Source organism: Oryctolagus cuniculus, chromosome 19 (genome assembly GCF_964237555.1).
Source record: "Oryctolagus cuniculus chromosome 19, mOryCun1.1, whole genome shotgun sequence".
Lineage (NCBI taxonomy): Eukaryota > Metazoa > Chordata > Mammalia > Lagomorpha > Leporidae > Oryctolagus > Oryctolagus cuniculus.
The window spans coordinates 7504336-7570300 of record NC_091450.1 but is presented as its reverse complement, the minus strand read 5'-3'; the positions used below and the strand labels follow the sequence as shown (position 1 = coordinate 7570300).

The following is a 65965-nucleotide window of genomic DNA, read 5'->3' as shown; positions in this document are numbered from 1 at the left end:
CGCACAGCAAGGTGGTGTTTGCGCCGTCCCCCGTCACTCTCCTGCCACTCCTGTCTCAGCAACAAAGCCCGCCTGGCCTTCGTCACTGTGGTTAAGGGATGAGTCTTAGCCTGGTTTGTGCGTCTGTGATGGAGCACCAGAAGATGGGCTGGTGCTGCGGCTCACTAGGCTAATCCTCCGCCTAGCGGCGCCGGCACACCGGGTTCTAGTCCTGGTCGGGGCGCCGGATTCTGTCCCGGTTGCCCCTCTTCCAGGCCAGCTCTCTGCTGTGGCCAGGGAGTGCAGTGGAGGATGGCCCAAGTGCTTGGGCCCTGTACCCCATGGGAGACCAGGATAAGTACCTGGCTCCTGCCATCGAATCAGCGAGGTGCGCCTGCCGCAGCGCGCTGGCCACGGTGGCCATTGGGGGGTGAACCAATGGCAAAGGAAGACCTTTCTCTCTCTTTCTCTCTCTCTTTCTCTCTGTCTCTCTCTCTCACTGTCCACTCTGCCTGTCAAAAAAAAAAAAAAAAAAAAAAAAAGGAACACCGCAGGGTGGGTGGTTTCTGCTGAACAGAAACGTATCAGCCCATGGTTCTGGAGACTGGGAAGTTCAAGATGAAGGGCTGGGCATCTGGCGAGGGCCTCCTGCTGTGTCTTAGTCTTAACACGATGCAGGCATTGCATGGCAGGCGGCCAGAGAGAGCCACCCCACCCCTGTGACACAGCACTGGCATGGGTGAGATCCCTCCTCCCAATGCCATTTCAACAGAAATATATTGAGCAGGCGTCTTGGATCTCACAGCTTCCAGTCCATGGCAGGACGTCCATGTGGTTTCACTTGTAGTTGGGCAACCTTGGGGCACCCAGAGAATCGTGACGATTTAAGAGTGCGGTGGTGGCAGGGAAAACTTTCAAATATTCCCCCACGTCAAGGAAAGAAGCAATCTGGGGGCAGAAACAGAGAGAACTTCCAACCACTGAGCCCTGCAGAACGGCCTGGGCCCTGCTCTTTCTGTGGACAGGAAGCACCATCCTCCCTTTCCCAGGGGGACAAGCGCCAGGGGTACCCCCGAGCCTGGTGTGCCCTGGTTGGGGGGGTGGCGGCTGTGGGAAGTGGCCCAGTCTGCACAGGTTGAATGCTAAGAGCAGACAAAAGGTAGAGGAAGTGAGGCCATCTTGGCAGGTGTCGGTTGCCAGAGTGATGCCAAGGCCCAGAGAATTCCACGCCGCTTCCCAATTCTACGCCTGTGAAACTCTGGGGCACGGGAGGGGAGCAACCACAGGGCAGCCCTTATCACATACCTGTCACCCGGCAAGAAAGGAGCCAGAAATAGCGCTGTGATTAAACAGCAGTCACACTGCCTGCACACCTGAGCTCTGTGGGCGGAGCCTTGGGAGTAGACTGACTGCCTTTGGATATATATATTTATATTTTATTAATTTATTTATTTGAGAGGCAGAGTTACAGGCAGAGAGAGGGAGAGGCAGAGAGAAAAGTCCTCTTCCTTCCACTGGCTCATTTCCCGGATGACTGCAAGGGCCGGAGCTGGGCGAATCTGAAGCCAGGAGCCAGGAGCTTCCTCTGGGTCTCTCACAAGCAGGCAGGGGCCCAAGGACTTGGGCCATCTTCTGCTGCTTTCCCAGGCTATACCAGAGAGCTGGATGGGAAGTGGAGCAGCTGGGACTCGAACCGGTGCTCATATGGGATGCCAGTGCCGCAGGCAGAGGCTTAGCCTAGTACGCCACAGCACCAGCCCCACCTTTGGATATTTTTTTTTTTTTTTTTTTTTTTTTGACAGGCAGAGTGGACAGTGAGAGAGAGAGACAGAGAGAAAGGTCTTCCTTTGCCGTTGGTTCACCCTCCAATGGCCGCCGCGGCCGGCGCGCTGCGGCCGGCGCACCGCGCTGATCCGATGGCAGGAGCCAGGAGCCAGGTGCTTTTCCTGGTCTCCCATGGGGTGCAGGGCCCAAGCACCTGGGCCATCCTCCACTGCACTCCCTGGCCACAGCAGAGGGCTGGCCTGGAAGAGGGGCAACCGGGACAGAATCCGGCGCCCCAACCGGGACTAGAACCCGGTGTGCCGGCGCCGCTAGGCGGAGGATTAGCCTAGTGAGCCGCGGCGCCGGCCCACCTTTGGATATTTAACCTTTGGATATTTATAACATCCCTCCTGGGCTGTACAAAATGATTTTTCTGGCCTCACATGGCTCTGGGCCGGCCATTCCCCACCTGTGTGGTGCTGTGTGTTTCACAGCGCTAGCTATCTTGATCACAACGTGTGCTGTAGGCATTCCTATTGTATACCTGGGGTGCCATAGTTTGAATGCAGCCCCAAAATTCCATGCACTGGAAACTTAAACCTCCAATTTCAGAGATTTACGTATGCATTTAGTTGAAAGGCTGAACGACAAAGAGAGGGAGAGAGAGAGCAGAAGAGATTTTCCATCTGCTGGTTTACTTTCCAGATGATGTGCCAAGAGCCAGGGCTGGACCAGGCCACAGCCAGGAGCCTGGGACTCCATCCGGGTCCCCCCATGAGTGGCAGGGACCCAAGGCCTTGGGCCATCATCTGCTACCTCCCAGGTGCACTAGCAGGAAGCTGAGGAGCTGGGACTGGAATCGGTGTGCTGCCATGGATGCTGGTATTGCAAGTGGCAGCTTAACCTACTACTCCACAACACTGGCCCCCTCAATAGTCTTTAAAAAAAAAAGATTTATTTATTTATTTGAAAGTCAGAATTACACAGGGGGAGGAGAGGCAGAGAGAGAGAGAGAGAGAAAGTCTTCCATCTGCTGGGTCACTCCCCAGACAGCTGCAATGGCCAGAGCTGCGCCGATCCATAGCCAGGAGCCAGGAACTTCTTCCAGGTCTCCCACGTGGGTGCAGGGGCCCGAGCACTTGAGCCATCTTCCACTGCTTTCCCAGGCATTTTAGGTGGATCGGATGTGGAACAGCCAGGACTTGAACTGACACCCATATGGGATGCCAGTGTTGCAGGTGGTGGCTTAACCTTCTGTGCCATAGCGCTGGCCTCTGGGTGTATTCTCTTCAATTCACTGGTGATTGTGATGAGACCAAACCTCATGTAGGCAAAATCCCTGGCACACAGCCTTGTTCATGCACAACTGGCTGTGATCTTGTGACAGCGAAGACACACATCCCGTCTTCATCCCGGCCCTTGGCTCAGAAACCCCTGGGGTTCCCTGAGTGGCAGAGGTGAGAAGAGTAACTTGCGGACTTCATCATAACCCCTCCCCCCCCCTTTTTTTTTTTGACAGGCAGAGTGGACAGTGAGAGAGAGACAGAGAGAAAGGTCTTCCTTTGCCGTTGGTTCACTCTCCAATGGCCACCGCAGCGCTGATCCGATGGCAGGAGCCAGGTGCTTATCCTGGTCTCCCATGGGGTGCAGGGCCCAAGCACTTGGGCCATCCTCCACTGCACTCCCTGGCCACAGCAGAGAGCTGGCCTGGAAGAGGGGCAACCGGGACAGAATCCGGCGCCCCGACCTGGACGAGAACCCGGTGTGCCGGCGCCGCAAGGCGGAGGATTAGCCTAGTGAGCCGCGGCGCCAGCCCATGATAACCCCCTTTCAACCATTCCCACGTGCACACTAATGATGGGGCTTCCTGGAGGGTAGGTGGGGGGGTGGTTGATGATCACCAGCGGAACTCACCATGGAATGAATCACAGGGTTGGAGCTTTGAACGCTCCCAGGGACAGGAGAGAGGCTGGAGGTTGAGCTAATGGCCAATGGCCAGTGATTCCATCAGTCAGGCCTGTGTCACGGAGCCGCCGTACAGATCTTAAACTAAGGCTGGAGAGAGCTCCCAGGTTGGTGGGTATCTGCAGGTGCTGGAGTAAGGGACGGAGCACCACGACAGAGTTCAGGGGCTCCCCGCCTTCACCCCCACCCACCTTGCCCTCTGCACCTCTGGGCTCAGTGATTCCTGGGTGGACACCTTCACCGTCAACCATGCCATGGAAGCCCATGTTTCCTTCAATTTCATGAGTCATTATAGCAAATGACAGAGCCCAAGGAGAGGGTCATAGGAACCAGATTTACGGCCCCAGGCTTGTCGTTGGCATTCGAAGTGGAGGGGCGGGCAGCCCCTAACCTGTGGGGTCTGCACTAACTTTGGGGAGTCCCTTCAATTCATTTGTAGGACGCCAGGCCCCAGTTAGTGTCCCTAGGCAACTGGAGAATCGCTTGGTGCAGAAAACCCAGCCATGCGGTGCCCGAAGTGTTGTGTGACAGCGTAGAAAGAACCAGCAAGTTTTTCTCTAGTTGGGGCAGCAGTGGGCTTGCAACATTTCCCTCCTGATATGCAATATAGATGCTTCTTAATGTGCGGTGGGGTTCTGTCCTGATAAACCCAGTATGGGTCGAAATTACCAGCAGGGCAAACATGCGAGTCAGGAGTGGGGCATTTGGCATAGTGGTTAAGAGGCTCAGGTCTGGGGCCAGCATGTGATGCAGCCTGTTAACGCCCTGGCCTGAGGCACCAGCAACCCACGTGGGCGCTGGTTCGAGAACCAGCTGCTCCACTTCCAATCCAGCTCTCTGCTATTGCCTGGGAAAGCAGTGGAAGATGGCCCAAGTCCTTGGGCCCCTGCACCCATGTGGGAGACCCAGAGGAGTCTCCTGGCTCCTGGCTTTGGATCGGCACAGCTCTGGCCATTGCAGCCAACTGGGGAGTGAACCATTTGATGGAGGGCCTCTCTCTCTCTCTCTCTCTCTCTCTCTCTCTCTGCTTCTCCTCTCTCTGTGTAACTCTGACTTTCAAGTAAATAAATAAACCTTTAAAAAAATAATGAGGCTCAGGTCCCACGTGGGACTGCCTGGTTCAATACTGGGCTCCAACTCCTGACGGCAGCTCCCTGCTGATGCACACCTCCGGAGGCAGCAGATACTGGCTCAGATGGCTTCAGATGGCTGAGTTCCTTCCACCCCTGTCCGAGGGAGACCTGGATGGAGTTCCCAGCTTCTGGCTTTGGCCTGGCCCCAGTCCCAACTGTTGTGGGTATTTGGGGAGTGAGCTGGTACACGGGAGGGCTCTCAACATTTCTCTTGCTTTCTCTCTCTCTCCACCCAACCCTTGCCTCTCAAATAAATAATAAAAAAATTATTTACTTTTTATTCATTTAAGGCTAACCTACCAGAAGCACAGCTTAGCTGAGCCTAACCTTAAAAGTGCTTAGAACATTCGTATTACCCTATGTTTGGACAAAATCACCTAACACCAAGTCTATTTTTTTTTTTAAGATCTATTTATTTGTTTGAAAGGTGGAGTCATGGAGAGGCAGAGGCAGAGAGAGAGAGAGAGAGAGAGAGAGAGAGAGAGAGGTCTTCCATTTGCTGGTTCACTCCCCAGATGGCCACAATGACCAGAGCTGCGCCTATCCGAAGCCAGGAGCCAGGAGCTTCTTCCAGGTCTCCCATGCAGGTGCAGGGGCCCAAGGACTTGGACCATCTTCTACTGCTTTCCCAGGCCACAGCAGAGAGCTGGATCAGAAGTGGAGCAGCTGGGACTTGGACCAGCACCCATACAGGATGCCGGCGCTGCAGGCAGCTTTACTGGCTATGCCACAGCACTGACTCCTATTTCATAATCAGGTGTTGACCGTCTCCTGTGGCTGGCTGGGCGTGTGGTTCGCTGCCAGTGCCCAGTGTCACAGGAATTAGCGTAGAGCTTATCACTGGGCAGGGAAAGATCAGAATTAGGAGCAGGAGTTGGCCACAGGGGTGAAGGCGCTCTCATTGTGTATTGAAGTGCCAGGGTTCAAGTCCCAGCTCTGCTCTGCTTCCCGCTAACACGGGCCCAGGAGGCAGCAGTGAGGGCTCAAACGCCCGGGACTATGCCACCTGGAAGGAGTTCCGGGTTCCTGGCGTCAACCTGGTCCAGCCCTAGCTTTTACAGGCTTTGGGGGGAGTGGATCAGCAGGTGGGAGATCTCTTACTCTGTGTGTGTGTGTGTGTGTCTGCCTTTCAAATAAATAAAAATCAACTTAAAATTTTTAAATTAGCTGTTTTTTTTTTAATAAAAGATTTATTTATTTATTTGAAAGGCAGAGTTACAGAGAGAGAGAGAGAGACTGATCTTCCACCTGCTGGCTCACTCCCCAAATGGCCACAGTGGTCCAGGGCTGGGCCAAAAGGAAGCCAGGAGCCAGGAACTCCACCCAGGTCTCCCACGTGGATGCAGGGGCCCAAGCGTGTGGGCCATCTTCCACTGCTTTCCCAGCGCGTTAGCAGGGAGCTGGATCAGAAGTGGAGCAGCATCCATACAGGACGCCGGCACTGCAGGCGACGGCTTTACCCGCTAGGCTCCAACATCGGCGCCAGACAGAGGCATCTTAGCTGCCAGGCGGAATGCCTGCTGCGATGAACGCTTGAAAAAACTTCTAGTGAGATGCTTCTATTCCAGTTCGCTTCTAATTCTGAGACTTGGCTGTGGTTTTCAATTTGGGTGGTTGTATAATTCCCTTTTACGTACATCTGAGTAAAACATGCACGGAGGGAATTCTAAAATGCTAAGTCAATATGGGACAGCCACTACAGCGGAACCGGCGTGCAGAAATCCTAAGAGCGCCCTGTGAAAGCCGATCTTGGGAAACTCCTGGGGCTGGTCCCCAGCCCTGACAGCTGCCCCTGTGACTAGATTAGGATTCTCTTTAGGGAGTGCTAGTTGAAAATTAACTTCTTGACTCTGAAATTTTCAAATAGCCATGTATATATCAGAGAGCTGGCTGTCGAGAAAGGGTGGGTGGAGGAAAACCAGGATGTTGGCAGACCACACAACCCCCCGCAGAGTTCCTCTGCTCTCTGCAGGGAGCTGGGAGCCCTGTGCATGTGGCAAAGCAGGCAGGGAGTTAGGCAGGGTAGGCGAGCTGGAATTTGTGCCAGCCCTGCCTTGTCATTGTATCCTTTCCCCTGACGATCTCACACACCTGCCTTCCCGGGGCGCACCTGTGTCTCACCCAGGAGCAGGAAGCAGCCGCCATGATGGTCACGTGGAACTTAAATCCTGCACAGAGGCGCCACAAAAATCCCAGAAATGCCTTACTGCTGGGGGGCGGGGCAAGAACGTGAAATAAAGATGAAGATCCCTGGGAGAAGGAAAGTCCCGGCTTTGAAAACTCAGACTTGAGTTCAGAATCTCAGTCCCTGCTGTGCAACCTCAGGAAAATTACTTAACCTCTCTGAACCTCAGTTTCCTGGTCTGAAAAATATGATCAATAATAGTATAGCCTGGGGGGCTGGTGCTGTGGTGTAGCAGGTAAAGCTACTGCCTGCAGTGCCGACATCCCATATGGGCGCCGGTTCGAATCCCGGCTGCTCCAGCTCTCTGCTATGGCCTGAGAAAACAGTAGAAGATGGCCCAGATCCTTGGGCCCCTGCACCTGTGTGGGAGACCCAGAAGAAGTTCCTGGCTCCCGGCTTTGGATCGGTGCAACTCCGGTTGTTGTGGCCATCTGGGGAGTGAACCAGCGGATGGAAGACCTTTCTCTCTGTCTCTTGCCTCCCTCTGTAACTCTTTCAAATTAATAAAATAAAATCTTAAAAAAAAAAAAAAGATACCCTGGGGCAGAATAAGCCTAGTGATTAAGACACCTGTGTCCTACATCCGAGTACCTGGGTTCAGTACCTGTCTCTGGCTCCTGCCTCCGGCTTCCTGTGGACCCTGGTGGGTAGCAGTGAAGGTTCAAGTAACTGGGTTCCTGCTACCCATGTGGGAGCCCTGGATTGAGTGCCTGGCTCCTGGCTCTGCACAGCCCCAGCCCCAGTCATCGCAGGCATTTGGGGGAGTGGACCCACAGATGGGAGCTCTCTCGGTTTCTGTCTCTGCATCTCAAATAAATAGTTTTAGAAACAGTCCTACTGCGTGCTCTCAGGTTTTGTAAGGACTGGTCTATAAACACCTGTCACAGAGTAGACGCCCACAGCACAGGCGCCGTGGGGTCGACTTCTGAGCTGGCACACACAGCACCTGCACCAGACAGAGCCTTCTGCCGGCTGCAGCTGCCACACTTGTGCTCGGGGTCCCCGAGCCTACAGCGGCCAGAGCCCCCGGGTCCAGTCTGCCCGGGCTCCCATCCGCCCCTCCTTGTAGTCCACGCCTTCAGCAACCACGAAACACTTCTTGGATGAGTAAATTATTCATTCGGGAAAGAAGGGCTCAGGGGGAGTCTGGAGGAGCTGTTGGCCAAAATGGCAGTGGGGGCTGGTGCTGTGGTGTAGCGGGTAGAGCCCGCTGCCTGCAGAGCCGCATCCCATATGGGCGACAGTTTGAGACCCGGCTGCTCCACTTCCGATCCAGCTCTCTGCTGTGGCCTGGGAAAGCAGTAGAAGATGGCCCAAGTCCTTGGACCCCTGCACCCACATGGGAGACCCGGAATAAGCTCCTGGATCCTGGCTTCGGATGGGCACAGCTCCAGCCGTTGCGGCCAATTAGGGAGTGAACCAGCGGATGGAAGACCTCTCTCTCTCTGCCTCTCCTCTCTCTATGTATCTCTAACTTTCAAATGAATAAATAAATAAATCTTTTTAAAAAAATGGCAGTGACAGCGATCCCAAAGGAGGCCGAAGGAGAGACAGAGGGCGGATGAGGGCAGACCAGGAAGGGAAGGAGGGCTTTAAGCTGAGCCTCGTGGGGTCTCAGGCAGCGGGGACTAGAAGGTGCTTGTTCAGAGCATGCGCGAGAGGAGGTGAGTCAGGTCACTTAGTGGCCGGCGCTGTGGCATAGTGGGTAGAGCCGCCGCCCACAGTGCCCACATCCCATATGGGCACTGGTTCGAGTCCTGGCTGCTCCACTTTCAGTCCAGCTCTCTGCTAATGGCCTGGGAAGGCAATGGAAGATGGCCCAAGTAAGTTTCTGGCTCCTGGCTTCAGATCGGCCCAGTGCACTCGCGCGCGCACACACACACATATTTTCCATGTGCTGGTTCACTCCCCAAATGCCTGCAACAGCTGGAAGCCAGGAGCCAGGAGCTCCGTCTGAGTCTCCCACGTGGGTGGCAGCAGCCCAGGCCCTTGAGCCATCCTCCGATGCCTCCTTAGGCGCCTGAGCAGGGAGCTGGCTCGGAGGGGCCAAGTGGGCGGGACTGGAGCTGGCATCGGCTCCGCGGCGCGGGGGCACCCGAGCCCCGGCTTGACCCCCAGGGCCCCATGTCTTCTAGCATCCTCCCCACTCACGGATTCTGTGCCTCTGCGTTAGGACTCAGAGCGGGTGCGGGGAGAGGGTCCCAAAGGCTCGACCTGCTCCCAGAGGCTGTGCATCCGTTACTGCTCCAATGGCCCCGCCGTCCTTCATAGCCCGGGGTCCCTGAGAACAATTAGGGCTGCCATGGAAGGGAGGGGAACGTTCTGACTAAATTCTGAGCATTCTACTTTTAGCTTATGGCCCTAAAATGACTTAAGTGTGGCCTCCTCTGGTCTCCACCCACGCCCCCTCCTTTTCTGCAGGCTGGGATGCAGTTGTGATGGCAGGTACTGGAGCAGCTGTCTTGGAGCTGAGTGGAAACTCTGTTTCAAGGGCAACAGAAAAGTGGACTCCTTGACACAATGGGGCTGCCATTTTAGCCGGGGAGTACCTCCCCTTGGAGCTGTTATGTGAGGGGAAATAACTTTCTATCCTGCTTTGTTCAAGTCTTTATTATAGCAGCCAAGCCGACACCTTAGCCCACACTTCCTCCTAACTCCAACCACATATTTGAGCCACATTCTTCTGGAACTCTGCTCCCAAGGCTGATCATGCTGGGTAGGAACCTTGCCCCGCTCCAGCTGACCTCCCTCCACCCTGTCCCGGCAGCCCCCTGGGGCATGGGGCCCTACCACAGGCGGAAAGACAGTGGGGCTCCCTGAGTAGCTTGGGGCAAGCTCCGCTGTGTTTGTTGTTGTTGTTGTTGTTTTTTGCCAGGCAGAGTTAGACAGTGAGATAGAGAGACAGAGAGAAAGGTCTTCCTTCCGTTGGTTCACCCCCAAATGTCCGCCATGGCTGGCACGCTGCGCTGATCCGAAGCCAGGAGCCAGGTGCTTCTCCTGGTCTCCCATGGGGTGCAGGGCCCAAGCACCTGGGCCATCCTCCACTGCACTCCCTGGCCACAGCAGAGAGCTGGCCTGGAAGAGGGGCAACCGGGACAGAATCCAGCACCCCGACCGGGACTAGAACCCGGTGCGCCGGCGCCGCAAGGCAGAGGATTAGCCTAGTGAGCCGCGGTGACAGCTCACTGTGTTTTCAACCCCATTTTTCTCCCTCTTGCACCTGGATGTCATCACTCCCAACACAAGGGGGCTTCGTACCAACACAGCACAACTGACCAGGACGAGTGGGGTGGTGTTTGGCGCGGTGGTTAAGAGGCTGTTGGGACCCTGCATCCCGTAGCAGGGAGCCTGGTTCACACCCGGCTCCTCTGCTTCTGATCCGGCTGCCCGCTGAGCAGCATCCCGGGAGCCCGCAGGTGAGGCATCAAACACCAAGGTCCCTGCCACCTACCTGGGGGCCAGGTTGAGTTCCTCGCTCCTGGTTTCAGCCTGGCCCAGCCAGGGAATAGAAAATTCTCTCTCTCGGGGCCGGCGCTGTGGCACAGCGGGTTAACGCCCTGGCCTGAAGTGCCGGCATCCCATATGGGCACCGGTTCAAGACCCGGCTGCTCCACTTCCGATCCAGCTCTCTGCTGTGGCCTGGGAAAGCAGTAGAAGATGGCCCAAGTGCTTGGGCCCCTGCACCTGTGTGGGAGACCTGAAAGAAGTGCCTGGCTTCTGGCCTCGGATCAGCACAGCTCCGGCCATTTCAGCCAATTGGGGAGTGAACCAGAGGATGGAAGACCTCTCTCTGTCTCTCTGCCTCTCTGCCTCTCTGCCTCTCTGCCTCTCTGTCTCTCCTCTCCTCTCCTCTCCTCTCCTCTCCTCTCCTCTCCTCTCCTCTCCTCTCCTCTCCTCTCCTCTCTCTCTGTATATGTAACTCTGACTTTCAAATAAATAAAATAAATCTTAAAAAAAAAAAGAAAATTCTCTCTCTCTGCCTTTCAAATAAATCAAATAAAATCTTTTTTTTTTTTAAGGCAACAAAAGACACAATCATAGCATGGGGCAAAGCAGGCACACCGTCTCCCAGGATATACACGCTGAACACACACACACACACACACACACACAGTGGGCACGCTCTTATGCTCTTATTGGCTCATGCAAATGCAGACACATGCGGGCAGGCGCCAGCCGCAGCCCGCAGGCCAGGAGGAAGGCACACCACAGGCCACAGCTGCCTGGCTGTGTTTATTGTCACTGCCACGTTGGGGTGGGGGGGGGGGACTCCGCTTCCTCCAGCTAGGGCTCCTCTCCCGGGGCTTCCTCACTCCGCCTCTGGATCCCCATCCTGCCCCCTTTCTGAGGCTAGGGGTGCTTCCTGGGTGGCCCCTCCGTCCTCGGGCAGGGGGAGGTGGGGTGGGGGCGAGCGGCCTGGATCCTGCCCGCCGGGTCCTGGTTCCTCCGCAGTTCCGTCTCCATGGCTGGGTGTGGTGTCCGTGGTCTGGCCTCATCTGGGGGAGGGCCAGGCAGGGGGTGAAGGGGGATGGAGGCTGAGTTCTCGCTCTGTTCCCCACCCCCACCCCGCAAGGATCTGACCCTCCCTGGCCTCCCATTCAAAAGGTCTGCTTTCCCCCTTTCGCACTGGCCCCTAGGAAGCTCAGAGCCGGGCATAGTCTTTCCACTCTAGGTGGAGACCACCCGCTCACACACTTTCAGTCCTGGGACCGAGGCGCCTCCGCGGGCTCCCTGGGGCCCCCAACTGCCTACCTCCAGCTGTGCCTCAGCGCCGGGCCTTTTTTCTCTCTGAGTTCTGGAACTTGGTTACCAGTTTCCTCTCGTGCCCGCCAGGGCTGGGCCGGTTGGTGTTGGCCGCAGCCTCTCTCTTGCTGCGACCTTTCCGACCTCCCACTCCTGGTAAACAAGGGAGCAAGCAGTCAGTGGAGCTGGGGGGGCCAGGAGAGAGGCCTTGGAGGGGAGGCAGGGGTGGGGCTGGGGGCAGCTCCCAGGCAGCACTACCCTCTTGCCCCACCCCCACCGCACCATGGGTGTGGGTCCCAGGGTAGCACCCAGTGGACAGGGCTCAGGGTCAAGATTGACTAGGAAAGGGTGAGAGGTGGGGGGATCTCCAGTGTTGGGGGGGGGGCGGGAGAGTTAACAGTGGAAGGACCAGGCTGGCGGCAGAGCCAGGTCTTACCTGGGCAGGGGTCGGCCAGGCTGTAGAAATCGTACTCATCCAGGCTACCCTCGTTGTTCTCTGGGCCTGAGGGCTGCCGGGAGGGGCTGGCTGCGGGCGGCAGGGTGGCCATCCTGTGTGGCCCAGGCGCACGCACGGTCTCCTTCCTTTGTGTCCACTTGCCTCTCCTCTCCTCCCCGGGCTCCTCGGCCCTGCTTATAAGTCTGTGTCTCTGCACACACCAGAGCTCCAGCCCCTCAGCCTGGCTGATGCAATCTGGCCCCTTCCCAGAGCCCAGCCCGCAGCCTCCTCCCTCTCCCAGCCCGCCCAGCCCTGGTCCGCCCGGTGGTTTTGGTGTTTTTCCGTGGAGGAGATCCCAAACCCCTCGCTGGGGATGAGGCAGGAGGCGGGGTCTGGATGTAAACACACTGAGGTGGGGGAGTCTTGGCCAGCAGCCCAGGGACCTCACGTGGGCCACTTCTTCCTGTCCACCTGCCCCCTCCACCGCCCTCTGCCGTGTGTGTGTGTGTGTGTGTGTGTGTGTGTGTTTGCGCCTCCTGGCTCAGGGTTGCACCCACCCAGCTGACCCCACCCCACCCCATTCTGGCTTGGATTCAGGACCTGGTGGCAGAACAGGGAGTGAAGAAGGAGGGAGAGGAGAGATCAACAGGCCAGGCTCATGGCCTCCTCCCCCATCAACCCCAAGACCCCAAGGCCCTCCCTCTATTTAAATGACTGGCTTGTTGATTTTGCCTGCTGATTTGACTCTTTGGTAGGCAGAGAGACAGCAAGAGACCTCCCCTGTGCTGGATCTCTCCTCAGATAACCAGAGGCTGGGAACTCCATCCGGGTCTCCCAGCACTGGAGCCATCACGGCTGCCTCCCAGGGTGCACGTTAGCAGGAAGCTGGGATCAGAAGCAGAGCTGGGACTCGAACCCAGGCCCTCTGATATGCATGCAGGCATCCCACGCAAGGTCTTTTTTTTTTTTTTAATCTGTTTGAGAGGCAGAGTGTGAGAGAGAAAGGAGAGAGAGGGAGAGAGAGAGAGAATCTTCCACTTACTCATTCAGTCTCCAATGGCTAGGGTTGGTCCAGGCCAAAGCCAAGAACCAGGAAATCTATCCAGAAAACTCCACCTGGGTGCAGGGGCCCAAGCACTTGGGCCATCTCCTGCTGCCTCCCAGGCACGTTAGCAGGGAGCTGGATGGGAAGTGGAGCAGCGGGGACAGGAATTTGCCTCTGATATGGGATGCCGGCATCAAAAGCGACAACTTAACCTGCGGCACCCTAGCAGCCCCCCCGCCCCCGCAGTGTCTCAGATGCCCTTGGAAGGTCCCCTTTAACATCCTGAAATGGGGTCCCTGGGTAACCCACCTCCCCTGGGAGGGAGGCAGCAGGGTGGTTGAGAGTGCGGGTTCAGAAGCCAGATGGCCTGGATCCAAACCCCCACCCTGCACCTGCTGGGCGACCTCAGACAGATCACTAAACCTCTCTGTGCCACCATCTTCTCCGTAGGACAGAGGATGCCCCTGCCGGGAGGGGCTGGGGAGAGACCACGTGGCCAGGCACCTATGCCAGCACCTGCTTGGGGGGGGGGGCACTCGGATGAGCTTCCCCAGTTTCTTTTTTTTTTCTTTTATTTCTTTTTTAATTATATCAAGTATTTTTTTTAACTTTTATTTAATGAATATAAATTTCCAAAGTACAGAATATTGATTACAATGGCTTCCCCCGATAACGTCCCTCCAACCCGCAACCCTCCCCTTATCCACTCCCTCTCCCCTTCCATTCACATCAGAGCTTCCCCAGTTTCTAAAAGCTCCCCCAGGCGGCAAAGGAGACACAAGAAGGAACTTGATTTTAATAACGTGCTTCAAATACGTTGTTTCAAATAATCTGTTTCGAAAAGCATGGGTACCCTGAGGTGGAGGAGGCAATGAAGTGAACACAGGTCTACCCCGGCTTTGCAGGGTCGGGGTGAACTTCAGGATGACCTTGGCATTCCGCAGGCTTCTGCATGCACTTGGAGCTGGAAGCACGTGAACGCGGAACATTCCGCTCTCGCCTGAACGGCCTGAGCCGCGTGAGTCACGCTGGCACGGGCAGCACACAGCCATTCCCTAAACTCCCAGGTGCTCCCTGCTCACACTTGGCCGTGAGCCTGCTGCCTCCAGAGGCATTTCCTGGTTAGACTCCTCCACCCCCATCCCCACGCCTGGTAACAGTGCAGACTCACCCTCTGTTTTTATTGTATTTTAAAAAAAATGTATTGGAAGGGGGACCAGCGCTGTGGCGTAGCAGGTTAAGCCGCCGCCTGCAGTGCTGGCATCCCATAGGGGCGCCGGTTCGAGTCTCGGCTGCTCCTCTTCCAATCCAGCTCTCTGGGAAAGCAGCAGAAGATGGCTCAAGTGCTTGGGCCCCTGCACCCAAGTGGGAGACCCAGAAGAAGCTCCTGGCTCCTGGCTTTGGATCAGTGCAGCTCTAGCCATTGCTGCCAATTGAGGAGTAAACCAGCAGATGGGAGACATCTCTCTCTTTCTGTCTCTATTTGTCACACTACCTCTTGAATCAATAAATAAATACATCTTTTAAAAAATAAAGCATACGGAAAAACATTTATTTGAAAGGCAGACAGAGAGAAAGAGAGAGATCTTCTATATGCTGGTTCGCTCCCCAAATGCCTGCCACAGTTGGGTGGCAGGGACCCGGGTATGTGAGCCATCATCTGCTGCCAAGGTGCACGTTAGCAGGAAGCTGGAAAGCAGAATGGGGACTCGAACGCAGACACTCCCGGATGGGATGCGAGAGTCCCAGGCAGCGTCTTGGTGGCTGTGCCGAACGCCCCTTGCCCCACCCCCAGCCTGTGGAACCAGAGGCCGCTCTTCAGCTCCGCACTCTGCCCTCCGCTCACGCAGAAGGAAACGTAGCCTTCCCTTGCAGGCTGGGTGACTCGTGAGTTCTTTGAGAAATAACGCAAGGACAGGAGGACGCCTGCATCCAGCGGAGACCGGCCAGTAACGGGCCGGGTGGGGCCGGCACTGGGGCGCAGTGCGTTAAGCCACATTCTCCCCTACGGAGCACTAGTTGGAGTCCTGGCCACTCCACTTCCTATCTGTCTCCCTGCTAACGCACCTGTGATGGTAGAAGATGACGGCCTGAGTACTTGAGCCCCTGCCACCCATGTGGGAGACCCGGATGGAGCTCCTGGCTCCTGGCTTCAGCTTGGCCATGCCCCAGCCATTGCAGCCATCTGAGCGTGAAGCAGAAGGTTGAATACCCACCCCGCCCCCCTGCTCTCTGTCTCCCCCCCCATCACTCTGCCTTTCAAATAAATAAATAAATAAATCTTTTAAAAAATAAACAGGCCAGATGATAAGAGGAAGATAGCCTTATTGTGGAGACAATCAGGAAGTAGAGTTCTCGGAAAAAGGTGGGCTTTATCCCTGAGTGTGCAGTGGCCCCCACTTACCCACGGGTTCACTGTCCATGGTTTCAGTTACCCATGGCCACTTGGGGTCCTAAAGTATTAGATGGAAAAGTGAGCAATGCATGCATTCCAGCATGCACCCGCTCTGAGCAGCGGGGTGAAGTCTCACGCTGGCCGCCGTCGTCACTGAGAAGTGAGTTGCCGTCAGTCCAGGGAGTCACCGCCTGCCAGTCACTTAGCAGCCGTCTCCGTTGTCAGATCCTCTGTCCCGAGAGCCACTGTTGAAGGGACTCTACGTAGCAGCTGTGTCACCGTGCCTCTGGCCTGCACCTCACTCGGTCTCATCAGGTAGACCCTGTATCGTCTCACATCGTCAGCAAAAGGGAGGATACAAAACAGTAAGGTGTGTGTGTGTGTGTGTGTGTGAGAGAGAGAGAGAGAGAGAACGAGAGAGAGCATTCACGTAACTTTCATTACAGTAAATTGTGCACGGGTTGTCCTGTTTTATTATTAGCTATTGCTGTTCATCTCTCACTGCGCCCACGTTATAAACGCAGCTTTGTCGTAGGCATGAACAACCATAATTCAAAACCTCCCTGGGAATGGAAGAGCGCAGTAGGGGGAGGCGTTCGGTGCAGTGGTTGACACAGCTCGGAACACCTGCAGCCGTAGTGGAGAACTTGGGTTTGGTCCCAGCTCCGCTCCTGACCCAGCTCTCTGCTACTGCCCTCTGGACAACAGCAGGTGATGCCCCAAGTACTTGGCTCCCTGCCACCCACATGGGAGACCTGGGTCATGTCCAGGCCTCCTGACTTGGGCCTGGTCCAGCCCCGGCAACAGCAGGCTCTGGGGAGTGAACCAGTAGATGAAAGATCTCCACCTATCTTTCTGTCTCTGTCTCTCTGCCTTTCAAATCAATAAAAAATAAATATCTATGCATATGTTTAAAAAGATACACTTATTTTGGTGCCAAAACAATTGGAAATCCATGCATAGGAGAGTGCATAGGAAAACACAAAGTATATATGAAACCAGGCCCGTGCTCCGCGCCTTGGGCGCAGGTGCTGGAGAGCAGCAGGCCCTGGCCTCCGTGGCCTCCCAGCCTCCCTCCCTTCGCTTTGAGTTTCCTTGCCCTGATCTCACTCAAGTGAACTTGCCAAGTTGAGGGAGTGGTCCTATGGCGTTCCTGAGCACAAGACCCATGGGGTCATTTGTCTCCCTGTAGGTAACATTCTTGATATTGTCTCATCTTTTTTTTTTTTTAAGATTTATTTATTTATTTGAGAGACAGAGTACAGAGAGAGGGGGAGAGAGAGAGAGAGAGAGAGAGAGAGAGAGAGAGAGAGAGAGAGATCTTCCATCTGCTGGTTCAGTCCCCAAATGGCTGCAGTGGCTGGAGCTGGGCCAATCCAAAACCAGAAGCCAGGAGCTTCTTCTGGTCTCCCACACAGGTGCAGGAGCCCAAGGGCTTGAGCCATCTTCCGCTGCTTTCCCAGACCACAGCAGAGATGCTAGATCAGACAAGGAGCAGCCGGGACTTGAACCGGCACCCAGAGGAGAATGCCGGCACCACAGGCGGCAGCTTAGCCTACTACACCACAGCGCCGGCCCCTTCAGTCTCATCTCGAGAGATTCCTTTTCTGGGCTCTCCCAGGTCCTGAGCCAGAAGACTCTACCACCCGAACAGCTGGAGTCTACTCTGCCCTCTTTAAAATTCTCAAAGGAGCATGACCTGGCTGACCTGTTGGAGGGAGGCCACAGGGACTGGGCCGTGAGCTTGAACACGCACCTCTCAGCTGCAACTTCGGTCTGCGGGAGCGGTTACCCCTAACTTCTCCGGGAGCCTGGGGATGAAAATGGAGCCACAGCCACCCGGCTCCTCGCCCTGCGCTCTGTAACAAACACCTCCTTCCTGGGGCTGGCACTGTGGCATAGCAGGTTCATTCACTGCTGTGACACCGGCATCCCGTATCAGAGTGCCAGTTCGAGTCCTGTGGCTGCTCTGCTTCTGATCCAGCTCCCTGCTAATGTGCCTGGGAAAGCAGTGGGTGATGGTTCAAGTGCTTGGACCCCTGCACCCACCTGGGAGACCCGGATGGAGTTCTGGCTTTGGCTTTGCCCAGCCCTGGCTGTTGCAGCCATTTGTGGAGTGAATCAGCAGATGGAAGATCTCTCTCTTTTTCTCTCCCTCTCTCTGTCACTCTGCTTTGCAGATAAATAAGTGAATCTTTTTTTTTTTTTTTTTTTTTTTTTTTTTTTTTTTTTTGGACAGGCAGAGTGGACAGTGAGAGAGAGAGAGAGAGAGAAAGGTCTTCCTTTGCCGTTGGTTCACCCTCCAATGGCCGCCGCGGCCGGTGCATGGCGCTGATCCAATGGCAGGAGCCAAGTACTTATCCTGGTCTCCCATGGGGTGCAGGGCCCAAGGACTTGGGCCATCCTCCACTGCACTCCCGGGCCACAGCAGAGAGCTGGCCTGGAAGAGGGGCAACCGGGACAGAATCCAGCGCCCCTACCGGGACTAGAACCCGGTGTGCCGGCACCGCAAGGCGGAGGATTAGCCTAGTGAGCCGCGGCACCGGCCAATAAGTGAATCTTTAAAAACAAACAAAAAGACACCTCTTTTCTTCCTCCATCCCTGGGTCTGCTGTTGGCTTTCTGTGCATGGTGGAGGCAATTTTTTGAGTTCTGCAATAACTCCTTCCACCCGTTTTTGGGGTGCTCCGTGACAAGGCAGCACTGTCCATGGTTGCAGGCCTTCCTGGGAGGTCCTGGTGTGTCCATGGCTCCTTAGGGAGCAAGGTAATCCCTGTACTGTGGGGACATGGAGCAGAGCTGGGTTCCAGCAGCGTCTTACCGTCCTGCCTGCCCAGCTGGTGACAGCCACAGGTCGGGCTGGGTGCGGGACTGTCCTGTCCTTTCTGTGCCCCACCTGGCCTCGTTGAGACAGCTGCAGACAGTCCCGTCCCATCCCTGGGAAGCCTTAGCCTCCCAGGGGGAAGGCTGCTGGCCCCACTGAGAAACAGGTGCTTCCCTGCCTGGCCCCTCCCCCCAGCCCCAGGAGTCCTGTGAGTGGCTGGAGGGGGCACACTCTCTGGTTTCTGTCTGCTCATGTGTAAAGGGGCAGAGAGAGCGCCCATGCGTGCAGCGGCTCAGCCCAGAGCCGGGCAGACGCGTGGCTTCCCCCACCATTCTGGGCTGAAGGAAGAGCGAGGCTCGGGGAGGGACGTGCTCAAGGTCCCAGCACCTGGGAGTCGGGGAGCATTCCTCCCACAATCTGCCTGACCCCACGTGCAAGACTCACTGTGAGTCAGCCCTGCTGGCCAAACAATGGCACAGCTGTCACCGCGCTGTGGACGGAGCCACCTGTCATGGCTTCCTTGTTCCCTTCCCAAACAATTTATTGGTTTGGCCCAAGCCCCGAACTGAGGAACCCAGAGAGACACCGTGAGCTGCACCTGCTGGCAGCCAGCCCATCGCACTCCTTCCTGCCTGAAATACCACTCAGAGCAACACACTCTTTTATCCTACCGTCCTGATGTTATCTCGCTTGCTTCATAGTCTTGGGTTCCCGGTACCAGGAAGTCTCTTGAAGCATTGTTTTTATTTGCTGCTTTTCCATGATCTGTGTCCCCTAGAAGTCACTCACTGGTTTAGTTCCGTGCGTGGTTACAGGAGTAGGCGCTGAAGCGGGACATTGGGGACCCGAGTTTGGTTCTGTGCTTTGCTAGCTGTGTGACCTTAGACAAGGTATTTAGCTTCTCTGTGCCTTTTTTCCTCATTTATAAGATGGGGATTGGGGCCAACACTATGGCATAGTGGGCTAAGCCTCTGCCTGGAGGGCAGGCATCCCATATGGGTGTCGGTTCAAGTTCTGGCTGCTCCACTTCTGAGCCAGCTCTCTCTCTGCTATGGCCTGAGGAAGCAATGGAAGAAGGTCCAAGTGCTTGGGCCCCTGTACCCACATGGGAGACCTGAAAGAAGCTCCTGGGTCCTGGCTTCAGATCGGCTCAGCTCCAGCTATTGCACCCATTTGGGGAGTGAACCAACAGATGGAAGACCTCTCTCTCTGTCTCTCCCTCTCTCTGTAACTCTGTCTTTCAAATAAATAAAATAAATCTTGAAAAAAAGATGGGGATTAACAGTGGTAGCTACCTGGTGGGATTGTTGTGAGGATTAAAAGGCCAACACTACTCAATAAATGTTTGCTATTTTCATTATCAATATTATTCATTAGGGCAGGAGTTTTACCTGTCCTTTTTAAAAAATATTTATTTATTTGGAAGGCAGAATGTCAGAGACTGAGAGAGAGGGAGGGAGAGACAGAGAGAGGGAGGGAAGACAGAGAAAATGAGAGTGAGAGTGAGAACAAGAGAGAGATGAGAGAGAAAGTGAGAGAGAGAGAAAGAGAGAGAGAGAGAGAGAGACATCTTGCACTTGCTGGATCACTCCCCTAACAGCTGCAACAATCAGGGCTGGGCCAGCTGAAGTCAGGAGCCAGGACCTTCACTGGGTCTCCCCTCCGTGAGTGTCAGGTGCTTGGGCCACCACCTGCTGCCTGCCTGGCACGTTAGCAGGGAGGGAGCTGGATCAGAGGCAGGGCGGTCGGGACTCACACTGGCACTCTGTCCCATGTGGGACGCCAGTGTCACAAGTGCAGCTTAACCCCCTGCACCACCCCGCAGGCCCCCGTCTGGCCTGTCTTATCCTTATGTTCTCAACCGCCTGGCGCGCAGTCAGAGCTCAACCACTGATTCGTAGCACACGCGAAGCATCGCAAAGCTCATTCCCCCCATGCTCTGCTCTGCGGGCCCCTAGGGAACCACAGAGACACTGGGATCGCCCTTGGTGATCTTCCCCCTGGCCTGGATCTCGAAGGGCGGAAGGAAGCCAGACTCTGTGGAGAGGGGCAGGCGCAGCGCAGGTGGAGAGAAAGGACTTCCCATCCCTAGGGCATGGACCAAAGGTGAGTCAACAGGAAAAGTCAAGGGCTGGGTGTGGGTCCTCAGCCACCAGGAAGGTTCTTTCTGCGTTATGATTATTCTTTGTGACATTCCAGAAGGTTCTGAGGCCCATCTGTTAGCCTGTTTAAACTGTGGGGCCGGGGGGCCTGGAGAAAGATTGGGTCCGTGGGGCAGACCACAGGACCCACCCGGTGCCAGGAGTTCAACCATCCAGACCAGGAAACCAGGCTAAGCTGGGGGATGTGGCAGAGTCACTGGCTGCAAAGACCAGAAGCTTCAGGGTTATCTTGAAAATACTATCTGTGGGCCGGCGCTGTGGTGTAGCGGGTAAAACCACCACATGCAGTGCCGGCATCCCATATGGGTGCCGGTTCAAGTCCCGGTTGGTCCACTTCCAACCCAGCTCTCTGCTGTGGCCTGGGAAAGCAGCAGAAGATGGCCCAAGTCCTTGGACCCTTACACCTGCGTGGGAGACCTGGAAGAAGCTTCTGGCTCCTGGCTTTGGCCTGGCCCAGGCCTGATTGTTGTGGACATTTGGGCAGTGAGCCAGAGGGTGGGAGATCTCTCCCTTTCTCTCTCTCTTTGTGTCTCTGTCTCTCCTCTCTCTCTCTGTAACTCCGCCTTTCAAATAAATAAATAAATCTTTAAAAAAATACTCTCTGTGTCTCTACATCTGCTGACAAGCAGGCCATGAATCAGCACACATATGAGTCATCTTGCAGAGGGAAAAAAAAAGAAGGAAACACACATGACTTGTGCTTACTCAGATGTGGACAGATTTTACAAATCATCTTGCTTGAAATGCCTCTTTAGATAGGTAGTTACTTCATAGCAAAGACTTCCACTGAAATTAAAATTTTTATAGCAACAGCGTCATGCCGCAAACTCTTGAATCTGGAAGGGATTTTGAAGGGGATATTTTGGGGAGAGGGGGCGGTGAGAAGTGTCCACTACCCTGGTGCAGGAGAAAAGGGGTGCTTGTCCATAGGGAACTTAATCATTAATCATTAAATCATTCTGCTTGTAAAAAAAATTTATTTATTGGGCCAGTGCCGTGGAGCAGTGAGCTAAGACTCTGCCTGTGGCGCCAGCATCTGATATGGACACAGGTCGGTGTCCCGGCTGCTCCTCTTCCGATCCAGCTCTCTGCTGTGGCCTGGGAAAGTAGTGGAAGATGGCCCAAGTGCTTGGGCCCCTGCATCCATGTGGGAGACCCGGAAGATTTTCCTGGCTCCTGGCTTCAGATTGGCTTGGTCCTAGCTGTGATGGCCATTTTGGGAATGAACCAGCAGATGGAAGACCTCTCTCTCTCTCTCTCTCTCTCTGCCTCTGCCTTTGCCTCTCTGCAACTCTGCCTTTCAAATAATATTTTTAAAAATATCTAATTTGGCCAGTGCCATGGCTTACTTGGCTAATCCTCCGTCTGCGGCACCGGCACTCTGGGTTCTAGTCCCGGTCAGGGTGCCGGGTTCTAGTCCCGGTTGCCCCTCTTCCAGGCCAGCCCTCTGCTGTGGCCAGGGAGCGCAGTGGAGGATGGCCCAGGTGCTTGGGCCCTGCACCCACATGGGAGACCCAGAAGAAGCACCTGGCTCCTGGCTTCAGATCAGCGCAGCACAGGCCATAGCGGCCATTAGGGGAGTGAACCTACGGGAAAGGAAGACCTTTCTCTCTGTCTATCTCACTGTCTAACTCTGCTTGTCAAATATATATACATATACATATACATATACACACACACACACATATATATATATATATGGATCTTCCATCCACTGGTTCACTCCCCAGATGGCTATAGCAGCCAGTGCTGGGCTGATCTGAAGCCAGGAGCCAGGGGCTTCATCCGGGTCTCCCAAGCGGGTGTAGGGGCCCAAGGACTTTAGCTATCCTTACTGCTTTCCCAGGCCATTGGCAGGAAGCTTGATCAGAATTGGAGCAGCCAGTATTCAAACCATCGACCATACGGGCTACTAGCATTGCTGGCAGTGGTTTCACCCACTGCACTACAACACTGGGCTGTGTAGTTTAGACTCTTAATTCACACACAGCAGTCATACTTGTCTATGGAGTGCGGTGTGACTGGACAATGTGGCCCGACTGGACAGCAAACGACCTTCATAAGAGCGCATGCATTTCGTCCCTTTCCTTCCTTGAATTCCACGTGTACTCTGCCACCTTCTGGCCGTGACGTGTCCTTCTGTGTGCACCTCTAGGGACAAAAGCTATTACATGATAAATGTATGCGACGGGGCTTCGAACAGTTATTGGAAAACGTGCATTCTCTGTTTAAAATATTTTTATGTTCCATTTTTATTTGAAAGGCAGAGACGGCCGGCGCTGCGGCTCACTAGGCTAATCCTCCACCTGCGGCACCAGCACCCCGGGTTCTAGTCCCGATCGGGGTGCCGGATTCTATCCCGGTTGCTCCTCTTCCAGGCCAGCTCTCAGTGCAGTGGAGGATGGCCCAAGTGCTTGGGCCCTGCACCCACATGGGAGACCAGGAGAAGCACCTGGCTCCTGGCTTCGGATCAGCGCGGTGTGCCAGTTGTAGTGGCCATTTGGGGAATGAACCAACGGAAGGAAGACCTTTCTCTCTGTCTCTGTCTCTCTCTCTCTCACTGTCTAACTGCTTGTCCAAAATAAATAAATAAATAAATGGCAGAGACAAAGAGACACAGAGCTCTCATTCCATGAATGGTTCACTTCCCAAATGCCCGCAACAGCCAAGGCTGGGCCAGGCTGAAGCCAGGAGCATGGAACTCTGGGTCTCCCACATGGGTGGCAGGGACCCAGGTACTTGAGCCATGCCCTGTGCATTAGCAGGAAGCTGGGTAGGAAGCAGAGGAGCGAGGACTGGACATCCCAATTATTGTGCCACAAACACCCCCCCCCCCAATGTGCATTCTTAAAAGATAACTCTGGCCAGAATAGATGAGAGGAGGTAACAGCCTTGCTCAGTTGCATTGGGTGGCTCCACATCCCAGGGAAATATTCACAGAGGCCACTAGGGGGCAGGCGTGAGACAGTTCACAGCAGCTCCGTGGTACCCAGCCCGCAATGCAGACATGCATAAGTGCAAATAACTAATCCGCGAATTAAGTAAGGACAGATCTCAACAGAGTGCTGAGTGGAAGAAGAAAGAAGGAACGCGAGGGTTAGGATACCGTATAAGTGCGTTTAAAATGCACACAATAAACAATGTACGTGGTCTTTTTTAAAAAATTTATTTACTTATTTGAGAGGTAGAGTTAGAGAGAGAGAGGTCTTCCATCCACTGTTTCATTCCCCAAGTGGCTGCAATGGCCACAGCTGGGTCAGACTGAAGCCAGGAGCTTCCTCTGGGTCTCCCACGTGGGTGCAGGGACCCAAGGACTGGGGCCATCCTCTACTGTTTTCCCAGGCCATAGCAGAGAGCTGGATGGGAAGTGGAGCAGCCGGGACATGATTTAGTGCCTGTATGGGACGCTCATATGAGATCCAGCTTCCTGAAAATGCCCCTGGGAAAGCAGCAGAAGATGGCCCAAGTGCTTGGGTGCCTGCCACTCATGCGGACGGAGTTCCTTGGTCCTGGCTTCAGCCTGGCCCACTCCTGACTGTTGTGGCCATTTGGGGAGTGAACTAGCAGATGGAAGATCTCCCTCCCTCTCTCTCTCTCTCTCTCTCTCTCTCTGTGTGTGTGTGTGTGTGTGCGTGTCACCCTGCCTTCTAAATAAATAAAGGTTTTAAAAATCAATTAATGGCCGGCGCCGCAACTCACTAGGCTAATCCTCCACCTGTGGCGCCAGCACACCAGGTTCTAGTCCCAGTTGGGGCACCGGATTCTGTCCTGGTTGCCCCTCTTCCAGGCCAGCTCTCTGCTGTGGCCCGGGAGGGCAGTGGAGGATGGCCCAAGTCCTTGGGCCCTGCACCTGCATGGGAGACCAGGAGAAGCACCTGGCTCCTGGCTTCGGATCAGTGCAGTGCACTGGCCGCAGCGGCCATTGTGGGGTGAACCAACGGAAAAGGAAGACCTTTCTCTCTATCTCTCTCTCTCACTGTCCACTCTACCTGTCAAAAAAATCAATTAATAAATATATACTTTCCTAGGGGTTGTGTAAAAAATTGTGATGCTAGGCCGGCGCCACGGCTCACTAGGTTAATCCTCCACCTTGCGGCGCCGGCACACCGGGTTCTAGTCCTGGTCGGGACACCGGATTCTGTCCCGGTTGCCCCTCTTCCAGGCCAGCTCTCTGCTGTGGCCAGGGAGTGCAGTGGAGGATGGCCCAAGTCCTTGGGCCCTGCACCCCATGGGAGACCAGGATAAGTACCTGGCTCCTGCCATTGGATCAGCGCGGTGCGCCGGCCGCAGTGTGCTGGCCGCGGCAGCCATTGGAGGGTGAACCAACAGCAAAGGAAGACCTTTCTCTCTGTCTCTCTCTCACTGTCCACTCTGCCTGTCAAAAAAAAAAAAAAAAATTGTGATGCTATAATGTGGGGCAGGCGTTTTGGCTGAGCAGTTAAGAGGCCACTTGGGCTGCCCACATCCCACATCAGAGAACCTGGGTTTTGGCTGGGCTCTGCTCTCACTTTCAGCTTCCTGCTAATGTGCACGCGGGGAGACAGCAGATAACAGCTCAAGTAGGTAGGTCTGTGCCACCCACGTGGGAGACTTGGATTGAATTCTGGGCTCTTGATTTCAGCCTGACCCAGCCTTGGCTATTGCTGGCATTTGTCGGGTGAACCAGTGGACGGGATATATCTCTGTATCTCTCTGCTTTTCAATTAACATAAATAAATAAAGTTTGCAAAATACTATGACCGCCTTCTGATGAACTAAATATTTGCATGTGCATATCCTTAATACTTTGGGAAGACTCCCTGAAAGCATGATTTCTGGCTCTAAATATCGACATGTTTTTTAATTAATCCTTGCTTTTTAAAAATCTGCCTTTATTTTTCCAGAGCATTTTTAGGATCATAGCAAATTTGAGCTAGAAAGTTTCCGTATATCCTGCCGTCCCCCCAACCACAAGATGCTCACTCTTAAATTGCTTTGCTTTTTGTTTTAAAATTGAGGCTTTTTGAGAAGACGCTAAAATAAATCAATAATAAATAAGTCTTGCAAAATGAAGTTTCAGTTAAGAGTTGGGCACAGGTGTCAAACTAAAAACTACATTTCCCAGGGGGCAGCGCAGCACGTCACGGCGGGAGGGTCGCGCCTGCGCAGACGGGTCCGCCGCGCTCGCCTAAGCTCATAAAAGGGAAAAAAAGCGTGTGTGGTTCTCGACGTGCCGCGAATCTTCGAACGCGAGTGCGTTAGCATCCGCAGGCTCGGAAAAAGCGTTCGAGGGACCGCGCCTGTTTCTCCGTCGCTGTTTCCAGCGCGCCGAGGTTACTTCGCCCGGGACTCGGCAGGTGGGCATGGGTCAGGCCCGCGGCCGCCGGAGAGGCTCGGGAACCAGGGCACCGGGTCCTTCCTGCGCGCCCCCGTCCCCCGTCCCGGCTTCGCCTGAGGGGGCGCTCGGTGGGGTGCGGCGCGCACGCGCCCTGGGCGGGAGAGGCGGGGTTCGGCTCGCGGCCGTGGCGGCGGGGCCCGCGGCCGGGCGGCGTGGGGTCTGCGCGTGCGCCCTCGGGCCCCGGGGCGCGAGAGTGGGGAGCCGCGGCGCGCGCAGGTGCGGTGCTCGGCCAGGTGCGGCCGGGCGAGGCGAGGGGCGCGGCCGGGACTGCAGCATCCTTGCTGAACCAGTGCCAGGGTGGGGCAGCGCACCCGCCAGCCCGTCCACTGTCCTGACACCTGCAACCACCTGGTTTGCGCAGGTGTGTCGCCCAGGGCCAGCACGCTTCCTCCTCAGAGCCTCTAGCAGCAGCGCCCGTGCGTGGCGGGAACGCCTCTCCCCTTGTCCCGCTGGCCGCCCCTTTGCTTTTAATGCGTGTCCCACCCCAGAGCTGCATCCCAGATCTCTTCTCTGTGGCTGTCCGCTCCCTAGACATTCCCGATTGACGCTTTAAATACCCTCTGCGGTCCTGCCAACTTCTTGGATGCCTGTCTTCAGCCCGTGGACTCCCTGCGGAGCGCGCTCCCTGCTTTGAAATGGCTGCTTGGCCTCCCGGAATGTGTCCAGAGCTAATTTTGAGTTTTATCCTTTGCACATCGGTGCCTTCCCTCGTCTGTCTTGTTTTTCCAGCTTCTCGGGCTGGAAAGCTTGAGCTATGCCTGGTGTCTTTGCGTCTCAACTCCCCTCCTCCTCCATCCATCTCAGTCAATGTTGATTGAGGCTTTGAAATTTCGCTACTTGATGGGTAGCTGTGGGCATCCTCTTGGCCAGCGGCTGAGTCCTCTCTGACTGGGGTTTGTTTTTTTGACATCTGGCATCATTGTATGTTCAGACTTGCCTGGTCCTTTTTTGTCTCTTTTAGTGCTTTGTGTTACCTGCAAGTAAGTTTTTGGAACTGTGTTGTATTCCTTTCTGGACTGTGTCCCAGGTCTTCCATTGCTGGTTCACTCTCCAAATGGCCACAATAGCCGGAGCTGTGCTGATCTGAAGCCAGGAGCCAGGAGCCAGGAGCCAGGAGCTTCTTCTGGGTCTCCCATGTGGGACTTGGGCCATCTTCTACTGCTTTCCCAGGCCACAGCAGAGAGCTGGATCGGTAGAGGAGCAGCCGGGTCTTGAACCAGCGCCCATATAGGATGCCACCACTGCAGGCGGAGGCTTAGCCCACTACGCCACAGCGCTGGCCCCTCCTTGTTACTTCTAATCTGTCAAGGTTCTCCAGGGGCCAGCACATGGCACAGTGAGTAAAGCTGCCGCTTGCAACAGCAGCGTCCCACATGAACGCCTGTTTAAGTCCTGGCTGCTCTGCTTCCCACCCAGCTCCCTGCCAAAGCACCTGGGAGGCCAGTCGGTAATGGACCAAGTGCTTGGGCCCCTCCCACCCACGTGGAAGACGGGGATGGAGTTCCGGCTCCTGGCTTCAGCCTGGCGCAGACCCAGAAAGCAGCCATTCGGGGAGTGAACCACAGGTGGAAGATTTCTGTCTATCTTTTCCTTTCTCTCTGTCACTCTGTCTTTCAGATAAGCAAACAAATTTTTTTTTTTTTTTTTAACAATGTTCTCCAGAGAAACAGAACTGAACAGTTCTCTGTAGTTAACACAGAGAGAGATGTGTGATGATGGCCTGGGTCACAGGACGGTGGAGGCTGAGCTGCCGTCCATGACTCAACACCTGCGCATTCGAAGCCCAGCAAAGCCAGTGCCGTTCCAGTGCAAGCCCAGAGGCCTGAGAACCAGCAGGCTGGGCGATGCCCATGCTGGAGGCACCCTCCCAGACCCACCTGCAAACAGTGTCTCACCAGGCAGGTTGACACATAATAGGCACCATCACATTTTCCTGTCTCTTTTTTAGTTGCCATGGTGATCACCATTTTTCTGGTGACACTTTTGGTATAGTCACAATAACCGACCAGTTGATGGGTGGTGTGTAAGAGACGAAATGCTCCTACTTCTGTGAGTTGTTTTAGGACTGAGCACGTTGAAGTTGTGGCAAAATTGGAGTTCAGAGGAAGAGCGTAGGTTTTAGAATTGGCAGCCTTGTAACCCCACCTCAACTGCTTTTTGCTGTTACCTTGTTAAACGTAACCCGTCTGAACCATTTTTTGGTTGGTTGGTTTTTTTTTTGTGTTTTGTTTTTTTTAGTATTTATTCATTTATTTGAAAGGCAGTTTTAGAGAAACAGGGAGAGGTGGAGAGAGGGGTCTTCCATCCATTGGTTCATATCCCAAATGGCTGCAGTGGCCAAGACTGGGCCGGCTACAGCTGGAAGCCTGGAACCACATCCAGGTCTCTTCCCAAGTGGGTGCAGGGGCAGGTACCTGGGCCGTCTTCCACTGCTTTCCTGGGCTCATTAGCAGGGAGCTGGATTGGAAGCAGAGCAGCTGGGACTCAAACTGGGGCTCGTGTGGAGTTGCTGGTGTCACGAGCAGCAACTTAACCTGCTGCGCCACAGCGCCGGCCCCTCCCATCCGAACTTCTACCGAGAGAGTGTAACCCTTTCCCGTGCTGTCCACGCCTTCACCGTTGTGGCTCCGTGGGGCTCTGGCCTCGCTCAGCAGGTAATCTCTGGTCTAATCCGTTCCTGGGGCCTTAGCTGCTCATTCTGATTCGTCCGCTTCTGGTCTCTGATCTAGACTGCAGGTCGTTACTTCACGTGCTTCTAGCCAGTACAGCTGGACGTTTCCAGAGGGACATGTTCTGCTTCACGTGAGATGCGTTACGTAAAGCCCTGGTGCTAAGCCATGTAGGAAGAAACACATTGGTGTCACAGGCAACTGAAGGAAAAAGATAAGTTGGTGCAGCCAGCATCGTGGCGCAGTAGGGTTAAGAGATCAAATCGGAGCTGCTCCACTTCCTAGCCAGTTTCCTGCTATTGGGCCTGGGAAGGCAGTGGAAGATGGCCCAAGTGTTTGAGTTTCTGCCGCCTGCATGGGAGGTGGAGATAGTTCCTGGCTCCTGGCTTCAGCCTTGCCCAACCCTGGCTGTTGCTGGCATCTGGGGAGTGAATCAGTGGATGGAAGATTCATACCCCCACCCCATCTCTGTCTCTCTCTCTGTCACTCTGCCTTTCAAATAAATAAATCAGAAGACATATTGGACTTTATATTAAAGATATGTGCTCCCATGGATACAACTCAGTAACAGAGATAACTGAACTTGAAGGTGGGCAGAGGGCCGGCCTCCAGAAGCCATACATACACGGCCAGCAAGTGCATGAGAAGGTGCTGCATGCCCTCAGCCATCAGGAGACCCCCCCCCCCGGGCCCCCGAGGGTCTGCAGTCATGGAGACAGCAGCCTGGGGTGGCACCCACACGGCTGCTGCCAGTTCTTCTGTGAAGCGTGGAGTTGCCACGTGATCCATGCCCGGAAGATGGAAGCTTACGTCTACACAGAAACCTGGCTGCGTGCATGTCAGCGTTACTCAGAATAGCTAAAATGTGGGCACCACGCCTGTCCTTAGACTGATGAATTATAGACAGAGTGTGAGGTAGGGACTATTCAAGACAAAATGAAGTGCAGGAGAAGCAAATCAAGAGAGAAAGTAGACTCATGCTTGGCTGGGCCCGGGCACCTGTTTGGTTAGCGCGTTCAGAGTTGTGCTGTCGCCACGGGCAGCCTGCAGCCTTTGACCTGGCTCATCCGCTCGTGATCGCTCCCTTTCTCCCCCAACCCTGCCCACCCAGCCGTCTGGATGTTTCATATAAACGGGAGCGTGTAGTGTGTAGTCTTGTGACTGGCTCTTTTCACTTGGCAGAAGGTTTTCCTGGGTCATTCATGTTGGCAGCATGTGGCAATACCATCCATTGTATGGATAATACCACGCCTTATTTATCTGTTCCTACAATTTCTCCACATCCTTGCCAACTCTTGTTCCTAAGTCTCTACTTTTTTTTTTTTAAGATTTCTTTATTTATTTGAAAGAGTTATAGAGAGAGGAAGAGACTGAGAGAAAGAGGTCTTCCATCCGCTAGTTCACTCCACAGATGGCCGCACCAGTCAGGGCTGGAGTCAGGAGCTTCCTCCGGGGTTCCCACATCCTCTGCTGCTTTCCTGGCGCAGTAATAGGAAGCTGGATCAGAAGTGGGGCAGCTGGGTCCCAAACCAGTGCCTACATGGGATGCAGGTATTGTAGGCAGTGGCTTTACCCACTGCGTCACGATGCTGGCCCTGTTAAGTCTCTACATTTTTTAGAGAGATTTCTAAGTTTATCTATCTGAAAGAGTGAGTGACAGAAAGAAAAGGATATCCACAACGGCCAGGAGTAGGTCGGGTCAAAGTCAGGAGTCCTGACTTCCATCAAGTACTTGGGCCGTCATCTGCTGCCTTCTCAGGTGTGTTTGCAGGAAGCTGGATCAGAAGCAGAGCAACTGGTGCTTGAACCAGGCCCTCCGAGGTGGCAGGTGGGAACACCAGACCGCAGTTTAACCTGCTGTGCCGCAACACCTGCCCTTGAATCTCTTTATGATTATCACCACTCTAGTGGGTATGAAGTGACACCTCCTGTGTGTGTTTTTAAAAATTAAGTAGTTAATGTTCATTTTATTTGGAAGGCAGAACGATATCTTCCATCCACTGGTTCTCTTCCCTCAAATGCCTGCATCAGCAAGGCCCAGGCCAGGCTGAAGCCAGGAGCCTGGAACTCCATCTGAGTCTTCCATGGGAGCGCAGGGCCCAAGCACTTGAGCCATCACCTGCTGCCTTCCACAGTGCGCACGAGCAGGAGGCTGGCGCTGGGCCCAACACCTGCGCCCTGCTTGTGGCTTTGATTTGCATTTCCCTGGCAGTGGCCATAAGGAACCTTGTCTTCATGCGTTGTTGGCCACGTGCACTTGTGCGTTGTCTTTGTCCCCATCGTTTTGTGGGGCCTGAGATAGGGTCCGGGTCCATTTCACTCATGTGTGGTGTCCAGTCGTCCCAGTACCATTTGTTGGGAAGAGGAAAGACTATTCTCCCCCCATTAAGTGTCTGGACCTCCTTATTGAACATTAATAAATCATAGATGTAAAGGATTTTTTTTTAACTTTTATTTAATGAATATAAATTTCCAAAGCACGGCTTATGGATTACAATGGCTTCCCCCCCATACCGTCCCTCCCACCCGCAACCCTCCCCTTTCCCACTCCCTCTCCCCTTCCATTCACATCAAGATTCATTTTCGATTCTCTTTATATACAGAAGATCAGTTTAGCATACATTAAGTAAAGATTTCAACAGTTTGCTCCCACACAGAAACATAAAGTGAAAAATAATAGATGATTTTTTAAATGATGATGAAATCAGATCAGACCTATTGTCATGTTTAATCCCAGCGAGAGTCAAGTTGGGAATTGATAATTTCTTCTTCTTTTTTTTTTTTAACAGAAGATCAGTTTAGTATACATTAAGTAAAGATTTCAACAGTTTGCACCCCCATAGAAACACAAAGTGAAATCTACTGTTTGAGTACTCGTTATAGCATTAAGCCTCAATGTACAGCACATTAAGGACAGAGATCCTACATGAGGAGTAAGTGCACAGTGACTCCTGTTGTTGACTTTACAAATTGACACTCCTGTTTATGGCATCAGTAATCTCCCTATGCACCAGTCATGAGTTTCCAAGGCTATGGAAGCCCCTTGAGTTCTCCGACTCTTATCTTGTTTAGACAAGGTCATAGTCAAAGTGGAGGTTCTCTCCTCCCTTCAGAGAAAGGTACCTCCTTCTTTGAAGACCTGTTCTTTCCACTGGGATCTCACTCACAGAGATCTTTCATTTAGGGCATTTTTTTTTTTTTGCCAGAGTGTCTTGGCTTTCCACGCCTGAAATACTCTCATGGGCTTTTCAGCCAGATCGGAATGCCTTTAGGGCTGATTCTGAGGCCAGAGTGCTGTTTAGGACATCTGCCATTCTATGAGTCTGCTGAGTATCTCGCTTCCCATGTTGGATCAAGATGTAAAGGATTTTTTATTTTTTTGCTGGTCTCAGATTCTGTTCCTTTGCTCTGTTTGATCCTTATGCCAGTATCACTCCATCTTTCTGTTTTTAAAGACTTATTTATTTGAATGGCGGAGTTACAGAGAGAGAGTTAGCCAGGAGCTTCATCTGGGTCTCCCGTGTGAGTGGTGGGGGCCCAGGGAGCAGGTGGGACTAGAACTGGTGCTCATATGGGATGCTGGCGTCACAGGTGGTGGCTTTGCTGGCTGTGCCACAATGCCAGCCCTGATATCATTGCATCCTTTGTAGTAAATTTTGAAATCAGGAAGTATGAGACCTCCAACTTTGTTTTTTTGTGTTTTTTTTGTGTTTTTTTGTTTTTCTTTCCTTTTTTTTAAATTAAGAGGCAGTGGTGGTTGGGGTGCCAAAGATGGACAGAGAAAGAGAGCAAGAGAGGGGCCAGCACTGTGGTGTAGCAGGTCAAGCCGCCGCCTGCAACATCGGCATCCCTTGTGGGCACAGGTTCGAGTCCCGGATGCTCCACTTCCGATCCGGCTCTCTGCTAATGGCATAAGAAAAGCAGTGGAAGATGGCCCAAGTGCTTGGGCCCCTGTACCCATGTGGGAGACCCGGAAGAAGCTCCTGGCTCCTGGCTTCGACCTGGCCCAGTCCTGGAGACTCAGTCCAAGTCTCACACGTGGTGGCAGCGACACTTGAGCCATCACCTGCTGCCTCTCAGGGTGCACTAGTGGGAAGCTGGAGCCAGGAGTGGAACTGGCATCCAAACCTAGACACCGTGTTGTGGGATGCAGGCGTCCTGAGCAGCCGCAACCCCTAGGCCAGGTGCCTGCTCCTGGCATTTCTCCAAGTTAATTTCTCTTCCCCTCAGTGAGAAGGTCATAGTGCTTTATGACTTAGAAGGTGTCTTCCCAGAAAATCCCATCTGACTCTCCCAAATAAAGAGCAGGGTGATCCCACTATACAGGGTCAGAAGTGGAGACCGGATGCTTGCATCAGTTCTCAGGAGATGAGCTGCAGGGCTGGGGCTAGGCCGTGCTGCCTCGCAGAGGCCCTTGGTAAATAAATACGCCTGGGCCTGGGGAGCAGAGTGAGGACAAGCCCTTCCCTGGGTGGCCCTGGGTGCTGGGACCGCCAGCCGGGCTCGATTCTGAAGGCTGCTGCAACAGATTCCCCTCTCTTGGGTGGCTGGGAGCTGGAGAGACGAGTTCTCTGACTGCCCTGGAGGCCAGCATTCCGAAGCCCAGGTGTCAGCTGGGTTCCACGGCCCAGGGTTTGCCCTCTGTCCCGGCTGGTGGTGTGAGTGCCAGGAGTCCTTAGCTTGCATCTGGGTGGTCGCCCCAGCTGCCTGTGGCCACGTGGCTTGTCTTCCCGCTGCGTCTCTCTGTGACTCCTCTGGGCAGGACTAAGGGCCCGCCCTGCCCCAGGTGTGACCTCATCTTAACTCCTTCTGCTGAGACCCTGTTTCCAAGTTAGGTGGCATTCACGGGGACCGGGGTTGGGACTTCACGGTGTCTCTTGAGGGGACGCAGTCCGGCCCACAGCCGCCACCCACAGGGTTCTGTTCTGTTCCCCGCCAGGAGCCCCCGGTGCCATGGCCCTCGTGTCTGCCGACTCCCGCATCGCGGAACTTCTCACCGAGCTCCACCAGCTGATCAAGCAGACCCAGGTGGGAGCCACGCCCTGCGCCCTGCGGCTGTGGTGCTGAGCTGGGCGGGGCAGGGTGGGGGCGGGGCGGGGGACCTGGGTGCAGGAGCCAGGGTCCTGCGGTGCAGGGGGCAGGCACGACTGCCACTCCTGATGGGGCTTTCTCTTATGGACAGGGTTTCATTCATTTGCGTTGACAGCTCTGTAGAGAGATGATTCACAGACCACAAAATGGACCCGTTTAAAGTGTACAGTTAGGTGATTTTAGTATATTCCTAGAGCTGTGCAGCCTCACCACAATCAACTTCAGGGTTTTTTTTTTAAGATTTATTTATTTGAAAGTCAGAGTTACACACCAAGAGAGGGGCAGAGAGAGAGAGAGGTTTTCCATCCGCTGGTTCACTCCCCAATTGGCTGCAGCAGCCGGAGCTGTGCCAACCTGTAGCCAGGAATCAGGAGCTTCTTCTGGGTCTCCCATGTGGGTGCAGGGACCCAAGCACTTGGGCCATCTTCTACTGCTTTCCCAGGCCATAGCAGAGAACTGGATCGGAAGTGGAGCAGCCGGGATGTGAACCGGCACCCATGTGGAATGGCAGCACTGCAGGCGGTGGCTTTACCCACTGCGCCACAGCGCCGGCCCCCAGAATGTTTTTGTCACTCAACAGAAGCGTCCCATATGCGTTAGCAGTCAACCCCTTACTCGGGTAAACAAAGACACTCCTCCCAGGAAAGGTATTCTAAGGGTTTAGAGGTTTTCTCCCAGGAGCTGGTCTGGGGCCAGACCATTTTCTTAAGTGTGCACGGTCTGGACAAGCCTGGCCTGCTGAGGTAATCCTTTGCCTCCCAGGCTCCCTCCGACTTCTGACCTAGGTAGGCTGCCAACACAAGGATCGTGTTTATCAGAGCATCGGTATGTAGCACAGCCTTTATGTAACAGGTGCAGCAGCGGTGCCAGTGTGAATTTGCCTAACGTTTGCGGAGCCTCGTGGGGTGGGGATAGACCTAAAGAAACGAGGGACCTGCCCCCTAAAGCGGTCACAGGCGCTCCCCTACTTTTGTCTTGCTGCTATTTGTGCCTTGAGATAAGTTTGCCTGGAAATTAGCTAATGCTTAGCCCAGTCCTCCTCTTCCTCTGGCCACTCATTTTCCCTCGGGATCACAGTTTGCGGCTCATCTCCGTGAGCATCATCCTGCCACACCTACGTCAGGCATTGCATCGCGGCCAGGATGGTGCTCAGGCCTGCCACAGGACAGCTGGTCCGAATCACGAAGGTGTTCCTTGTCCCTTCCCGACAGAGTCAGCCCGGGGCCGTGTGTCTGCAGACAGCACTGTTAGGATTGGCCGGGATCCAGTTACTTCTGGGCTCCGAGTTAGCTGGGGAGAAGGCCACTCGCCCTGTCTCGGTTCCCAGGCTTGTACCCAAACTGGATTCCACTGCACATTGTTGGAGAGCAGGGCCGGCCACCCTCCCGCGGGGAAGACACTGGTGGTGTTCAGAGTTCATCCTTTGCCCTGCTCCTGTGCTTCGAGATGTGTTCCGTTTGGGTCTTTCACGGGTCCCCTCGAGACCGAATCCCTAGATTCGAGGTCTGCAGGATTCCCACAGGCGCCCTGGGGCTCTGCGGGGGGGAGACGCAGCCGTTGGCTCCATCCACGTGAGGGTAGCCAAGAGGCCCCATCACGTCAGTGTACATCCTTCCCCAACAAGCAGGGGCCTGGAGTTTCCCCGTGTTTTTGGGCCTGCCCGCCCTGCCGCCCCCAAGCCCGTCATCTTTCTAGCCTGGCTGCTGTTCCCTGCTTCCTCCTGGAAGGAGACTCCAGCTCACGCAGCTTTGCCCCTGCGTGCGGCTCCTCGCTCGGCGTGAGCTCATCTCACCCCACACCACACGCACCAAGACCAGGAAGGTTTGCCTTTTCTGCCTAGGGGCCAGCATTGTTCGCTCTGCCACGCGTGCTGTGGCTGTTGTGTACTCCACCTCCCTGCGGGGTACCCCCTCCTGGGGTCAGAAGAGCAGCAGCCCCATCGAGTGATGGAGACTAAGTGTACCCCGAGTCCTCTTGGGGCCGGGGGGTTCCTCAGGGAACCTGGACCCACCGTGCAATGCCGACTGCCCAAAACCCATTTCTCCACTATTTTTACTACCTTCTCACACACAAATACTAGAGCACCCCACTATGGTGTTTTGTCCGTCGTATGCACTGACCAGCCTGCTGGCAGGCAGTTGTCCTCCCCACAGCCCCGTGGCCTGGTAGGCAGTAGCTTCCAGAAACTACTCCTCAGATGTTGCCCTTTGTGGTAGATGTAGTCCAAAAACAGAGGCACTGGCACACACCTTGTTAAGGAAAAGCCCCCGATCTGAAAGCCATGTACCGCACAATGCCAAGTGTGGGCCGTTCTGGAAATGGCGAGACAGAGAGTAAAGAGGTCTGGGACTACCAGGGTCTTGGGGTGATGGGATGGGAGGGTCAGGTGGGCACAGAGGAGTTTAGGGAGGTGGACCCGCAGTGCTGGGGACGTATAACCTTACACATTTGTGAAACCCATAGGGCGTCCAGCACAGGGTGAGCCCTGGTGTGAGCTGTGGGCACCCTTTGCTTGGTGGCAGCAAGTGCACCTCACTGTTGCAGCTCGTTATCAATGGGAGACTGGGGGGTAGCTGGAGAGCAAGTGCACCTTAGCAACGGGAGAATGGGGCTGGGTGGCGATCTGGTGTGCAAGGACCCTGCACTCTGCTCAGTCTCTCTGTAAACCTAAAACTGCCCTAAAAAAATCACTTATTGGCAACATTCATTTTAAAATAAAAGAGGAAAATGTTCCTGGCACGTCACCAGGTTCCATGCAGTCAGCAGTGGCTAATCCTGCTTAGCGTCAGCCCACGTGACCCGAGTGTCTCTCGGAGGGGGCCGCCCAGGTGCGCACCTGCGTGACCCCGGGAGGTTCTGAGGGCAGGACTGGTCTTGGCAGATGTGTGGCTTCCCCCTGCCAGGCATCTGGTGAAACTGAGCTCGGCGGTGATACTTCCTCCTGCCGGGATGTTAGTACAATACTGAGTTTCCCTCGCGGCATAAGCTGCTTTTCATTCTTTTACCTCAGCTGCTCGCTCTTTTGTTTTAAGGGCCTTTTTTTTTTTTTTTTTAAGATTTTATTTATTGATTTGAGAGGTAGAGTTACAGACAGTGAGAGGGAGAGACAGAGAGAAAAGTCTTCCCTCCATTGGCTCACTCCCCAAATGGCCACAACAGCTGAAGCCAGGAGCCAGGTGCTTCTTCCGGGTCTCCCACGCGGGTGCAGGGGCTCAAGCACTTGGGCCATCTTCTACTGCTTCCCCAGGCCACAGCAGAGAGCTGGACTGGAAGAGGGTCTGCCAGGACTAGAACCGGCATTAAGGGCTTTTTTTAAAAGTTTATTTATTTGAAAGAGTGACAGAAACAGACCGAGCGACTGAACAATCCTCTGTCCTCTGGTTCACTCCTCAAATGCCTGCAGCAGCCCAGGCAGGGCCAGGCTGAAGCCAGGAGCCAGGAACTCCATCCAGGTCCCCCACGTGGGCAGTAGGGACCCAAGTACTTGGGCCATCACTGCTGCCTCCCAGGATATGACCAGAAGAAAGCTAGATGGCAAGTGGAGGTGGCGCTCTGGAATGGGGTGCAGATGCAGAGTGGCAGCTAACCTCCCATGTGGGTGCAGGGCCCAAGCACTTGGGTCATCCTCCACTGCCCTCCCGGGCCACAGCAGAGAGCTGGACTGGAAGAGGAGCAACCGGGACAGAATGCGGCACCCCGACTGGGACTAGAACCTGGGGTGCCGGCGCTGCAGGCAGAGGATAAGCCCAGTGAGCTGCAGCGCCAGCCTGTCACTGATCTTTACCCAGAACTTTCCTCCCTCGGAAGGGATGGTAGGTTCGGCCCCTGTGTGGTCCAGATTGCTGGGGGCCTTCTTAGTCTGGTTCCATTCATGTAGGGAGGGGCTGCATAGGTGAGGCTCATGGGCTCTGTCAGCCACGAGGCCACACAGCTGTGTGCACACTGATCCCCACTCTGTCAGGTGGGGTAAGGGCACGTAACAGAGGTTGGAAGGTGTAGCCGCCAGTTCTTGCCTAGGGCATAGGTCCACGGTGCAGCCCACGCCCCAGGACTGCGGCGGCGGAGAGCCCTTTTCCCCAGCCGTGTTTACGTCTGGAGTCTCCATCCTGCTCTGGGGCTCTGGATGCCAGCACCACACCCTCTTCACACTGTAGTGCTGTAGCGAGCTGTGGAACTGGGAAGTGTGAGGTCTTCAGTTTTGCTTTTCTTTTTCAAGATAATTTCAGGGGTGGGAGACGCCACTTGGGACACTCATGTCCCTTATCAGTGCCTGGGTTCAAGTCCTGGCTCTGCTTCCAAGTCCAGCTTCCTGCTAATGTGCACCCGCGGAGGCAGCAGCGATGGCTCACGTGGTTGGGTCTCTGTCATACATATGAAAGATCCAGGTTGAGTTCCTGACTCCTAGCTTCAGCCTGGCCCAACCCTGGCTGTTTGAGGCATTTGGGGTCGGACTTGGCAGATGGAAGATCTCTCTGTCTCTCTTCTGCCTCTCAAATAAAATGAATTTTTTAAAAGAATTTTTTAAAATTATTTGAAAAAACAGTTACAGAGAGAGAGAGGTCTTCCATTCTGCTCGTTCACTCCTCAAATGATCACAATGTCCAGAGCTGAGCTGATCCGAAGCCAGGAGCCAGGAGCTTCTTCCAGGTCTCCTATGCAGGTGCAGGGGCCCAAGGGCTTGGACCATCTTCCACTGCTTTCCTAGGCCATAGCAGCGAGCTGGTTTGGAAGAGGAGTAGCCAGGAATTGAACAAACATCCATATGGGACGCCGGCTCTGCAGGCTGGGGCTTTAACCCACTGTGCTACAACGCCAGCCCCTAAAATGAATTTTTTAAAAATAGAAGCACTGAGAGGGCCAGCACTGTAGCGTAGCCAGTAAAGCCACCAGCTGCAGTGCCGGCATCCCATATGGGTGTCCGATCGAGTCCCGGCTGCTCCACTTCCCATCCAGCTCCCTACTGATGTGCCCGAGAAGGCAGTGGAGCGTGACCCAGGTGCTTGGGCCCTGCCACCCAGTGGGAGACCCAGATGTGGATGTGGATCCTGGCCTCAGCTTGGCCCAGCCCTTTGGGGATTTGGCCCTGCCATTTGGGGAGTGAACCAGCAGATGGAAGATCTCTCTCCCTCTCCCTCTCCCTCTCTCTGTCTCTCTGTCTTTACCCCTCCTCTAACTCTGCTTTCAAATAAATAAGTCTTAAAAAAAGAAAGAGAAAAGCAAACATCATCTTTAGAAATATCTGGGGCGAAGTAGGCCCTTTGGAGACCCACGTGCGCCATGGAATGATTGTCAGTTTTGCAGAGAAGTTCCTGGACTTTGGGTGAGGGGTGCATTGAATATGTCGGCAGATCCGCATCAGTAAAGACAGAAGTTAGGATTTCACTTTAATGCCTTTGCTTTTGCATTCGTTTTGGGGGTGGGGGGAGGATCACTTCAAGCTTGGACCATATTCATGGAGCGGGGCTGGGGTGCAGTCCCGAACACGGTGAAGCCCGCCCACGTCCTGCTGCCCCGTCCTCACAGGAAGAGCGCTCGAGGAGTGAACACAACTTAGTGAACATCCAGAAGACCCACGAGCGGATGCAGACGGAGAACAAGAGTGAGTCCTGGGCGTGCACCGAGAACATGGCTGCGGCGGCCCTGGAGGGGGCTTCTGCCTCTGTCTGCGGGGTCCACAGCGAGCTGTGCCCCGGGCTGCAGGGACGGTGTTCCCTTAGGCTGGGTGACCCGGGGGTGGCGACAGTTCACAAAAGAACCGACAGATCCCTCCACTGCGGGGATGGGAGGTCAGGGAGATGAGGCTGCAGCCAGGGAAGCTGTCGCTGTCGCTGTCGCTGGGAAAGCCGGCGCCCTCTGGGGGTGGGGGCCTCCTGGGGAGGGGTCCCCACGAGTCGCCTGGTTTTGTGCACGCTGCCTCCTGCGTGTATTTTCTGCTGTGTGTCACGAGACGTGGGAGCTAGAAGTGCTCCCCTGGATGTGGTGATGGCTTCTGGCCCTATGGAAACGTGGTCTTGAACGTGACCACTGCTGGGCGCGTGGTGCGGGGGCGTGGGGCCCGGCCTCTCTGGATGTCCCAGGTCTGAGCCTGGTGGCCCTGCAGCAGTGCCAGCCGCTTGCGCACGCCTCCACCCCGTCACTGTGTCCACAGTTTCTCCCTACTACCGGACCAAGCTGCGGGGCCTTTACACGACCGCCAAGGCCGACGCGGAGGCCGAGTGCAAGTGAGTACAGCCTGCTGGCCTCGCGGGACTCCCGCCTTCCCCACAGTGCCTCCTAAGCCCCCCTCGCCCCCGGAGTCCTGCTTCCCAGATGGGCGCTGAGCTGCTCCGGGGCCATCTCCTCAGCCCAAACTCAGTGCCCACCACGAGCAGAGGCCGCACGGCTACCTCCAGGGTCGTGAGCGTCATGTGGGCCAGGCAGGTGTGGCCTGACGCCAGCGCTCTTGAGGAAGAGGGAGACGCCCCATTGTCCCAGCAGTGTTCGCTCCCACCCGGCCTTGCTGGGCTGCTGGTGCTTTCCCGAGCCCCTGGGAGCCCACAGCGCTGCTGCCTGCTCCTCCCGTTCCAGATGGCGCGGGAGAGAGGTGGGGCCCAGGCCCTGGGCAGCACCCTGGTGGCTCAGCAAGCGCAGCTCCAGCCCTCACAGCAACCCAGAAAGTCCCAGAGGGATTTTTTTTAATTTTGTACTTTCTAAAAGGTCATCCTAATCAAATAGTGAGGCTACGAGTTTGTATAGTTTGGGATCGTTTTAAAGAGCCCACACCAGAGTTAGTCCCTTAGTAGTGATCAGGGGAGGGGATGGTTGGAGCTTGGGCCATGCTACACACCAGGGCTGGTCCTGGAAGTCCACCCTCAATGGCCCGGGCAGGTGCAGTGGGCCTCCTGGGGGGTGGGGGGGACCTCCCCTGAGGGTCAGAGCGGGAGGTCATTCTAGATTGCCCAGCACCTTAGTGGTTGTGAGAGGAAGACGGTTGCGCGCAGTGGAGCTGCAGCGTTCCAGGGAGTGGGACGTGGCACTGCTGGAGGCCCACAAGGCCGGTGACAGGCTCTGATAAGTTCTGCAGAAACAGTTTCATTTAACTCTGTTTCAGGACCTTGCTTGGCAGTGAAACACAGACGTACAGGTGCCTTTGTGGTTTAATGGAGACTGTTATTGATGTAACTTCTTTATTTTGAAATGATTTCAGACTCATAAAAGCAGTGTTCTACCACATTGACTTTTAAATTTTTATAACCTGCTTTGACTTGAAAGGCAGAGAGAGAAGGACAGCGACAGGGAGCAATTTCCATCCACTCGTTCACTTGCCAGAAACGTCTGCAACAGCCAGGGGTGGGCCAAGCCAAAGCCAGGAGCTGGCAACTTAACCCAGGTCTCCCACATGGGTGGCAGGGACCCAACTACCTGAGCCCTCACTGCCGAACCCAGGGTTTGCGGTAACAGGAAGCTGGAATTGAAAGTGGAGCCCAGGCTCCAGGTCGTCCCACCCAGGGTGAGGTGTCCCAGGTGGTGGCTTAACTGCCGCACCCAACACATGCCCCATTCGCTTTTTCATGCACTCTACAAACGTGCATTATTTTTTTGAATGAGTTACATGATGTCCCTTGATCTCGGGTTCTTCAGTCAGTGTTTCCTAAAAATAAAGGCATCCTTGTGTAGCCAGAGTTCGGTTGTCAACATCACTGGCACAGTGAGCTGAGCAGTCATTTGTGATGCTGGTATCCCCGGTCAGAGCGCCAGACGGAGTCCTGGCTGCCAGCGCCCCACTCACGTGTCTGGGAAAGCAGTGGATGACTGCCCGAGTGTCCGGGCCTCTGCCACCTACATGGGAGCCCCAGATGGAGTTGCAGGCTCCTGGTGGTGCAGAAATTTGGGGAGTGAACCAGCAGATGGAAGGTATCCCTATCACTCTGCCTATCAAATAGTATTTTTTTAAAAAACCAGGACATTAACACTAACATGAAACTATTAACTACATATCTTTCATCTTTCTTTTTTTTTTTTTTTAAGTTTTAAGGTTTTTAATATTTAGTGAGAGAAATGCATAGGAGAGCAGGGCTCTATCTAAAAGCGAGAGGGTACTCTGGATTCAGACCAAGCACCAGGAGCCAGCGTGGAGGAGCACGCAGCCCAGAAAGCATGGGGCGGGGGCCCCGAGGCGCGGGGGCAGCACAGGTCCACAACGATGAAAAAGGGGGAAAGGGCCCACCATGTCCCAAGCCTTTAATCCACTTCCAAAGGGGAGTGGTCAGTTAGTCTGATTGGCAGGTGGGTGCACAGTTGTGGCCGGGTTAACTACATATTTTACTCAGTTTTTTTAAGATTTTTATTTATTTATTTGAAAGTCGGAGTTACATAGAGAAGGAGAGCCAGAGAGCGAGGTCCTCCATCCACTGGTTCACTCCCCAGAAGGCTGCAACGGCCAGAGCTGCGTTGATCAGGAGCCAGGAGCTTCTTCCGGGTCTCCCATGTGGGTGCAGGGGCCCAAGGACTTGGGCCATCTTCCACTGCTTTCCCAGGCCACAGCAGAGAACTGGATAGCAAGAGGTGCAGCCGGGACTAAAACCGGCGCCCATATGGGATGCCAGCACTTCAGGCCAGGGTGTTAACCCACTGCGCCACAGCACCAGCCCCCATATTTTACTCAGTTTTCATTGTTCACTGATATTCCTTGTAGCAAATAGCAAAAGCCTTTTTTTTTTTTTTTTTTTTTTTTGCTTGCTTGTTTGTTTTTTTAAATTTGAAAGGCAGTTTCAGAGAAAGAGATCTCCATCCACTGGTTTACTTCCCAGGTGGCTTTAACAGCCAGGGCTGGGCCAGGCCGAAGGCAGGAGCTTCTTCCAGATCTCCCACTTGGGTACAGGGGCCCAAGCACTTGAGCTATCCACTGCTTTCCCAGGTACATCAGCAGGGACTTGAACCAGCACCCTATGGGATGCCAGCATTGCAGGCTGCAGCTTTACCCACAACACTGGCCCCTAAAAGCCTTTTTTTTTTTTTTTTTTTTTTTAAGTTTATTTATTTGAAAGGAAGAGTTACAGAGAGAGGAGAGACAGAGATCTTCCATCTGCTGGTTGACTCCCCAAAGGGCTACAATGACCTGGGCTGGGCCAGGCAGAAGCCAGAAGCCAGGAGCTTCTTCCAGGTCTCTCACATGGGTGCAGGGGCCCAGGGACTTGGACCATCTTCCACTGCTTTCTCAGGCGCATTAGCAGAGAGCTGGAGTAGAATTAGAGCAGCCACTAAAAGCCAATTTTTTAAAAGATTTGAGAGGCAGAGAGCGAGTGAGCTTCCATCTGTTGGTTTGCTCCCCAAAGGACTGCAACAGCCAGGCCTGGGCCAGGCCAAAACCAGGAGCCAGGAATTCCATCCAGCTCTCCCTTGTGGGTGTCAGGGTACCAAGTACTTGGGCCATCACCTGCAGCCTCCCAGTGCATTAGCAGGGAGCTGGATCAGAAGCTGAGGAGCCAGGGTGCAGGCGCCCTCGCGGTGGCTTAACCCACTCAGCCGCAACTCCTGCTTCTGTGCTGGCAGCACCGTAGGTGTGTGTACCCCAGTGTCTCTCTCTCTCACACACACACACACACACACACACACACACACGGGTGGTGTGCTGCAGTGTGTTCCAGCACCACTGCGCGTGTTCCTGGCTGGCTCAGGCTTGGTCGTGGTGATGGGGGCGTGTGCCGTCAGCAGCAGGGCCGGTGTGAGCTGCCCAGCCTGCTGCCACTAGGAAGGGGAGTCCACCACGTCCTCAGCCAGACCTCGCGCCTCCTTCCCCTGCCCCCAGCATCCTCCGGAAAGCCCTGGATAAGATCGCTGAGATCAAGTCTCTGCTGGAAGAGAGGCGGATTGGTGAGTGGGAGGGGTGGCAGGGGGGATTGGTGAGTGGGAGGGGCGGCAGGGAGGCTCCAGGTCATGTCCTCTGGGGCTGCCTGTGACCACAGCCTCTCAGAGTCTCTGCCAAGAGCTTCCCGCAGGGACTGGGGCTGGGCAGGGAGCAGAGGTCAAGGCAGGGTTTCCCTGGTGCTGCCACCTCAGACCAAGGCGATCCCTCATGCCCCTGGCGTTTCTCCCCTTCCCTTCCCTCTCCAGCCCATCGTGTCCCTCCGCACTTCTGTTCCTGGCCCGCAGAGAGCCTGGCAGGCTGTGCGAGGGCTCCACCCGCCCGAGTGTCTGACCCCAGCCCCGCGGCGGGAGCTCACATGGCCTGGGCCCCAGCGCCCCTTGGCTCGCCCTGCTCTCGCCCTGCAGAACCCCCACTCAGAATGTCGTCATGCCTCCTGTGGGCTGTGTTTGGGGTTAGGGGTGTGTTGAGGCCACTGGTCTACATCCCACACTATTTTTTAACTTTTGCTTGGATTGCAACATCTATTGATGGGAAAGTTACACGTGGGCTGGCAACAAGGTGAAACATTCACACCAGCGAACACTTACATAACCGGCACCCACGTCAGCCCCGTGACCTGCACCTGCTGCCCCTCCCACAGTGGCCCCCCGAGGCTGCCCCTGCCCTGATGCCCTGGCAGCCGTTAGCTGAGCTGTGGACGACCCATGGGAGGGGCAGGGCTCGCGCTCAGGGGAGCTCTCTCCCTCCCCCTGCAGCGGCCAAGATCGCGGGCCTCTACAATGACTCGGAGCCGCCTCGGAAGACCATGCGCAGGGGCGTGCTGATGACCCTGCTGCAGCAGTCGGCCATGACCCTGCCGCTGTGGATCGGGAAGCCTGGTGACAAGTGAGGGCAGCAGCCGGCCGGGCAGGGGCTGGTGGCGAGGGACGGGACTGACGCTTCACTCCACACACAGGCCCCCGCCCCTCTGTGGGGCCATTCCAGCCTCCGGGGACTATGTGGCCAAGCCTGGAGACAAGGTAGCTGCCCGGGTCAAAGCCGTGGACGGGGATGAGCAGTGGATCCTGGCCGAGGTGGTCAGTTACAGCCACGCCACTAACAAGTGAGTGGACGCCAGCCTGGGGGCGGGGCTCCTTACAAAGCTCAGCCTGTGCAGCGGGCACACAGCTTCCCACAGTGGGTGGCGTGGGCTGCACCCCCCCATCATTCCCCTCCCCTCATCTCCCCCTCCCCCAGTCGCCCCCTTCCCGCCGCCTCACTGCCTCCAGCCACTTCCTTCTGTTCACCTGCAGGTACGAGGTGGACGACATTGATGAAGAAGGCAAGGAGTGAGTGTCGGGCCAGGGAGGGCAGTGGAGGCCACATGGGGAGGCCTTTCCCCTTCTGGCCAGGGGCTGACGCACGCATGCCCCCCCACCCCCAGGAGGCACACCCTGAGCCGGCGGAGAATCATCCCACTGCCACAGTGGAAGGCCAACCCCGAGACGGACCCCGAGGCCTTGTTCCAGAAGGAGCAGCTCGTGCTGGCCCTGTATCCCCAGACCACCTGCTTCTACCGTGCCCTGATCCACACGCCCCCACAACGGGTAAGGTGACCCCCACAGGAGAGGCTGTCATGACAGCAGGACCCCACTCTCTTCCCCTTGTTCCACTCCTCGTGGCCTTGGAGCTCCGAGGGTCCTGCGCGCTGCTCCCCGTCTGCTTCCTGGGCCCAGTCCAGCCCCGCCCAGTCCAGCCCCGCCCAGTCCAGCCTTGCCCAGCCTCAGCAGCCTTAGTGAGCCCCAGGTGGGCCTGGCTCTCCTGCCTCCCCTCGAGCCTCAGGGCTTCTCCCCATGTCCAAGATCCCTGCCTGTCCTCTGGGTTGACCCTGACCCCTCTAGTAGGGTCCCCAGGAGGCACCAGCCCCTCTCTTGTGGCTCAGCCACGTGGGGAGTGAGCCTCCCTCCTCCGTGCCCTCGGCCCCTGTGCTGAGGAGAGAGCTCTGGGCACCCGGGCTAGGAGCTCACCCCCGGGAGTTCTTGCTGGGCCGGCCTCGGGGGCCTTGGGGAGGCTCTGCCCAGCCCCTCTCATCTGCCCAGCCGCAGGACGACTACTCGGTCCTGTTTGAAGACACCTCGTATGCGGACGGCTACTCCCCGCCCCTCAACGTGGCCCAGAGGTACGTGGTGGCCTGTAAGGAGCCCAAGAAAAAGTGATGCGGCGGCAGACCCGCCCTGCGCGGCCGGCCTCCCTGGGGAAGGCAGCCAAGGATTTTCTGTGACCAAATAAATCCCCTCAGCTCGCTGCCGTGTCCTGGACCTGACTCCTCCGGCCCCAGCCCCTCTGCTTCCCCAGCAGGGAGCCACCAGCCCGCTGGCTCCCAGGGGCTCACGCGCCAGGGCATGGTTTATTCGCGAGGCCTCACCTTGGGCCTGTCTCACAAGGCTCCCTGCGCGCCCCCGCCCCCCTCACAGCTCTGAACGGAAGGTGAGCTCGCAGCCCGCCATCTTCTCGGCGTAGTCGGCCTCGAAGCGCTCGTTCTGGGCCACGGTGAAGGTGGTCTTCCAGTCCCCTGCCACGCCTGGTGCGGGAGGAAGCAGGGCTGAGGCCAGTGGCTCCGGGCGGGCCGGGCGGCTGCTCCCTCCCAGACGCCCAGCCCGCGGGGCCCCCACCTCTGCGCATGAAGGGGGAGACGTTGTGGTCCATGATGTTTTCGGGGATGGTGCTGTAGTTGGTCATGGGGTTCTTCTTCATCTCCTTGAAAGACGTGCAGTGGGCGATGCGGTCCACCGTCTCCTCCGGCAGGGAGCGCCCCAGGAACTCCAGGATCTTCTTGATCTCCCTCTTGGGGTTCTAGAGCAGTGGGGGTGGACTCTGCAGTGGGGGCCCCAGCTCCCAGGGGATCTGGCCGCTTGGCTCAGGAGCTTCGGATTGTGCTCCCCGACTCACAGCTCCCCGCCCTGTGGGCCCCTCGCAGGCGAGGGTGGTGACAGCCGCTTTCACAGCTGTGGCCCCAGGGCCTGGCACACCCTGGGCAGTGGCAGCAGAGGGCATGGGGCCAACCAGGCACCTGGAGGCACCTGCAGCCAGTGTCCTGGGCCAGGAGGGCGGGGTTGGGAGCCTCCCCGAGAGTGACGTGGAGGGAAGCCATGGCAAGTGGTCTCACCTCCTTCATGTCCTCAAAGAAGAGGTAGAGGACGGGGTGGGTGCGGCTCAGCTCCCACCACTCCCGCACGTGCTGGTACCAGGAGCCGTAGGACACTGGGGGGCGGCGGAAGCAGAGGCCCGGAGTTGGCTGGAGTTCCGGTGTCCCCTCTGCGCCGCCCTCCCTGTCCAGACTCGGGCCCACCTTTCCCGGCCATGAACTTTTCCAGGAAGCTGTCCCAGGTGCCAGGCTCAGGGTGCACCCTGGCCATGTGGTAGAAATTGTAGTAGGAGACGGCCACATCCTTCGCGTTGCGGGCAACGTAGACCACCTGCAGGGAGAGGCGGCCTGTACCTCCAGAGCTGCCACCCCACGCCCTGCGCATGCCCTGCGTGCTCCTGGGCTCCCCGCCCGCCTGGCGTCCTGGAGAGGGAAGTGGTCTCGGCTTGGAGAGGAGGAAGCAGACAACCGGGGTGCTGGCGAGGTGGTGGGGGGGGGGGTGCCACCCTGCTCTGATGCCGCGGTCCTGGCTGCCCCCAGTCCATGTTTTGCACCAAATTCAGTCCCCATCAGTGGCCTCCTCACAGCCAGATTCGGATCCGGCTGCTGGGTCCCCATGAGCACCGGCCTCCGCTCTCTCCCACTTGCAGGCAGGGGTGCCCTTCACTGCCCCTCTGACCCCACAGGAGCCCTTCCTTCCAGAACAGGACCGAGGCTGGGCTAGCCCGGGGCCTCACCTTGACCTTCTGGTCCAGGAGAGTCTGAGGGAGCAGAGCCAGTGGCAGGTGCGTCTTGAGGAGCCGCGGGGACGGTGTATCTTTCAGGGTCTCCATACCTAGCCCACGGACAGAGGAATGTGTCACACCCTGTAGCCCCAGTCCGGCCTCTCCCCTCCACATGCCCCCCTGCACACCTGAGGGGGCTCCTGGGGCCTTGAACTCAAGGAAGGGCACCCGGATGTAGATGGGGGCCCGGAGACACTTCTGTTGGTCACCGGCCTGGTAGATCATATCCAGTATCTCGCTCACCCAGGTAGTGCCTGCAGGGGGCAGGAAAGAGGCGAGCAGGGCTAAGGGCCTGCCGGTGCTGGCCAGGAGCGGGCGGGTGGGCCTCCCCACCTACCGGACTTGGGGTAGGTGCTGATGAGCAGGTCATCGGGCCGGGCCTTGAAGCTTTGCAGTGGCCCCATCGCCTCAGCAAAGTACTTGATGAGCGGGACCCCCTTCACGTACTCCAGCGGTGGGCGGGACGTGTCCTGGATGAGCTCCATGCTGCCCTGTGGGAGGCCAGAGCCCGCTCACTCCCCTCAGTCAGTCACAGCCATACCTTTCACTTTGAACGTAAGGATGCTGCTTCCAGTGGGTGTGAGACGATTATTTATTTGAAAGGCAGAGTGACAGGAAAAAAAAAAAAAAAAGATCTTCCAGCAAATGGCTGCGACAGCCAGGGCTGGGCCAAGCCAAAGCTGGGAGCTCCTCCCAGGTTTCCCAGGTGGAGGGCAGGAGCCCAAGCACTTGAGCCATCAGCCGCTGGCTTTCCAGGCCCACTGGCCGGGAGCGGAATCGAACAGAGCAAAGCCTCTGGGACTGGAACCGGCACTCTGACATGGAGGCCGGCATCCCAAGTGGTGGCTGCCGAGCCACGGTGCCTGCCCCTCCGGCAGTGTTTGAAGTAGCAGTATTACTTAAGAAAAGGGGGGGGGGGGTAGGGACACTGCATCTCCCAGAAATGGAGGGACTTGCCCAGGCTCACAAGGCTGGGATCCCGAGCCAAGTCTGCTCCAGGCCAGGGCTCCTGACCCCGGCCGCACCACTGGCCTAACTGCAGAGCTTTGCAAAGTCCAGTGTGAAGCCCGGTGCTCAGCCACACCCAGTGCCAGTTAAAGCCCTCTCTTGGGCAGGGCCTGGAGTTCTAGGTGCTGATCCCAACTGCCCTCCCTGGAGATCTGTCACTTCCTGCAACAGCTCCCAGCACACCCCCAAGGGTTCCTCTCACCCCCCTCCCTTTTTTTTTTTTTTTTACGGTACCCTGGGCCCCTCACGCAGAAGCTTCCCAGGCCTTGGGCCGATGTGGCTTGGCCAGCGGAATGCTGTCTTGGCTCCTGAACAAACATGAGCAGTTGAGCAGCTGAGTTCGTTTTAGGGGTCAGAGGCTGGCGGTGTGAACAGAAGTGGTGAGGAAGCAGCAGGGGAGGGGATTCAGGCCTCTTGGACTTGGAACAGGGACGTTAGAGGTACAGCAGAGTCGACCAGGAGCCAGACGGCCCGACAGGCGCTGTCCTCCACATCCTGTGTGCTGCAGCCCGGGGCTGAGCAAGGCAAGGGCGGCCGACCCGGCCCAGCCCTCCCCCCACCCCCACCCCCACCCCCCCCAGCACTGACCTGCTCGGTGGGTCCTGGCCGAGGCACCACCTCTGTGGCTCTGGCTTAGCGGGGCAGGAGCGCCCAGCTGCTCTCCCAGCTGAGGGCTTTGTAGGAACGAAGTGGGAGGGACCGAGCTGTCCACCCAGAAGGGCGGGCTCTGGAGGTGGGGCTGGGCCTCTTCCCTCTCCAGCACCTAAGCTGGAGTGTGCTGCGACCCGTCCTCAAGCCCAGGTGTGGATTCCACAGTGGAAAAACGAGGCGGCAGGGGTTAAGACGCCCGCGTGCCACACTGGAGTGCCCAGGGTTCAAGTCCTGGCTCCACTTCTGACTCTGGCTTCCTGCTGACGTGCACCCTGGGAGGCGGCAGCGACGGCTCCCGGAGTTGGGGCCCTGCCACCGCCATGGGAGACCCAGATGGAGCCCCCAGCACCCTGCTTGGACCAGGCACTGGGGAGTGAACCGACAGACCTCTCTGTCGGTCTGTCTTACAAGTAATACGAAGATTTAAAAAAAATAGGCGAAGGTGCCCCATGAGGGGTGGTTTTATTTGAGCTGCAATCTGGCTTCCTCCCCGCCCCTGCAGACTCCATCCCGCAGAGCAGGCCGGGTTACAGCTCGAAAAGTAAAACCAGCACTGGTCAGGGGTGGAGTGGGGGGTGGGGGAGGTAGTCATGGCCAGGCACTCGCCCTCCTGCTGGCTCCGGGCCAGCCTCCAAGACTCCAAGGCTTCAGGCCCCAGGCAGCCCTGGCGTGGCTGTGATCTTGAGGCAAGGCCAGAGGCGTGTGGGTGGGCAGGGGGGTGGGGTACAGCAAGGAAGGAAAATCTTTTAAAACGAGATTTATTTATTTGAAAGGCAGAGTTGCAGAGACAGAGAAGTCTTCCATCCACTGGTTCACTCTCAGATGACCACAATGGCCAGAGCTGCACCGATCAGGAGCCAGGAGGTTCTTCCGGGTCTCCCACGCAGGTGCAGGGGCCCAAAGACTTAGGCCATCTTCCACCGCTTTCTCAGGCCACAGCAGAGAGCTGGACTGGAAGTGGAGCAGCTGGGACTCAAACCGGCGCCTGTAGGTGGTGGCTTTACCCACTGCGCCACAGCGCTGCCCCCGGGAGAAAGGCCTTTTTTGAGGCAGCTCAAGAACAAGGAGCCCGGCGTCATGGCTCCCGCAGGGCCTCGTGGGGCATCCTGCAGAGCTGCTTTGCTTTAGGGCTAAAGGGGGCTGGGAGAGCCACAGGACCCCACGGAGGAAGACGACGCCTTTGCCCTTTAAGTCCAAGGGTCGGGTCCTGCGTAGGGGCATGGCAGGCATCCCATGAGCCATATGAGCCCCAGTTCAAGCCCCTGCTGCTCTGCTCCCAGCTAAAGCCCTGGGAAAACAGGGGCAGATGGCCCAAGTACTGGGGCCCCTGCGGCCACGTGGGAGACCCAGGCAGGGCAGGCTGAGTCAGCAAGCTGCCCAAATCTCCGGAGAACTTTGAGCTTGCAGCAGACAGGCTGCGCACGGCTCGTGCCCCGCCCACCCCGCACACACTGGAATGGCCCTTAACTCAGGCTGTTTATGGCACTCGAATAAAAACCGCCCAGACCTGCGTGGGATGCGCGGGAGGGGGAGGGGAGGGCCGCAGCTGCGGAGGATCAGGTCTCCAGCAAGTCTGTCCAGTGTTCCTGCGGATACAGAGTAAGTCAAAGGCAGCCCAACGGACGGACGAGGCAGGGAGGTGGCCGGGACCAAGCCGCCTCTCACCTCCTCTGTTTCCGAGTCCTCGTCTTCCTCTTCTGCGCCTGTCCGGCACAGCCAGACCAGGTCTCCCCAGAGCAGTGAGTTCTTGCAGCTGGCAAGGGTGGAGGCAGTGGGCCAGGGTCCGGCATCCCAGCCCCCTCCCGCCAGGTCCGGGAGCCAAGCTGAGGCCTGGCCTGCGGGGAGGGACGGGCTCACCTGGGGCACTGCCCCTCCAGCGGCAGAAGCTGTCCCGGCTCTTCCCGAAGAAACTCTTCCGCCAGGCAGATCACGTGCGCCCGCAGGCGGCAGCTGGGGTGCGGGCAGCGCAGGGGGCCCTGGTCTTCCTGCGGGAGGGGCAAGCAGGGAAGGCAGGAGTGACAATGTGGCTAATCCTGGGCGTTCTTGTGAACCGGACGCCGTTTTCTGACGTCAGACACAGTCCTGAGAGGCACACACTACACTGTGTTTTACAGACAGGGAGACTGAGGCACGGTCCTGAGAAACTCACTGTTACTGGTTTGCTGATCAATAATCCGAAATGTTAAGAAGCCCTGTGGGCTCTTGCCTCGTATTCAGGGGAGAATTCTGAATACTAGCACAATAAACCAGGCAGCATGTTAAGTTTTAAGCTTTCTATTTAGTGGGAGAAATGCATAGGAGAGTGAGGGCCCTAAGAGGGGATTCAGACCGAGCACCAGAAGCCGGCCACGTGGAGGAGCACACAGGCTGGGCACCGTGGGGCGGGGGGTGGGTGGCCCGAGGCTGCAGGCCCAGAAGGCGGGGGGCAGCAGGGGCCCACTGAGTCGTCCCCAGCCTTTAAGCCACTTCCAAAGGGGAGTGGTCAGTTAGCCTGATTGGCAGGTGGGGGCATGAGCTCACACAGGCGTGGTCTTCCAGCTCACAAACCTCATCAGTTTTATTCTGTATGCCTGTCTGCAATGACAGAACCCCGTGGAGGCAAAGTGCGCCCCTCCCCCACTCAGCCTTTGCCTTTACTCTTGGATTGAGGTCCAAAGTCAGGCAGGGAGGCTCTCCCTGGAGGAGGTGAGCTCGGTGCAGCCTGGGGAGAGTGAGGCAGGGGTGTGCGGGAGCAGAGGGCAGGCGGCTGCCCCACCCCACCCCACCCCCAGGGGGGGTCTACTAACTCCCTCCATTCTACTCAAGGCTGACATACTTGCCCACGGGGACCACACTGGCCAGGCTTGCGCACGCGGCAGTGGTAGTGACAGTTGGACAGCCCACCTGGATTCCTTACTCTGCGTGGCAGAGGCCCAGCTTACACTGAGAACCCAGCAGAAGCCAGGCCCCCATCTGTTACCTTATTAAATATTCATGGGCCATCTGTTCTGTGCTGACTCCGGCTCTACAGAAGTGGACAAGAACGCGATTGGGGCCGGCAGTTAAGTCGCTGCTGGCGAGGGCTCCATCCCGTGTCCGAGTGCCGGGTTACAGTCCCAGCTCCACTTCCGATTCCAGCTTCCTGCTCATGCGCACCCTCGCGGGCAGCAGGTGATAGGTCGGGCGCTTTGGTCCCTTGCCACACACTTGGGAGACCCAGAGGGAGTTCCTGGCTCCCGGCTCCGATTTGGTGCAGCCCCAGCTGTTGCAGGCATTGGTGAGTGAACCAGGGGATGGATCTGTGCCCTCTTGGGGGTCAGTACAGGCGATTAATTAAGATGATGAAAATGTCTCAAACAGTAAGTACCAGGAGGGGGTAGGGGCCGGGCACAAGAAAGGGGGAATAGAAGTCAGGCTCGCAGTCACACCTGTGGGCTGGGGACCGGGCCTGCGCAGGTGCTGCTGTGTCCCCGTCTCACCGCTGGCACCAGGTTGCCTGCTGGGGGTGGGGTGGGCAAAGTCCTCGCGCTCCACCCCGGACGGCCTCACCTCACCTGCAGCGCTCCGCAGCACAGGGTGCAGGTGCCAGGCTCCATGTCGGCGCGGCGCCTCGGGGCCCCGGCGCGGGGCGGCGGCGGCCCGAAGGCCAGCGGCACGTGCGGCGGCGGCGGTGGGCACAGGTCACGCTGGAAGTCGGGGCGCAGCCAGCGCAGCGTGAGCGGGAGGCGCGCCCAGGGCGGCGCCCGCAGCATGTGCGCCAGCACGCGCAGGTGGAAGGCGAAGGCGGCCTCGCCGCGCAGGCGGGGGCCCACGTGCGCCAGGCGGCGCGAGGCGTGCGGGTGCTGCCAGGCCCACTCGAACTGCGGGCGGGGAGCAGCGGCGGGTCAGGGGGGCCCCGGGGTGCGGGGCGACCCCCGCACCTTGCCCGCCCCCTGCCTCCCGCCCTGTTTCTTACCCGGAGCGCAGCCACCGAAGACGGGAAGCCGTGCACGATGAGCACCATCTCCCTGCGGAGGGGAACCAGGGTACGGCCCGTGAGCCCTCCGCCCGGTGCGCGGCCGAAGCCCCTCGCTGGGGACTCGCCTCGGGTCCTCACGCCGGCCTCCAAGCCCAGCCACTAGGCGGCGCACTCCCCAAGCAGGCGCCGCCCCCTGCACCTGTCAGCGTCAAGCCCCGCCCCTGCTCCATCCCCCGCGTCTACGGACCCCGACTCGGGTCGTCAGACTCCCGCCCCCGCCTGCCCTGTCTGTCACCCGGCCGGGCCCGCCTTCTCCGGGAAGCCTTCCTCCCGGCCCCGCCGCCTTACCAGGGCCCTCGCCCGCTGGTGCGCCAGGCCCCGCCTTTTCTGCGGCCCGCGTTATGCTGCTGGACCCGACGCGCAGGGTTGACAGTGAAGCCCACGTACACGCGGCCCCGATGCCGAGGGTTCAAGCAATAGAGCAGGTAGACGCCGAGGAAGCGCCCCGGCTTCGCCGCGTCCCCCACGGCGCTCATGATGAGCCCAGGAAGGGCCACGTGGCGGGACGGCAAGATGCTCGTTTCGGAGAAGGCGCTTGGGGGCGATCGCGGGGCACCCGGGAGGCCACCTCAAGGCAGGTTCGCGCACCCCCTCCTGGCTGGAGTAGAGGTCCCAACCGGCGCTCAGTCCGAGCGCCAACCAATTAGCGCCAGCCTCGGCAGAGGCCGTTCTTAACGCAGATTTCTATTGGCTGGTTGATGGTAAGCGCGGAAATCCTTGACTGTTGGAAAGCCGGAATCGCTGGAAGGTGGAAGTCCCGCCTTCACGGACGCCTTAGGAAGGGCGGAAGTCCCGCCTTCAAGGAGGCTTCGTAAGGGCGGAAGTAGATGCCTCAGCGGAAGTGGCTGCAGTAAAGGCGGAAGGCCTGGTGGCTGCTAGGAGGTGGGGTTCCGTCCCCGCTGGGCTGTCGCCCGCTCTGGGCTGCGGCAATGGAGCTGAGCTCCCACTACCTCCGAGAGAAGCTACAGCGCGACCTGGAGGCGGAGCACGTGGTGAGTCGAGACACCTGAGTCCACCCGGTGGCGGGGAAGAGGCATCGGGGCGGGGGAGTGGGGCGGGTTCGGCACCAGCCACGTTCTTCTGCCCGGTAGGAGGTGGAGGACACGACTCTGAACCGTTGCGCCACCAGCTTCCGAGTCCTGGTGGTGTCTACCAAGTTCGAGGGGAAGCCATTGCTTCAGAGACACCGGTGAGACCCCGGGGGCACCTTTCCAGCGCGGGCTCAGCTGCTGGCCGTCCCCGCATCCCTCCCGTCCTAACTCCCCTACGGCCGCGGCGGGGCCCGGGACCCCGAGCATCCCGACTCTGGCTCCGGTTGCAGCGTCTCGGCTGCAGCTCTGCCCGCCAGGGCCCTCGCGTGCTTGGGACTGGGATCCCGGGGTCACCCTGGCTTCGGGGCCAGCTTCCAGGCAGCGTTTCCTAACCGCGTCTCTCGCCCCAGGCTGGTGAACGAGTGCCTAGCGGAAGAGCTCCCGCACATCCACGCGTTTGAGCAGAAAACTCTGACCCCAGAGCAGTGGGCCCGGGAGCAGCCGAAATGAGGGACCAGGACCTGCACAGCTATTAAATTATGGATCAGGGCTGGCTTCCGTGTCCGTGTGGTGTGTGGGGGAGGGTCTAGGGCCTGGCCACTGTGGGTGGTTTTACCTTCCCTGCAATTCTCTGTAGACCCCTAGGGATCGATACTGCCCTTACCCACCAGACCCCCGCAGCGCCCCCTACCAACCAGCAACATGCACAAATGCCAAAGTGCTCAGGGCTTCAGGATAAACCAAACCTCTCCCTCTGCCCAGCGTCACCCCAGCACCAGGGGCTCAAGGTGGAGTCCCACACAGTGGACCTCAGGATGTGGTACCCAGGCGGGGGCCCCTCCCGCACCCAGAATGCAGGTGTTTTCTGGGCCACCGTGAGAAGTCCAGGAACCCAACAGCCCCGGGTTGATGTGGCCACCGCTGTCCCTGGAGACACCAGGCGTGTTCAGGAATGGGGGTGTGGGTAGGGGCGAGAGAGAGGATTAGAGCAAGAAAATAAGGCTGACCTGAGTCGCAGCTGGAACAGGTGATGCCTCTGTGTCAGTTTCATAAGTCAGGATTACAGAGAGAGAGAGAGATTCCATTCCCTGGTTCACTCTCCAAATGGCTGTAATGGCCAAGGCTGGGCCAGGCTGAAGCCAGGAGCCAGCAGTTTCTTCCAGGTCTCCCACGTGGGTGCAGGGGCCCAAGCACTTGGGCCATCTTCCGCTGCTTTCCCAGGTGCATCAGCAGGGAGCTGGATGGGAAGTGGAGCAGCCGTACGGGATGCCGGCGCTGCAGGGAGCAGCTTTGCCCTCTACCACAGCACTAGCCCCCTGTGTCAGCCTTAGCCCCAGGGTGTTGGGGTTGGTAGCGCTCTGCAGAGCCCCTAAGACCCAAGAGGGTCGGAGCAGGTCGCCTGGTTGGGACCAGGGCTCTGTGGAAGTGCAGAATTGCAAGCTGGTGCCCGGTGTTTCCAAGGCCATCAGAGACAGGAGGGGTGGGGAAAGGTGGGCACCATGGTGGTGACTGACCCATTGGGTTCAGTGACACAGGGGTCACTTCCTGAGCTTTCTGTAGCCCCCCTGGGCCAGGAGAACCAGGGGCTGGATCTACTCCCAAGGACCCCAGAAGGTGCAGGAGAGGCCCAGAGCCCTGACTGGGTCCCCCGAGCTTTCAGAGCTGTGGTGGCGCCCCCGCCCCCCTGTGTCCTGCAGAGACGCTACTCACTTGAGTGTCACGGGCTTGCACTGAGGGCGAGGCCCGGGTGGGCAGGCAGGGGCTGCCTGGTGCTGTGCCGTTTTCCACCCCGGGAGTATTCCATGACCAAAGAGGAGGGGGCTGGGGATGAGGCTTTTAGTGGCCCCTGCGTGGTAGGGGACACCGGGAACCAAGCCCTGCTATGGCCAAGACACCCTCCCGGCTCAGGGGTCGCTGGTGCAGAGCAGGACAGTGCTGGAGCGCAGCGGCTTAAGCCCCTGTCTGCAGTGCCGGCATCCCATATGGGCACCGTTTCAAGTCCCGGCTGCTCCACCTCCGAGCCAGCTCCCTGCTGATGCACCTGGGAAAGTAGCGGAAGATGGCCCAAGTGCTTGCACCCCTGCCACCCACATGGGAGACCCGGATGATGTTCTTGGCTTCGGTCTGGCCTAGCCCTGGCCATTGTGGCCATTTGGGGAGTGAACCAGCGGATGGAAGATATCTGTCTCTTTCTCCTTCTATTTCTACCTTCAAAATAAATAAATCTTAAAAAAAAAAAAAAAAAGACACAGGCCAGTGCTGTGGTGCAGCAGGTAAAGCCTCTGCCTGTGGCATCGGAACCCACTGCCAAGTCCCCGTCCCAGAGGCCAGGCCTGGGCGGGACCCCGCTGCACCCAGGACCTGCCCTTCAACAAGCCCCCGTGTGCTTCCCCACAAGCCGCCGTGTGGCTGTGGCATGCACAAGGGTTTCATTCACTGCAAGAGGCGGATTTGGGAGTCGATTTCGGGTTTTTGAGCCCCCCCAAGCTGGGGCCTGTCATGGCTCCAAACCCGCCAGCCCACATAGGCGTCGGGGCCAAGGGTCTCATCAGAGGGGAAGTTCAGCGGCAGGGCCGTCAGCGGAATCTGAACCGTACCAGAAAATAAAGCCATTTTATTATTTTTTTTTCTCATCCACTGCAGAGTGGGCAGCGGGGGTGGGGTGGGGGTGGGGCGTGAGCGCCTGGCCCCGGCTGACGGCCCCGTGGGCTCTACTTGGCCTGGACTGTGTCTTCCAGCCTGTCCACGCGCTTCTGTAGCTCCTGCACCACCGTCTGCAGCTTCCTCAGCTCCTCCTCCAGCCGGGATATCACGTCCTGGGGGCCCCAGCACCGCAGTCAGGCCCGGCGCCTCCCTGGGCTCCCGCCCCCCCCCCCGCCGGTGCTCGCTGGGCCCTTTTGTCCAGCCGGGAGCTGCAGGCCTGTATGCCCGGAACCCTCACCCGTGCGTGGCCCCCAATGATCCCCGACCCGGGGTCCTCCCCCTGGGCCTCTGGCCCTGCCCCGCCCAGCCCCATCTGCCGCTCACAGAGCTGGTCTCCGACGTGGCCTTCCTGCGCGAGACACTCAGGCCCCGGTTGACACACAGCTCCCGGCTCTTTGGGGGCACGTAGCCATCCTTGAGAGAGATGAGGAGGGGCCCGGCATCCCGACCCGCCAGCCACTCCTCAGCGGTGAGGGCGGGGTCGGGCCCCGCCGTGGGTGGGTACAGGTCCTCCTGGAACAGGTCCGACTGCGGGCGAGATCAAGGCTTGGTTAAGACAGGGCTCAGGCGGCAGCTCCCCGCGGGGGGCAGCCTGAGGGAGGGCGTGCAGCCTCACCTTCCTAGGCACCGTCATGGCAATGGGCTCACACTTGCGCTCGTGCAGCTTGTAGAACCTGTGGAGGCAGGAGGGTGAGCCATGCACACAGCCTGGGCGGGCGGGCGGGCGGGGCCGTGGGGCTCAGCAGGGCCTGGGGGCAGTCACCTGGCGATCTCACACTTGTTCACCTCCAGGCCCCGCTTGGGCATGTAGCCCATGCCGCGCTGGGACTCCTTGGAGCTGAACATGGAGAGGTAGTGCAGGAACGGGGCCTCAGACGTGATCTCGAAGTAGCGGATAGAGCTGTCACCCTGCGGGGGGGCGGGGCAGGGTCAGCACCAGCTCCTCCTACCCGCCGCCCTGTCCCCGCCCCTGGCAGGGGGCCACCTTGCCACAGAGGTAGACGATGTTGGTGTCGGGGTCAAAGAAGGGCAGCAGGACGCCGCTGCTGGTGTCCAGTTCCTGCAGGGACAGCGGCTCCTCCAGGTGCTTCTGCAGATGGGGAGGTGTGGGTGAATGGTCACACGCACGCACACGCACACACACAGCCGCCGCCGCCGGCCCAGCTGCCAGAAACCCCCACCTGAGGACCCTGACCATCCAGCCACGGCACGCGGCAGGGCAGGGACCTAACTTCCAGCCTCAGGCCCCGGGGCCCCTCTGCTCCCCAGCTCAGCACGCACCGTGTCCCACAGCGCCACCTGCCGCTCGCTCATGCGGCTGAAGCCTGTGGTCAGGATCTTGCCGTCAGACACGAACACGGCGTGCACGGGCCGGGTGCCTTCGTGGGGCCGGTCCTTCTCCTAGGGGCAAGGGAGGAGGTTGGGGCTGCAGCCGGGAGCTCGGTGCACGGCGGGAAGGAGGGGTAAAGGCCTCGGGGGCGGGGGCCGGCCTTCCCAGCCGCTCACCACCACGACAGTGCCTTTGCGGGGCTCGATGATGCGCAGGCGCTTGTCGCGGCACGAGGTGCAGATGAGGGCGCCGTCGCGGCTCCAGTCGACGCTGTAGACGGTGTCCGGGTGCACATCCGAGCCCAGCGTCAGCACGGCCGCCCCCGTGCCCACATCCCACACCAGGATCACGTTGTCACAACCTGCGTGATCCCTGAGTGTCAGACGCCTGAGGCCCCGCCCTCAGGCACGCGGGGACGCTCCCCCGCCCCCCCCCCACGCACCTGCGCTGAGCAGCACGTTCTGAGCCGTGGGGTGCCAGGCCACGATGCCCACACGCTTGGTGTGGCCCTCCAGGGTGACCACGGGCTCCCGCAGGGGCAGCGTCAGGCCCCCATCAGGGATCTCCCACACCTGCCGAGAAGGGGCCGGTGAGTCCTCGGGGCTCCGAATATCGGATCCCACCCTGCAGCCCCCTCGGGCGCGTACCCAGCGGCGCTCACCATGACGGTGCAGTCCTCAGAGCCGCTGGCGATGACGTTGTCATTATGTGGGCACCAGGCGATGTCCAGCACAGGGGCAGTGTGGCCGCAGACCGTGGGCGCGTTCTTGTCCACACGTCCAGTCTACAGGGCGGGCGGGGCCTTGGACAGGTGCCTTTGCCCTGGAAGCCCCGCCCCGCCCCTCCACCCCTCAGAGAAGCCCAGCAGGGGTCTGTGGTGCCTGCCCTCTCCCCCCCACAGTGGGCCCAGCTCGTTGCCCCCTTCCCAGGGGCTCCTGGGCAAACTCCAGGAAGGCTGGACACACGCGGCACAGCCCGGGACAGCCTGGCCCAGCTCTGCCCATCTCCCTGTCTTGTCTGTGCCCTGAGGGTCCCCACCCCCACCCCAGCTTCCCTGTGGGAGGCTTGCATGAACACTCCCAGCCGGGGCCCTGAACCCCAGTAGGGCTGGGGCTTGCCGGGGAAGGGGTGGCAATTTGGGGGGGGGGGGGGCTGCAGGGGTGGGAACTGGCAAAGGGAAAGAGGCCCCAGGCTGGAGCAGAGGTTGGGAAATGGCCTCTTCCGGGGCCTGCTGCCTCAGCAGGGCTTCCTGTGGGGGGAGCCGTGCGGGGCGCGGGCCCAGCTCACCCCGACAACCACTTCCTCTCCTCTTGGCTGCCATCGGCCCTTTTAAGGTAACAATTTAGGGCCCCCCTCCCTTCCTGTCTTGCCCTCCAAAGAGCACAGGACTGTGCCGGGGGGTGGGGGGTGGCAGTCAACACAACAAGGCCACGGGCCGCTGGCAACAGCTGAGCTGGGGGTAGAGCTGGCTCAGCCCTGAGAACACTGCTGGGCCCCCCCGGCCCCCAGCCCACCCTCCCTGAGCTTCCAAGGGGAGAAAGAGCCCCCCAGGCTGAGTGAGGCCTGGGAGCCCCGGCGCTGGGCCCGCAGCCCTCCCTGCACTGTCCTGTCCCCGCCCCAGGAGCTCCTCTGGCCCAGCTCAGCTCCACAGGGGGCACCACCACAGCCTGGGAAGGCTTGGTGACAGTCACCTCGTCCAACCCACAGAGGCGCCCCGAGGTAGGGGAGCCACGGTCCCAGGCCCCCCAGGGGGCTCACCTTGCAGAGGGGCAGCACCAGGAAGGCCCCGCCCCCGCTGGCCTCACAGATCAGGGCCAGGAACTTGGGGTTGACGGCACAGAAGCCACTGTCCCAGGTGGTCTGGGAGACACGCACGTCCTCATAGCACTGGTCGGCCTTGGCCGGCTGTCCAAACACGTGGCGGAACTTGCTGGAGCGGACCACCTGCCGGCTCATTCTGCGGGCACAGGGGCCGAGAGCCTGTCTCCCCTGGGGATACCCAGTCTGGATTTTAGGGTCCCAGCATCACCCCCCATGTGGGCCTTCCCCCGCCCCTCCTCGCTCCTGCCTGACCAGCGAGCCACCTGCTGCTCCCACCACAGCCACTCAAACCACCCTCTCCATCCTGCACCCGCAGCCTCAGCAGGGCTGGGGGTGGCAGCCCCCAGGGCTCCCCCAGTTTGCTGACTGACGGAAAGCTGTGGGGCCTTCCTCCGGAATGGCTCCGGTGTGGGGGCATTGGCCCAGGCCATGGGGTGGGGGTGAGGGGGTCTCTCTCACTGCAGCATCAGAGCCCACGGCCCTCACGCCCACACGCCTGTGGGGCAGGGGCAGGGCTGGCCTGCCACCACCCAGCTGGACACTCGGGAAGTGGAGCGTGGGCCTGCCCAGGAGGGAACGCGGCAGCATGATGGCTTCCCCCGTAGGTCTCTGGGCGCCAGAATCAGGCGATGGCTTGGGTCCCAGTATCTCCTCCCCACACCTCCTCTTCCCGCCTCCGCTCAGAAAAAAAGCAGGTGCCCATGAGTGCCATATGCACCCCCATCGGAACTGCACACAGGGAGGGAGAGGCGGACGCCACTTCCCTGAGGTCCAGCGAGGGGGGCAGGGGGGCAAGCGAAGCCCTGGGCAGATCCTGGTGCCCAGGGCTCCCTCGTGTGCCACCTTGCAAGGGCACGTGCCCACCTCCCTAGCCATGCCCATACTAGCCTGCTTGGGGTCTGGCCTCTTCCTGCTTCCGGCTCGAACCCCCCCTGCCCCCCAGGCACCCCCAAAGAAGCCTGTGGACCTGCTTGGCCAGAAAGGAGGTGAGGCGCTTGTGTGATGGGGACCCAGCCTGTAGGACAGGTGGGCAGCCGGGGTCTGGGGAGAGGGAGCCCCACATCAGAGGTGGGGGACAGGAAACCATCGACCCACCCTGCCTCCTCCCCCACCGCAGGTACCAGGCCCGGAAACCACGGAAAGGGGAACTTGGTCTTGTCTTGTTTTGCTCGCAACCCCTTCCTGTCGTCAGGCTCAGGGCAGCTGCTCGGCTCACCCCACCCTGCCCCCCACCCCCACCCGCAGAGACTCGGGCGCCGCATCTGCCCGGACCCCCGCTCCTGCTGCGCCCCCCCCCCACCTCCATGCTGGCCGCGGAGCTCCCTCACCCGCACCTGCCCAGAGCGCCCAGGGCCCCGTCCCCCCGCAGGGCCAGGCCGCCTGACAGCCCGCGGCGCCCACGCTCTCGCCTGCCCCACAGGTGGCCCGGGGCAGTGACTCTGGGTCCCCGCGGCCAGCCCGGCCCGCTCCCCCCGGAGCCCGGCCTTACCTGCTGCGAGAGGTGAGCGGACCCCCGGACGGAGGAGGGAGAGGAAGAAGAGGAGGAGGAGGAGGAAGGAGCCGCAGGAGCCGAGGCTGGCGGCGGAGGATGCTCTTGTCAGACAATGAATGAGAAGCAGCCGTGCGCCGCCTCCTCGGGTGGCAGCGCCCCTTTGGGCGGAGCTCGCGGAGGGGCCGGCCCTGCCCTGCTCCGCGGCCGCCGCGCGCTCCGCCCTGCCTGCGGGCACCCGGCCGGGCGCCGGCGGCTGCCGGGTCGCCGGGACCGAACCCGCACGGCGCAGGTGCGCACACGCCCCGCGCCGCCTTCCCCGCTCCGGCCCACCCCGGCCCTGGCCCCGACGAGGGCCGCCCTTCGAGAGCCGCGCGCGCCCCGCAGCCCGGCTGTGGCCCCGACGGGACGGAGCGGAGCGCGGACAGCCTGGCGCGGCCCCGGGCCCTGGGTCCTTGGCGCAGCTCCTATACGGACGAACGGGCTGGGGCGGGGGGTCTCGTGTCTTCCCGCGGAGCATCCCTGCCCCCTCACCCCCGCTCCGCAGAAACACTGGGCGTGGCGGGAGCTACCCGGGCAGGGGGGTGGGGGATTCTGCTGGAAGGGGTCATCCGCGGGCCCCTGGAGCGCTGGCAGCCGGCTAGAAGCAGAGGCAGCAGCTCCAGGCCAAACTCCCGCGGGGAGAGTTCATTCCTGTCATTGGATTTAGTGGGGCTTCCTGGCGGCGGCAACCCAGAGAGGGTTCTACTCCAGAGACTCCAGGCCAGCGCACCTGCTGAGTGACCTGGGCAGGTCCCTTGACCTCTCTGTTTCTCCCTCCCTAACAGGAGCCCCTGCCTCATAGGGTTATGGGGATGGTTACCAAAAATGACCCGAGCAAAGCTTTAAGCATGACTTCTGAAGACAAGTGTCAGCTTTATGGTGACCTCCAAAGGCTAAGCCAGCGCCCAGGCCCGGGGCCTCATAAGGCCAGAGCCCGCGGAGTGAGGAAGTTCCGGAGCTGCGAGGGGCTGGCGGAAGTCCCACCTCCCCCGCTGACTGGCTGTGTGATCTTGGGCAAGAGGCCAGCCCTCTCTGAATCTCGGTTTCCTCATCTGTCAATGGGGGATAAATAAGATTTGTTCCTGCTCCCTGCAAAAAGTTGCGAGGTTCCATGGAGGCAGTGGATGTGGATGGGTTCAACAGATGATGCCATTGTTTAAAAAAGGGGGGGTGTGGGGAGGCTGGTGCTGCGGTGTAGTGGGTGAAGCCGCTGTCGGCAGTACAGACATCCCACATGGGCGCCGGTTCGAGTCCCAGCTGCTCCACTTCCAATCCAGCTCTCTGCTATGGCCTGGGAAAGCAGAAGAAGATGGCCCAAGTGCTTGGGCCCCTGCACCCACGTGGGAGACCTGGAAAAAGCTCCTGGCTCCTGGCTTTGGATTGCCAGAGCTCCAGCCACTGTGGCCATTTGGGGAGTGAACTAGTGGATAAGACCTTTCTCTCCATCTCTCCCTCTCTCTATCTGTAACTATGCCTTTCAAGTAAGTAAGTAAGTAAATAAATAAATCTTAAGAAATAAATAAGAAAGGCGGAGTTAGAGAGGAAGTGGAGCAGCCAGGACTTGAACCGGTGCACATATGAGATGCCGGCATTGCAGGGGGAGAGGGGCTTTACCCATTACGCCAAAGCACTGACCCCATAAATAAATCTTTAAAAAAAAAAAAAAGATGTTGGATTGGCCTGCTACTGAGCCACAGTGGGCCAGAAAGGGCCAGGATGGAGCAGGGTCAGTGAGGTTCAGTCTCCACCTGAGGGAACAGGAATGATGGCTGGGGGAGAGGTGTTAGGCACCAGGGTTAAGATACCACTTGGGACACCTGCATCCCCTATCAGGGGGCCTGGGCCTGGGTTTGAGTCCTGGCCCTGCCCCTGACCCCAGCTTCCTGCTCATGCACACCTTGGGAGGAGTGATGGCTCAACTACTGGAGTCCTGGCCACCACGTGGGAGATCCGGGTGGAGTTCCCAGCCCCTGGCTCTTGTGGGCATTTGGGGAATGAGCCAGCAGATGGGAACACTGGGAATACACTCTTTCTCTCCCTGCCTCTCAAAGAATAGAATAGAATAGAATAGCTAAGGGCCAGCGCTGTGGCGTAGTGAGTAGAGCCACCACCTGCAGTGCCGGCATCCCATATGGACACTGGTTCGAGTCCTGGCTGCTCCACTTCTGATCCAGCTCTCTGCTGTGGCCTGGGAAAGCAGTGGAAGATGGCCCAAGTCCTTGGGTCCCTGCACCCATGTGGGAGACCCGGAAAAGGCTCCTGGCTCCTGGCTTCAGTTTGGCGCAGCTCTGGCAGTTGCAGCCAATTGGAAAGTGAACCAATGGGTGGAAGACCTCTCTCTCTCTCTCTCTCTCTCTCTCTCTCTCTCTCTCTCTCTCCCCCTCTGCCCCTCTGCCTCTTCTTCTCTCTCTATGTAACTCTGACTTTCAAATAAATAAATAAATACATAAATCTTTATATATATATATATATATATATATATATATATATATATATATATGAAAGAGGTGGGCCGGCGTGGAGCTGCTGCCCGGGGCAGATGTGAGGCCAGAGCAGGGAAGCCGTGCGAAGCAGGTGTCCACAGACGGGGAGGTGCCGGGCTCCCTGTGCCTCCCGTGAGCTGGCCTTCCTGCTGCTGCTCCGGCATCGCACAGTCACCTCCCTGACCACTGGGCCTGGAAGGCGGCTGGGAGGCCAGCGCGGCGCCCACAGTGGCTGTCTCAGCACCAGGTGGGATAAGCCAGTCAGAACAGGCTCACACAGATGCCCACGCAGGGAAGATACGTGCACACTATTTTTAATAATCCGCATCTTCCATCAACTCTTTTGAACAACATCATGCATTCTTTTCTCGCTTTAAGGCAGTGAGTCTGAGCTGGACTTCTGGCACTTGCCACTGGAAAAGTTCTCAGTAGGGGTGGCCGCTGGGGTGCAGCCGGTTCTGGGACACCTGCATCCCATAGAGGGCTTGGGGGTTAGGTCTCACCTCTGCTTCCCACCCAGCTTCCTGCGAAGGCACCTGGGAGGCAGTGGCTGGTAGCCTAAGGGCTTGGGTTCCTGCCAGCCACATGGAAGACCCGGATGGAGTTTGGACTCCTTGCTTTGTCCTGTCCCCACCCTGGAGGGAGACCAGACCACAGGTCCTTCCAAGGAGTCAGATCCTCAGGCTAAGCTGGCCAGACATGTTGGGGTGAAGTCCTCGCTGTGCCCATTACCCACAGCGCTAGCCCCGTTCATTTCCTTTGAAAAATCAACTTTATTTACATACAGTCAAACACTTCTTGGGGATGGTGTTGGTGGCACAGCGGTTTAAGCTGTTTGACGGGGAAGGGCTGGTGCTATGACATCAGCATCCTGTATGGGTGCCGGTTCCAGTCCCAGCTGCTCCACTTCCACCCAGCTCTCTGCTGTGGCCTGGGGAAGCAGTGGAAGATGGTTCAAGTCCTTGGGCCCCTGCACCTGCGTGGGAGACCCGGAAGAAGCTCCTGGCTCCTGGCTTCGGATCGGCTCAACTCCAGCCGTTGCGGCCAATTGGGGAGTGAACCAGCGGATGGAAGACCTCTCTCTCTCTCTCTTTCTCTCTCTCTCTCTCTCTCTCTCTCTGCCTCTCCTTCTCTCTGTAACTTTGAGTTTCAAATAAATAAATAAATCTTAAAAAAAAAAAAAAGGAGTCCCATGGTGCTCACTCTACACGATTGGTTCTAATTGACATCACGGATGGGAAACACAGGCCGCAGAGCCCAGAACCGCCGCATGTGCTTGCTGTGCTAGGACACCCACGACCCACACTGCAGCACCTGGCTTCATTCAACCCCCCAGCTCCAGCTCCTCACTCCAGCTTCCTGCTAAGGCGGACCCTGGAGGCAGCAGGTGATGGCTTACGTGCCTGAGCCCCTGACAACAACATGGGAGACCTGGATGGAGTAGCCAGCCCTTGGCTTTGGCCCGGTCCACCCCTGGCTGGTGTGGGCATTTAGGGAGTAAACCAGCAGATAGGAGCTCTTTTTCTCTTCTGTCTAGTGATCTCTCAAATAAATGAATAAATACATTTTTTAAAAGATTTATTTTATTTATTTATTTGAAAGGCAGAGTTACACAGAGAGAGAGGAGAGGCAGAGAGGTCTTCCATCTGCTGGTTCACTCCCCAATTGGCCAAAATGGCTAGAGCTGTGCCAATTCGAAGCCAGGAGCCAGGAGCCTCTTCTTGGTCTCCCATGCAGGTGCAGGGGCCCAATGATTTGGGTCATCTTCTACTGCTTTCCCAGGCCACAGCAGAGAGCTGGATTGGAAGTGGAGCAGCCAGGACTCGAACAGGCGCCCATATGGGATGCCAGCTCTGCAGGCAGCAGCTTTACCCACTATGCCACAG

At 57.7% G+C, this 65965-nt stretch overlaps 6 protein-coding genes across 15 annotated transcripts; 2 read left to right on the top strand and 4 right to left on the bottom strand.

Moving 5' to 3' along the window:
• Nucleotides 1-11246: 11246 nt before the first annotated feature.
• NUPR1 (nuclear protein 1, transcriptional regulator) lies at nucleotides 11247-12720 on the bottom strand. The gene is made up of 3 exons (XM_002711875.5): nucleotides 12206-12720; nucleotides 11779-11922; nucleotides 11247-11522 (listed from the first exon to the last, which is right to left on the bottom strand). Exons 1-2 carry the CDS (start codon nucleotides 12315-12317, stop codon nucleotides 11792-11794), a joined length of 243 nt encoding a protein of 80 aa, XP_002711921.1. The 5' UTR covers nucleotides 12318-12720; the 3' UTR covers nucleotides 11247-11522; nucleotides 11779-11791.
• Nucleotides 12721-25748: 13028 nt separating this feature from the next.
• SGF29 (SAGA complex associated factor 29) lies at nucleotides 25749-45898 on the top strand. Of its 4 annotated transcripts, none has more exons than XM_051847594.2 (10): nucleotides 25749-25967; nucleotides 33617-33705; nucleotides 39292-39367; nucleotides 39917-39989; nucleotides 43556-43620; nucleotides 44371-44500; nucleotides 44571-44717; nucleotides 44908-44943; nucleotides 45039-45201; nucleotides 45694-45898. In XM_051847594.2, exons 2-10 carry the CDS (start codon nucleotides 33631-33633, stop codon nucleotides 45808-45810), a joined length of 882 nt encoding a protein of 293 aa, XP_051703554.1. In that variant the 5' UTR covers nucleotides 25749-25967; nucleotides 33617-33630; the 3' UTR covers nucleotides 45811-45898. The 4 variants fall into 4 exon arrangements, with proteins under 4 accessions (XP_051703554.1, XP_008256169.2, XP_069920996.1 ...); XM_070064895.1 differs by lacking the exon at nucleotides 25749-25967 and adding an exon at nucleotides 27179-27344; XM_070064894.1 differs by lacking the exon at nucleotides 25749-25967 and adding an exon at nucleotides 28462-28662.
• An 88-nt stretch (nucleotides 45899-45986) lies between these two features.
• On the bottom strand, nucleotides 45987-49207 carry ST1A8 (cytosolic phenol sulfotransferase SULT1A1). 2 transcript variants are annotated; one of them, NM_001082725.2, is given in 8 exon segments: nucleotides 45987-46175; nucleotides 46267-46447; nucleotides 46761-46855; nucleotides 46944-47070; nucleotides 47477-47574; nucleotides 47653-47778; nucleotides 47862-48088; nucleotides 49121-49207. In NM_001082725.2, coding segments are annotated over 7 exon segments (888 nt in total). In that variant the 5' UTR covers nucleotides 48010-48088; nucleotides 49121-49207; the 3' UTR covers nucleotides 45987-46062.
• Nucleotides 49208-49927: 720 nt separating this feature from the next.
• Nucleotides 49928-53656, bottom strand: SLX1A (SLX1 homolog A, structure-specific endonuclease subunit). Of its 4 annotated transcripts, none has more exons than XM_070064897.1 (7): nucleotides 53469-53656; nucleotides 53118-53169; nucleotides 52717-53022; nucleotides 51041-51168; nucleotides 50849-50936; nucleotides 50691-50769; nucleotides 49928-50134 (listed from the first exon to the last, which is right to left on the bottom strand). In XM_070064897.1, exons 1-6 carry the CDS (start codon nucleotides 53654-53656, stop codon nucleotides 50740-50742), a joined length of 792 nt encoding a protein of 263 aa, XP_069920998.1. In that variant the 3' UTR covers nucleotides 49928-50134; nucleotides 50691-50739. The 4 variants fall into 4 exon arrangements, with proteins under 4 accessions (XP_069920998.1, XP_069920997.1, XP_069921000.1 ...); XM_070064898.1 differs by having other exon boundaries at nucleotides 50068-50203; XM_070064896.1 differs by having other exon boundaries at nucleotides 49928-50769.
• Nucleotides 53657-53805: 149 nt separating this feature from the next.
• Nucleotides 53806-54760, top strand: BOLA2B (bolA family member 2B). 2 transcript variants are annotated; one of them, XM_017342561.3, is made up of 3 exons: nucleotides 53806-54172; nucleotides 54272-54369; nucleotides 54622-54760. In XM_017342561.3, the coding sequence occupies exons 1-3, from the start codon at nucleotides 54110-54112 to the stop codon at nucleotides 54719-54721; spliced, it is 261 nt and encodes an 86-aa protein (XP_017198050.1). In that variant the 5' UTR covers nucleotides 53806-54109; the 3' UTR covers nucleotides 54722-54760. The 2 variants fall into 2 exon arrangements, with proteins under 2 accessions (XP_017198050.1, XP_069921001.1); XM_070064900.1 differs by having other exon boundaries at nucleotides 53976-54172; nucleotides 54310-54369.
• A 2045-nt stretch (nucleotides 54761-56805) lies between these two features.
• CORO1A (coronin 1A) lies at nucleotides 56806-61713 on the bottom strand. 2 transcript variants are annotated; one of them, XM_051847593.2, is made up of 11 exons: nucleotides 61555-61713; nucleotides 60003-60201; nucleotides 58906-59028; nucleotides 58687-58816; nucleotides 58421-58605; nucleotides 58196-58315; nucleotides 57900-58004; nucleotides 57678-57823; nucleotides 57531-57588; nucleotides 57239-57442; nucleotides 56806-57027 (listed from the first exon to the last, which is right to left on the bottom strand). In XM_051847593.2, exons 2-11 carry the CDS (start codon nucleotides 60198-60200, stop codon nucleotides 56923-56925), a joined length of 1374 nt encoding a protein of 457 aa, XP_051703553.1. In that variant the 5' UTR covers nucleotide 60201; nucleotides 61555-61713; the 3' UTR covers nucleotides 56806-56922. The 2 variants fall into 2 exon arrangements, with proteins under 2 accessions (XP_051703553.1, XP_051703552.1); XM_051847592.2 differs by having other exon boundaries at nucleotides 60003-60233; nucleotides 61555-61695.
• Nucleotides 61714-65965: the final 4252 nt, after the last annotated feature.

Excerpts from the sequence above, each read along its gene's own strand:
- SLX1A (XM_070064896.1), bottom strand. The coding sequence starts at position 53,656 with ATGAGCGCCGTGGGGGACGCGGCGAAGCCGGGGCGCTTCCTCGGCGTC. Across the intron at positions 50,937-51,040 it reads CTGGAGGGGCAGTGCCCCAG|CTGCAAGAACTCACTGCTCT; the intron begins GTGAGCCCGTCC and ends CACCCTTGCCAG. Across the intron at positions 50,770-50,848 it reads AGGACTCGGAAACAGAGGAG|GAACACTGGACAGACTTGCT; the intron begins GTGAGAGGCGGC and ends CTGTATCCGCAG.
- NUPR1 (XM_002711875.5), bottom strand. The coding sequence starts at position 12,317 with ATGGCCACCCTGCCGCCCGCAGCCAGCCCCTCCCGGCAGCCCTCAGGC. Across the intron at positions 11,923-12,205 it reads CCTGGCCGACCCCTGCCCAG|GAGTGGGAGGTCGGAAAGGT; the intron begins GTAAGACCTGGC and ends CTTGTTTACCAG.
- SGF29 (XM_051847594.2), top strand. The coding sequence starts at position 33,631 with ATGGCCCTCGTGTCTGCCGACTCCCGCATCGCGGAACTTCTCACCGAG. Across the intron at positions 44,501-44,570 it reads ATCGGGAAGCCTGGTGACAA|GCCCCCGCCCCTCTGTGGGG; the intron begins GTGAGGGCAGCA and ends CTCCACACACAG. Across the intron at positions 44,944-45,038 it reads ATTGATGAAGAAGGCAAGGA|GAGGCACACCCTGAGCCGGC; the intron begins GTGAGTGTCGGG and ends CCCCACCCCCAG.
- BOLA2B (XM_017342561.3), top strand. The coding sequence starts at position 54,110 with ATGGAGCTGAGCTCCCACTACCTCCGAGAGAAGCTACAGCGCGACCTG. Across the intron at positions 54,173-54,271 it reads ACCTGGAGGCGGAGCACGTG|GAGGTGGAGGACACGACTCT; the intron begins GTGAGTCGAGAC and ends TCTGCCCGGTAG. Across the intron at positions 54,370-54,621 it reads CCATTGCTTCAGAGACACCG|GCTGGTGAACGAGTGCCTAG; the intron begins GTGAGACCCCGG and ends CTCTCGCCCCAG.
- CORO1A (XM_051847593.2), bottom strand. The coding sequence starts at position 60,200 with ATGAGCCGGCAGGTGGTCCGCTCCAGCAAGTTCCGCCACGTGTTTGGA. Across the intron at positions 58,606-58,686 it reads GAACGTGCTGCTCAGCGCAG|GTTGTGACAACGTGATCCTG; the intron begins GTGCGTGGGGGG and ends GGGATCACGCAG. Across the intron at positions 57,824-57,899 it reads TCGTCTACCTCTGTGGCAAG|GGTGACAGCTCTATCCGCTA; the intron begins GTGGCCCCCTGC and ends GCCCCCCCGCAG.